This window comes from Vigna unguiculata, chromosome 3 (genome assembly GCF_037176805.1).
Source record: "Vigna unguiculata cultivar grain cowpea cultivar isolate G323 ecotype 2 chromosome 3, ASM3717680v1, whole genome shotgun sequence".
Lineage (NCBI taxonomy): Eukaryota > Viridiplantae > Streptophyta > Magnoliopsida > Fabales > Fabaceae > Vigna > Vigna unguiculata.
Genome location: NC_140794.1, coordinates 22,467,525 through 22,539,613, shown reverse-complemented (window position 1 = coordinate 22,539,613; position 72,089 = coordinate 22,467,525). Strand labels below are relative to the sequence as shown.

At 32.4% G+C, this 72,089-nt stretch overlaps 2 protein-coding genes and 5 non-coding genes across 7 annotated transcripts; 4 read left to right on the top strand and 3 right to left on the bottom strand.

The window, feature by feature from the left end:
- Positions 1-28,297: 28,297 nt before the first annotated feature.
- Positions 28,298-28,371, bottom strand: TRNAI-AAU (transfer RNA isoleucine (anticodon AAU)). Its single transcript has one exon. It is a non-coding gene; the product is annotated as a tRNA-Ile (tRNA).
- Positions 28,372-29,051: 680 nt separating this feature from the next.
- Positions 29,052-29,125, bottom strand: TRNAI-AAU (transfer RNA isoleucine (anticodon AAU)). The gene has a single exon. It is a non-coding gene; the product is annotated as a tRNA-Ile (tRNA).
- A 3,049-nt stretch (positions 29,126-32,174) lies between these two features.
- TRNAA-UGC (transfer RNA alanine (anticodon UGC)) lies at positions 32,175-32,247 on the bottom strand. The gene has a single exon. It is a non-coding gene; the product is annotated as a tRNA-Ala (tRNA).
- A 6,147-nt stretch (positions 32,248-38,394) lies between these two features.
- Positions 38,395-38,467, top strand: TRNAA-UGC (transfer RNA alanine (anticodon UGC)). The gene has a single exon. It is a non-coding gene; the product is annotated as a tRNA-Ala (tRNA).
- Positions 38,468-39,712: 1,245 nt separating this feature from the next.
- Positions 39,713-41,027, top strand: LOC114179632 (cysteine proteinase EP-B 1-like). Its single transcript, XM_028066046.2, has 2 exons — positions 39,713-40,169; positions 40,248-41,027. The coding sequence occupies exons 1-2, from the start codon at positions 39,734-39,736 to the stop codon at positions 40,814-40,816; spliced, it is 1,005 nt and encodes a 334-aa protein (XP_027921847.2). The 5' UTR covers positions 39,713-39,733; the 3' UTR covers positions 40,817-41,027.
- Positions 41,028-46,336: 5,309 nt separating this feature from the next.
- On the top strand, positions 46,337-46,409 carry TRNAA-CGC (transfer RNA alanine (anticodon CGC)). The gene has a single exon. It is a non-coding gene; the product is annotated as a tRNA-Ala (tRNA).
- Positions 46,410-55,426: 9,017 nt separating this feature from the next.
- LOC114179909 (protein trichome birefringence-like 38) lies at positions 55,427-58,482 on the top strand. Its single transcript, XM_028066410.2, has 5 exons — positions 55,427-55,860; positions 55,976-56,147; positions 57,418-57,593; positions 57,684-57,842; positions 57,920-58,482. The coding sequence occupies exons 1-5, from the start codon at positions 55,565-55,567 to the stop codon at positions 58,209-58,211; spliced, it is 1,095 nt and encodes a 364-aa protein (XP_027922211.1). The 5' UTR covers positions 55,427-55,564; the 3' UTR covers positions 58,212-58,482.
- The last annotated feature ends 13,607 nt before the right edge of the window (positions 58,483-72,089 follow it).

Sequence of the window (72,089 nt, the reverse complement as noted above, 5' to 3'; positions counted from 1 at the left end):
TCGACTTAGCCCACCGAATTGGGTCTCACCATCTTAACTTACGATCCTTAGTTCCCTTTTTCCTTACCATCACTTAATTATGAACTATTGGCTAAGTCAACACACCCTAGAGTTTCATATTCATACTGTCCATCCCTTTTTAGTCCAAAGGCACCATTACACCTGAACTTACTACCATCTTTCTTTGCTAGTTCTCATTTAACTCTAACTTTAAATGTCTCCCTCAAGAACAACCCACTCAATAAACACCTATATCAACTTTTGCATTATTCTATATCTCATTAACAAGCTCCTGGTGATAGATTCTTGTCATTCACTTGCATAAGTCATTTACCAAGCTTGCTATCCTATATTTACTTTATGCCTACATACAATAAAACATTCCTACATTTCCAAAATCACAGATCCTACATATTTCAGAATCCCCACAAAGAAAACGAAATCTCTGCACTAGCACCTGGCGGTAAACCACGTGCCGCTAGGCGGTGCATATCAGTTCTGGATTTTCCAGAATTCTTCCTCCCTGTAACAGCCCCCAAATCTCACAATTAAACCTTTGTTTTGTCCAATTTCTCCTAGTTCACACCCTAACTCACTCGTATATAGCCCTAAGTGTAAACCACACTCAATTCTTACCATTCTTCTTTAAAATTTCCGCACCGATTGGTCTAATAGCAGATATCTCCATATTTTCCAGCCCTATCACTATTCCATCGATTATAATCAACGTTTATACTGGAATTCAATAAAATAATGCATCAATCATCTCGTAACCACTAAACCTTGATTCTTTCCCGATTAGAATCCTTCTAGAATGAACTTAATCACAAAATCAAGCCAAACAGACTCGCGTCGCCTGTCGGAAATTCATCCCCACCAGGCAATTCATCAGAGAAACCCAGAAATGGTTATAAGTTTGCATCGCCTAGCGGTACAGGGCTTCACCGCCAGGCGGTCCCTCGTGGGAACCCAGGAACACTCAATTTTGGCATGAGCCGCCTGGCGGCTATGTGTAGCTCGCCAGGCGGTTTCTGGAAAATTCCCAGAAATCAGAAAAAACGCAGAATTAAACAGAAAGCATACATCCAATTATCATACTACTCATGTAATTGAATAAGAAAATCGAAGTTCAGCTCCCCTAACTTGGATCCTTTTGCTTTAAGCCTTGACACTTGAGAATTTCCAATGATCAACTTTGGCCCTCCTCTTTGGCTTCCTCTCAATTCAGCCCCTAAGAACCTCACTCCAACCTCACCACAACTCAGAATTCGCACTTAGCTTTCTGGTTTAACCTCAGTTTTTGCAAAACTCTAACTATTAGCCAAAACTTTCTTTTTAAAGGGTGTCTAAAAACTAGGTTAATTACTTAAACGAAAATTCAGTCTTTAAATGAGTTGTTAATGCCATTTACCATCTCCTTATGGCCATTTTCCGACCACCACCCACTAGGGTTTTCCCCCCAACCTTTCATATTCAAGCCAAAGCCAAAATACCAAAAAAATTAAGGTTTTAGTTTGGGGTCTCCAAGGTTTGAATCCATGACCACTCAATCACAATTCAAGAGCACAACCAATTCAACAAATCATATTTCATGCTTAACAAATCCAATTCAGACATCATATCATTCCATAACATGATTAACATATATTTAAATAATAACAACAATAACACAAAAATTAGCATACATAGGACTTGAACCCAAGTCCTCTCACACATATAAAGTACTCTCAACCAATTAAGCTAGCACTTTTCCACGTCATACCAACCATAATTTAATGTCATAAATGTTCTTCCCTCCCGCATTTATTAATTAATTATTTATTTAATTAATTAAATTCCACGGGTCTTACATTTCTCCCACCTTTAAAATTTTTCGTCCTCGAAAAAGAGAACTTACCAGTGAAAAGATTAGGATAAGACCTCCTCATGACATCTTCCATCTTCCATGTCATTTCCTGAGTTGCCTCATCCCATAGCACCTTCACCGTTCTGATCTCCTTCCCTCTGAGTTGCTTTACTAGAGAATCCAAGATTCTAACTGGTTCGACTCCAATTGTCAAGTCCTCCCGCACCTGCACATCATCCTCCTCCAGAACATGTGTAGGATCTGCTATGTATTTTCTCAGCTGCGACACATGGAAAACATTATGCAAGTTTGCCAAGTGTGATGGCAAAGCAATCTCATATGCTACAGGACCAATCCTCCTCGTGATCTGATATGGCCCGATGAATCGAGGAGTCATTTCCTCGATTTAAGTGCTCTCCCAATGCTTGCTGTAGGAGTCACTCGAAGAAACACATGGTCACCTGCCTCAAACTCAAGCGGCCTCCTCCTCTTGTCTGCATAAGATTTCTGCCTGCTCTGAGTTGCGCGCATCCGATCCTAAATCACTCTCACCTTCTTAGTGGTCTTCTGCAGGAACTATGGCCCAAGAACCACTGACTTTCCATCCTGCTGCCAACATAATGGTGTCCTGCATCTCCTACCATAGAGAGCCTCGTAGGGCGTCATTCCAATACTAGAATGATAACTGTTATTATAAGTAAATTCTACCAGCGGCAGCACATCATTCCATGTACCCAAGTGATCCAAAACACATGTCCTTAGCAGATCCTCCAACGACTGTATAGTCCACTCATATTGTCCATCTATCTGAGGATGGTAGGCGGAGCTCATTCTCAGTTGAGTGCCCAAGGCATTCTGTAGTGACTGCCAGAACCTCGATGTGAACCTTAGGTCTCTATCTGACACAATGCTCATCGGCACCCCATGTAATCTGACAATCTCTCTGACATACAAATTCGTCAATCTATCCATTGACATCTTTTGATCTATCGACAAGAAATGAGCACACTTCGTTAATTTGTCTACTATTACCCAGATCGAGTCATGCCTTCTCACCGATCTCGGCAGGTGGGTGACGAAGTCCATGGAAACGCTATCCCATTTCCACTGTGGAATATCTAGAGGCTCCAACATACCACCCAGCCTCTGATGCTCAATCTTCGCTTTTTGACATACCAAGCAAGAAGCGATGTAATCAGCCACATCTATCTTCATGCCCGTCCACCAGAAAGTAGCTTTTGTAACATCCCGCCCGGATATTACAAATTTAATAAAACGAAATAGAGATAATACATCAGCATCATTTATCAAAAACTCATTTATTAATAAAAAAAATACCTCGTTTCCCAAAACACGGGAAATGTAAAACTTCATTAAATTACCAATAAGTCCATAAATACAAAAATGTGATTTTAGTCAAATAGGCCATAAGCCTTTACATCATAATTCAAAATAGAATAACAAAACGTGAACATAAAAGTTCCTCTAAACATCCCCTCTCCGCAGCTAAGCTTCACCAGCTCCACCTACTCACGTGTACCGCGTACACGATCATCGCCAAACACAAACAAATAGGGTAAGTTAACAGTTAAAACACACAAAAATATACCTAACATACATATACATGTAAACCTAATACAAATAATGCAACAATAGTACGAACTCTTTCTTTATACTGCATGGCCACAACCACATAGAATATCCTTACTTTTCCCACCGAACCTTACTCCATTTCCATCACATGGCCACCACCATGTATACCGATGCACCTAGTGGAAGACTCGTTACCTTCCCTCCACATGGCCACCACCATGTATATTAAGTACATCAGGGAACCTCGTTCCATTTCTTTCACATGGCCACAACCGTATTAGCAGTGTTCTACATCTTCTAGTAAGTATCTCAGAGCGCCTTCCTGCCACACCTATCGGCCACAACCGATAGAGCACGTGCAGAAACCATGCTACAGATCACACATCGTAACGCTAGGTGGAGTTCCCAAATACGAACATAGTCTACAACGTCCCAGGACTACCAAACTCGTCAGTGACTCACTAAGGAGGGCAATCCATCTGGACCCATCCGTATTGGCCACAACCAGCACACTCACACCGGCACACTCGCCAACCCGAGCCACAACTCAAGGTTCCTCGTGTTCATCCGCTATCCCGAGCCACTACTCAAGGAAAGTCATTCTAGGCAACAACCCATAGAATGCCATGTGCTTAACCCCTATCCTGAGCCACAACTCGAGGATACGTTCCGGGCCACAACCCATGGAACACTAGCAAGCCCACCAAGAAGATATTTTAAAAGCCATGTAGAACACCTCTCACAAGTTTCATCTCATCTTATAAACATAGCAGGTACATCTTCCTTAAACGTACCTCTTCACCCTTACTTGCTTTAATTGAGAGCCTTTGTTTAACCACTACAGCCCACCTCCCTTAAGCTAGGCCCCTAACCTGTGCAAGCCTGCATAACCACTGCAGCCTACGTATTCTCACTTAAGCGAGCTCATGCTCGCTTGGGCGAGACTCTCGTTCGCCCAGAATAAAAATGCCTCGTCTAGGCGACGAGTCCCACAAAAACACAAACCTTCCCTCGCAATCTCGCTTAGGCAAGAGTGTCTCGCCTGGGCGAGATGTACTCCCGCTCAGAACAACAATCAAGCTCGCCTACGCGAGTTGTTCAATCAAAACACCCAATTGCATACGAATTCTCGCTTAGGCGAGTCTCACTCGCCTAAGCGAGATGAGCCCTCGCCCAAACCCCAAAACTCTCCGCCCGAGCGATGGCCATGAGCAGATAGAGGATACGCGTCCCTGCATATCTCGCCTAGGTGAGCCTGAATCGCCTGAGCGAAAATTGCAGGTTTTGACACTAATTCACGCACGCACACACTGCACCAGGGACCCCAAAACACATCTCAACCACACCAATTCTTTAAGCACAATTTAGATAGGCCTATACGCATTATTTAGACGCGAAAATAACCCCCAACCACCCAACTTTGCATAATCACAGAATACACCACATACCATCCCATTATAGGCAACTTTTAGGTCCAATTCCAATGCAACAGTCCCCAAAATCCACAACCCCGAATTTCCTCAAGTATAGCACGAATTTTAGTGCAACAATTCATCAAAATCAAACAAAAATAGTGCAGTAAAGCTAAGGTTCGGGTTCAGCTCCCCTAACCTGAAAAATCCCTTGCTTAACTTCTGAAATTGGGAAATTTCTTTTGATCACCAAGGCTTGCCTTATCACCACTTCAATTACCCTCTCTCCTTCACTCCCAACTATCCTTTCACTCCCAAATTTCGTCCTCCCTCTAAAGCTTTCAGAAAATAGCCTTCCAAAACCCTATTCTCCTCTCAAATTTTGCCTTTTATAGGTCTTACTAATTGGTTAATGAAAAAAAACGGGAATATGATTAAATTTGGGTTTTATTGCTTTTCAAGGGCCATGACTTGATTGTTTCTCAGCCCTTTAGCTGCCCACTTTCTGCTAGGTTTCTCCACCTATTCATATTCAGCCCACAACTAAAGTTTAAGCCAAAAAGAGTTAAATTTAACTCACCAAGGTTTGAACCCACGACCTTCCCCATGCCAAATCAAAGCTAAACCACTAGGCCAACTTATGTTTCTTGCTAACACACACAATTCAAGCATTATGTCATACAAAAATGTGGCCCGACATACCATTAAAACAATAATAACAAAAATACACACAATTGGCGTGCATAGGACTTGAACCCAAATCCTCTCACACAAACCAAGTACTCTCAACCACTTGAGCTAGTACTTTTCCACGTCATACATTACAGAATTTAATGTCATAAATGCACAACCTACCCGCATTTATTAATTAATTATTTATTTAATTAATTAAATTTCGCGGGTCTTACAGCTTTCAAATCTTTATACATCTTAGTCATACCTAGGTGTATGCTAAGACGACTCTTATGCCCCTCATCTAGGAGCATCTTCCTCAAGACTCTACTGTTGGGAACACACACCCTCTCCCTGAACCATAGGATACCGTCCCTGCCCATCCTGAAGTCCTTTCTCTTCTCAGTGCCCACTCACTAACGATCTGTTGCAGTTCATGATCATTACCTTATTCCACTCGAACCTCATCTAGGAACTCATTACTGATCCTCAGCATGTTGCACCGTATCTGTCATGCCCCCATATCCAGCCCCAGATTCATGTCCCGTAGCTGCTCTATCAGTTCCAACTCCTTAATCATCATGGCTGACACATGAACTCTCTTCTTGCTCAAGGCATCCGCTACGACATTAGCTTTACCAGGGTGGTATAATAGCTCAAAGTCGTCGTCCTTTTGATATTCCATCCAACGCCTCTGTCTCATATTCAGCTCCTTCTGATCAAACAAATATTTTAGGCTTTTATGATTGCTGAATACCTGAAACAGTGCCCCATACAAATAATGCCTCCATGTCTTGAGGGCAAACACAACTGCCGCTAACTCCAAGTTGTGCGTCGGGTAATTTTTCTCATGCACCTTCAACTGTCTCGATGCATAGGCCACAGATCGCTAGTACTGGTACAGTAGTCAATCTTCTCTTCATATCTTTAAAGCAGGCCTCACACTCATCTGTCCACGAGAATGGCTGGTCCTTTTTGGTGAGTTGTGTTAGAGGACTCACCATCTTGGAGAAATCCTCCACGAATCGTCGATAATACCTTGCCAAACCCAGGAAACTCTACACCTCTATAACTGTCTATGGCCTCTCCCACCTCACAATTGTCTCGATCTTGGCCGGATCCACTACTATTCCTTGGGCTGAGATCACATGACCTAGGAATTATACCTCCTCCAGCCAGAACTCGCATTTCGATAGCTTCCCATACAACTGATGTTCTTTGAGAATCCCCAATACCACTCTTAGATGCTTTGCTTGTTCTTCTCTGCTCTCATAATAGATCAGAATATCGTCAATAAACACTACCACAAACTGATCCATATATGGCTGGAAAATCCTATTCATATAATCCATGAATATGGTCGGCACATTAGTCACCCCAAATGGCATCACCACATACTCATAGTGATCATAACGCGACCTAAAAGCGGTCTTCTGCACATCCTCCGGCCTGACTAGGATTTGATGGTATCCCGATCTCAAGTCTATTTTTGAGAACACCGTAGCTCCCATCAGCTAATCCAACAGGTCGTCAATCCTCGGCAGCGGGTACTTATTCTTTATCGTTAACTTGTTCAATTGTCGGTAGTCAACACACAACCTGGAGCTACCATCCTTCTTTTTCACTAACAAAATCGGTGCTCCCCATGGTGATGCACTCGGTCGGATGAACTTCTTCTCAAGTAGATCTTCAATCTGCTTCTTTAATTTAGCTAACTCAGCTGGCGCCATCATGTACGGTGCTATAGAAACTGGCCCAGCGCTAGGGATGAGATCAATGGAGTAATCCACATCCCTGCTAGGAGGCAACTCTGGAATCTCATCCGGAAAAAATCTACAAAGTCATCCACTACTGGAATCCTGCTAATTTTCTCGGTCATACTCATCTTCTCCTCATGAGCCACTATCATAAAACATGTAGCTCCAGCCTCAATTTCCTTCACAGCCTGATTAGACGAGATAAGCTCCAACCCGACTGTATCTGGGAACACTACCCTACGCCGTCCGCAATCGATGACAACATGGTTGCTCGACAGCCAGTCCATGCCCAAAATCACGTCCAAACCCTCCATCGGTAGGCAAATAAGATTCAGCTTGAACCTGCGGCCTGCCACCTCGATAGGGCACCCTGCACACACAGAAGTGGTAGATACCTCGCCAGATGCTGGCGTCGCAACTATCAGTTTGCACCCCAGCTCTCGTATCGCAAGCCCGAGCCTCCTCACGCATTCATTAGACAAGAATGAATGGGTGGCTCTTGAGTCAAACAACACCACAACCTCATGGCTACACAACAAACACAAAAACTGCACTTCCTTCGTCCTTCATGTTGAGGTCTGGTGTAGGTTTTCTCTTGTCGTTTCTCATTGATGCTATTATTGTTAGGATGTGCCCTCATGACCCGACTTGGGCCCCTCTCCAGTTGTTCCACCATCTTTGCATGTTTCACCGATACAGGGAACTCTCCGATCCTCAGAGGTACGAGGAATCGACGCAACTCATGGTTCAGACCGCCTTCAAATTTTTTGCAGTGCCATTCTTCAGTGACAGCCTGCAAGTAGAACCTCGCCAAGTACTCGAACCGATCAGTATATGCATGTATCGTCATAGTCCCCTACTGCAAGGTAAGGAATTCTGCTTCCTTCTCATATCTGGCATTGTTAGGAAAGTATTTCTCCAAGAATCGTGTCCTGAGGTTAGCCCAAGTCACATGCTCTTCGCGGGTCTGCATCACTGTTGCATCCCCATCCACTAGTATTTCAAAGTCAACCACAAGAAGGAATGTGACGAAGGTTAAGTTCTGTGCATCAGTGCACCCAATCGCTCGGCATATCTTCTTACACTCCCTCAGCTATGCATCCGCTTCGTCCAGAGTGGCCTTACCAGTGAACTTAGCTGGCATGTGCCTCATGAAGTCTTCCATAGTCACGGCACGAGTAGGTGTGACTCTGGCTCTGGATTGTGCTTCATTAGGCTGCACCACGTCCACCATCCGATGAATCGCATGTGCAATCTCATCCGCCCTAGTATTATCCCTTCTTCTCTTGTTTGCCAAAGCTAGTGCACGCCACATTTTAGCTGGATTATACCACACAACTTAGGTCATGACTATGCAACAAAAGGTTTAACACAAAAAAATTAACACACTGACTCGTAAGCGGAACACGATAAGCTCACTCCCCATAGACCCCAAAAATCTTTTGCAAACCATTGCTCTGATACCAAATGTAACATCCCGTATGGATATTACGAATTTAAATAATAAAATAAAAACATAACAATAATACTTCATTTATTATAAATCGTTTCCCAAAAACCGCGAGAATTTAAAACTTTATTACACTAATAAAACCAAATCCAATCGAAATATTTATTAAACACAATACATTATCAACTCAGTCTCATTATAAAGCCAAGTTCTGTAGTTCAAATGATTACAAGAAAATCCTTAAAACTCATAAAAATGATAAAATGTTGCCATTAAGTTTCCCAACTAGCACACGCTTCGGCTCTACGCTCCACAAGTCCCACCTGCAACATCATCTGCTCTCGTGTACTGCGTAAACGATCATCGCCAAACACGCGCAAATAGGGTGAGCTAAAGGAATATAAACATATGCAACAATTTATATAACAAAACACACACATTAAAGGAACTCCATCCTTTGGTCTCATCACACATGGCCACCACCATGTAATCCATGTTCTACGTCTTTGGTTGATAATCTCAAGCTATCGTTGTTGTCCAACCTACAAGCCACCACTTGTAGAACACATGCGGGAACACTCGCTATTTCGAGCCACAACTCAAAGAATGCTCATATTACCCTCCATCATGAGCCACAAGTCCAGGAATACTCCAGCATCTGACCCTTCAGATATCGCCCAAAGTCTCGTAGACCACGCACATCCAAAGCAAACAAAACACAATGTCCGCTTCATCAAAAATCGATTGGCGCTCAACACGAGTCACCAAACGCCAAGGCTTCCAGACCACCTGGCGGGGGACACATGCTGCCAGGCGCCAAGCGTCTCTAATGCTATTATTTATACAAGTATCGCATGGCGGGACAACCCTTATTGCCAAGTGCTACATGCTTCAATTCTCTACTGGTTTTGTAGCTATCGCTTGGCGGTCAAACACCACCGTCAGGCGTTACACTAGTACTTGCGCAGTACTGGTTTTTGCCTTTCTTTTCTCCTTTCAAATGTTCTTGATAGGTTACTGTGAAAGAACCTTATGGTCAGAGATAAAACCTCAATCCTTTTATAAACCGACATCCATCAAGTTGATTTTTATTTTATCTTTATTTTATTTTATTATCACTTCCCATAATAACCAATAGGTCGTTATATTTGATTGAATCACAATTGGACTCATCATAATATTTCAAATGAGTCACATAATAGAATTAATTCGTCAATTAATTCTAACAATACTCACTCTGAAAAAAATCACTTAAACTCATTCTCTCTAAACAGACTCTTACTCTTTTACTAACTCATTAGAGAGTCTTTTGCAAGTGAATCTTCGCCTTTGTTCCAACCTTCAAGAGGATTGAACTAGGATCCATCAGGTCATTTATATCTTGTCACTTGTCTAAAGACTAACTTCGAGTCATTAGATATTTGTAATTTTGAAATATACCCTGTAGTCTACCATTTTATCTATTAAAACATTTTCTTATACTAAATAAATTGTATTTTTAATTTATTACACCTATTAATTTTATATTCAAAAAGAATTCGTCTAACATTTTTTAAAAATAATTTTAACTCATCAGATCTCTATTTTATGTTACTTTCAATTTAAACTCATCAAATATTTATTTTATATTACTTTCAACTACAAGAACAAATTTGTAATCTTTAATATTTATATATATTTTTATTTATTACATCCATTTATTATTCACAAACCTTATCTTTAAATTCATTCACTCACATCTCTAAACTTTTTAAAATAAACAAAAGTTTTACCTTCAAATTCTCTTAAATATATCCATTAATTTTTCTCCAAATTTATCTTTCAAATGAACGTAACTTGAAAAAAAAAAGTGAGAGGAAAGAAACAAAAGAAAACAAGAAAATGAAAAAATACATTAACATTCAAATATTAAATTGTCAGACCGACAAAAATCAAAAAATAATTAAAAACAAAGAAATAATATTAAATGAACAAGTATAACTGTGTTATTATATAATATTATATAATATAATGTTACGTTATTATATTATATTATATTATATTATATTATATTATATTATATTATATTATATTATATTATATTATATTATATTATATTATATTATATTATATTATATTATATTATATTATATTATATAATATTATATTATATTATATTATATTATATTCTTTTCTTTTCTTTTCTTTTCTTTTATTTTAGTTTATGTTATATTATATTATATTATAAAATAATTAACTACTAATTAAATATAGTAAAGAAAAAGTGTATTTAATTTTTTTAACAGATTGAACAAACAATTAGCATATCCAAATATGTTTAATTCTATGGTTAGTGTGGAGCTTTCACAGTTGAATGTTTAGGGAAAGAGGGTGATTTTTTATGAAATAAAGCGAATAACAGAAAAAATAATAGATAATAGAAAAGAGAAGAAACAATAGAGAATAGAGAATGAGAGAATAAGAAACAACTCATCCGTGTATTATTATTGATAGGAAGAGTCTTATTTATAGATACAATATGTAATAAGGAAACAAATCAACTTAGTTAATACAAATATTTACATTAAGAGTAACGAATCATATGAGTATCATTCATATGAGTAAATGTATCAAATCAATGGACAATCATTAATTCATAACACTTCCCCTTGAGTGTCCATTGATAAAAGAATGTGTCTCATAAATGTGCCTCGTTAAAACCTTACCAAGAAAAACCCTTTGAGATAAAAAAACCTAGTAAAGGAAAAAGAGTACAACATTATGTATTCTTTAATACAATATTGTTCATCACATATTATATTTCTCCCCCTCATGTAAACTTACATCATTAAGGTGACGGAGTCCGAACTTGTGAATCATTTGCTCAAAAGTTCTTCTTGGCAAAAACTTCATAAATAAACCTGCCATATTTTCACATAAATGAATTTTTGGATATCTATATAATCCTTTCAATTGAACAATACGCTATTGTCTTCATATATGATTGTCGATTCCATCTTTGTCGGGGATAGTCACAAGTTTCTTGCACATGTTGAATTATAGACCTTAACCAAATATATTCACAACTTTTCGCGTAATTTTGTATGATTAGACGATGTTACTACTATGGTTTGTTTCATATACCTTCATGAAACCATTGTGCTACCACATGTGAACAAACATCTTGTTTGTGATCAACCATTGTGACATTGTAAGAATATGTAAAATAACATGCATATACATAACCCATTGGTCTGAATCTAAATCATTTAGATGGAATAAGCTCATATTCATAGTACCCTTAAAGTAATGAAGTATATGTTTTACTCCAAACCATTTTCTTCTTGTAGTTGAAGAATTGTATCTTGCTTAACAAATTTACAACAAATGCAATATTAGATCGAGTATAATTAGCAAGATACATTAGTGTTTCTATGACACTAAGATATGGTGCTTCTGGACCAAGAAGATCTTCATTATTTTCTTGAGGTCTAAGATGATTCTTTATCAACATCTAACGACCTCACAACTATTGGAATGCATAATGAACATGACTTGTCCATTTAGAACATTTTAAGCACCTTAATTATATAAGCCTCTTGACGTATAAAAACACCTTTATTTAAATACTGAATTTCTAATTTCAAATAAGACTTTGCCCTTTAAAGATCAGTCATCTCAAATTATTTCTTTAAGTAATCAATTGCCTTTGTGAGCTCATTAGGAGTTCCAACGGTGTTTATGTCATCTACATAAACAATAATTATGACAAATTCATTTTTGGATCTTTTCATATAAGTACAAGAACAAATAGAATCATTTCTATATCCTTCTTTTAATAAGTACTCAATAAGACGGTTATGCCACGCACGTTCTGATTGCTTTAATCAATAAAAAAACATGTTCAATTTTATTGAATAACCCTCTTTAAAATTTCTCTTGTTGGGAAAATAAAATCATTTAGGGATTTTCATATAAATATGATTCTCAAAAGAACCGTATGAATAGGTTGTAACATCATCCTTTAGATGTAAATGCAAACCTTGTTATGAAACTAGGATAATTGAATATTGCAATGTTGTTGCATCCAATACTAGTGAATACATTTTTTCACAAATCAATACAAGGTTTTATGAGCAACCTTGAGCAACCAATTGTGCTTTGTATCTAACAATTTCATCATTCTTAATTTGAGTTTTGCGAAAAAATCCATATGTACCCAATGGGTTTCACAACTTCAGGTGTGCGAACTATAGGTCCAAAAACCTTTCGTTTAGCAAGCAAATATAATTACGCTTCTTTGCATATTTTCATTTTGGCCAATCTTTTCTTTGTCGACAATCTTCAATGATCATTGCTTATTGATCTTCATTGTCATTCATAGCATTCATTGCTATGTTATAAGTAAAAGTTTAGTCAATGTTAACTTCATTTTGGTTCCATATTATATGATTTATGACATAATTTATTGAGATCTCATCATTTTCAACAATTTCAGGTACCTGAGGTTCTTCTGGAACCAAACCATTAATTATGTCAAATGAATCTTTTGGGATTTCAACCTTTTCGATTAGGTCATTTTGCATTTTAGCTCCCTTTCTCATTCAAGAGTTTTTATCTTTGGAACCACACTAAAAAATTATTACATGAAAATATTAGGTCACTAACCAAAAACCAACTGCATAATAGAGTATTTGCGATAACTTATTGGCTTGATGCAAATCAATAATGCAACATGCGAAATTGCATATTTCCAAGTAGCCATTGGAAGATTAGCTCTCATAAGTAATGGTCTTGCAATTAATTTTAGACGTTTTAGTAATGATTTTGCAAGTCTATTTTGAGTATCAACATGTGCCACTGGATGCTTAACTTCAATTCCAATTGATATACGATACTCATGAAAAGCATGAGATGTAATTTCACCAGTATTATCAAAACAAATTTTCTAAATCGGATAATCTGGGAAGTGAGCTCTTAATTGTATTAATAACTTTGCAATTACTTGATTGCGAGTTGATAATAAAAAAATATCTGACCATCTAGTTGATGCATTATTTAAACCCATGAAATATATAAATGTTCCACATAATAGGTGTATTGGACCACAAATATCACCTTATATTCGTTCTGAAGATGAGATTGACTCATTTCTAATTTTTCTAATGATGGTCTAATTATCAACTTCTGTGAACGTATAGTACATGAAAAATCATTGGTCTGAAGAAGTTTCTTGACTCTTAAGTGGGTGTCAACATGAATTTTTCAACCCTTTTTTTCGCATCATAATAGATCCAGGATGACCCAAACGATCATACCAAAAAAGGAATTCATTTTGAATCGTAAACTTCTGGTTTACCATGACATGCCTTTTAATTGTACTAATATATGCATAATACAAATCATCCAACTGATCATGTCAAACAAGGCATTCATTTTTATTTGTAAACTTCTAGTTTACCATGACATGCATTTCAATTATACTAATATACGTGTAGTATAAACCATAAGAGAATGTTGATAATTTCTCCAATATACATTTTTTTTTCAACTCAATCGTAGAGATATAAAGTTATTTCATATCTTTTTTATTGTTTGTCTCATTATAATAGCCATTTAGACAAATATCCTTGAAACTTAATAAGTTTCTATTCAACTTCTTAGTAGAAGTATAATAGCTCTTCTAGAGTCTTCAAATATATTTGTAGTACTATAAATAATACTAACATTGATGTCTCGCATTATCAAACAAGAGAAAAATTTATTACTCTTGAGAATTGTATAAGTTGTTGCACTATCAATAAGACACATATCCTTTGGTACTAATGCAAACATTCGTTTTTCATATAAACGTTATCAATATGAGATTTATTTTTTTAACACTCTCATAATCAATGAGGTGATCAATGCTTCCATTTGCTTTAGCAAAGAAAATAATAATATCAAGATGAGTAGCATCCATATGGCCATAAAGCAAAGTGTGTTTCTATGTTTTTCTCATTATTTGTAAGATGTTTTGGTGTACAATAAGTACAACTCAAATGGCCTTTACCACCTTAATGATAATATATACTTTCATCTTTTTGTCAATATTTTCACATTTTCTTTTTCCCTTTTTCACATTATTGTGCCACTTCTGGTGACAAAATGTGTCTTTGAAATTTTCTTTATAACCATGTTTGTAATCAATATCACGATCACGATCATGAAAATATAAATCAAATGTTGTTGCATTCACTTCTGGGAATGGAGCAGAACCAATTTGGACAGGTTTCTTGATTTTCTATCAAAAGCTCATTACTTTGTTCAGCCATACAAAGGCATGAAATAAATTCATAATATTTATTGCTGCATTCACTTCTGGGAATGGAGCAGATTAGGCGGATCTCATGATTTTTCATCAAAAGCTTTATTGCTTTGTCCAGCCAGCGATACATAGCCATGAAATAAATTCATAATATTTGTGAAATCTCTTTTCACAATATTTTTGTCATAAACAAATGAGTTGCTTAGATGTTTTATTTCTTTATTTAATGGTATCCCAATATCCATTGCATCTAAATATATTTCAACATTTAAAATCCAATATAAGGAATTCTTCCTTGTAATATCAAGGGTCACAAATCCAAATTTTGCAATGTTTCGCGTGTTTAGAACTAGCACATAAAATAATAATATTAATAATAATAATCATCATCATCAAAATAATAATAATCACCGTCATAATAAAAATAAAAAAAATAAGACAGGGATGAAAATTGATAAAGTTAAACAATTCTTATCACAAGAGGAAGAATATAAGGTAAAATTATAAATTGAGAAAGGATTAGAAAGAGCCCACGCAGAGCACTGTCGTTAGCGAGAAAAAGCTTCCACTAGTCCTCAATTGGTTGGAGCATGGTACTGATAACGTGTTATGAAATAAAGCGAATAACAAAGAAAATAATAGATAATAGAGAAGAGAATAGACAATAGAGAATAGAGGATGAGAGAATAGGGAACAATTCATTTGTGTATTATTATTGATAGGAAGAGTCTTATTTATAGATACAATATGTAATCCATAAAGGAAACAAATCAACTTAGTTAATACAAGTATTTACATTAAGAGTAATGAATTATATGAGTAAATATATCAAATCAATGGACAATCATTCATTCATAACAATTTCTTCAAAATATTATCATGCATTATAAAACATCCAAAAGTAACATATAATCAAAAACTGAATCAATGATCAATAATTAAAGAATAACTAAACAATGATCAAGTCGTAATAGAATGAGATCAAAGACTTATTTAGTTACCGATACTCAAATATGGAATCAACCGTGATCTTTGTAGATAAGTTCAATTTAACTAGTTTTAATTCAGATATTTTCATAGAAAATGGATGAGAAAAAGGTTAGACACAAAATTTATGTATATGGTAATTTAATTAGTCTTTTTTAATATATTAATTTTTCTTTTTTAAGTTTTTGAAATAGTTTATAAGAAAGAGAGTCCTAACCGGTGTCCAAATACTAGTTAAGAAAATTAACATGAAATTTTACAAAAATTCATAATTAAGCATGATATTAAATAAATTATGACCTCAATAATTATTAATGTTTAGTTATTGGATAAAAATGTCCGTAAATACTATAAACTTGTAATTGATAATTTATTTGATACATAAAAAAAAAATAAAAGATAATTAAACGATGAAATAATTAATAATTTTAATAATGTTATATTGTTTCTCTTCCTTTTTAACCATTACAAATCAAAATATAATTAAATGTGTATATCGACATAAATAAAGTGGATCAAACATCATCTATATGAATTTATATTATTTTAATTAATAAAATTAATTATTTTAAATTTCAACATAAATATAATAAATGAAGAATTATTACTTATATGTTAAATAGTGTCTTTATAACCTTTCTTAGCATTTCCTGTAAGAAAATAAATAATTATTTTATTAATGATCTGGTTAAAATTTTGTACTTAAAAGAATCAAGTTTTTTTTTTCTGATATCCTGGCTACAATAATTCTATTCTGGTAATGTTTTGTATTGTTTTAAAAATCATGAGAAACTAAGGCCTCTTTTATTTATATTAAACAATTTTATATACCTTATCGGGAAAATTGATATAATACCTTAAAAAATATCGATATATTTATGAATAAATTTTTATAACCTAACCAAAATTTAAAAAGAATACTTACATTAATATCTTATATAATAACTAGGAAATTAAATGAATTGTTCACCAATCATGAATAACGGTAATGTAGAAATTTTAAGATCTTAAAGGGTGGTGATTAAATAGTTGGTCGGTTATCAATTATTTAACTGGTCTATGCTAATTTAATGATAATATTAACGGTTAAATAGTGAAGACCAAAATTCTCCTATTTTATTGACATTGAACTGTTATTTAAGCTTATACGTTTTTATATTTATTATATTAATATATGAAATATGGACAATATTTAAATGCATTAGTAACTTTGATTTATTAAGAAACCTTGTAAATATTATAATATATATATATATATATATATATATATATATATATATATATATATATGATGAATCTAAAATTTATTAAAGTTTTTCATTTTGTTTTTGGAGATAAATAGAAAGTTGAGTTATTTTTTATAAATTATAAATCCTTTCGTCTATGATATTTTTATTTTTCAAGTTAAGACGTCTCTTTAAAGTTCTGAGATGACAATAGAAGAAATATCATTGAACAAATTCTTACCGAAATTTCCTTTTTCATGTCCAATGTTAAAAAAAGGAAAGGTCTATATGCCAGTTGACATTTTTTTTTTCATCTTACTTCTCTCTTTTATGTTATTCATTAAAATTGAAGAAAAATACATTCACTAAACGGACAGCATCTTTGGAAATGTTATAAATTTGTCGCTAATCACATTTTTCACTGACAAGTTAATGGTAAAAAATCAGTTGAAAAAACAATCGTCAAGTATTATTTACAAATAATTTATATTTTTCGATAATTATTGTTGGATACATTTTTCAATAGTAATTATAGATGGATATATTATCGTTTCGATAAAACACATGGAAACGTCATTACCATGATGCTTTAAACTCATCCTAATCCATGGAATTGAGGTTTTTCATACCTAAGGTGCTTAAATAAGTCAAATATTAGTTTTTGATAAAATAGATTCATTTGTGTTGATTTATAGTTGAAATTGAAACTAATTATGTTTATATGATTATAATGGATTCAAATTGATTTAATTTATTTATAATATTAACTTTAATTCTAATTACTTATTTTTTTAATTTGTTGTTTGTGTAATAATTTATTATAATTCTATTTGATAAATGAATAAATATTGAGGCAAGTTACGAGATATTGAAGATTTCAAATGTGTTAAAGATATTACTAAATTATAATTACAAGTGAATGCAAAACACAATTTATAAAAGTTGCTTTTGTGAGGTTGAGTGAGACATAAACACACTTACAAGAGTATCTTCTAAGTCACTCTAGTAAGTGCTTTGTCTAATCCATTTTTTATAAAAGAAATTTAAATTGAATTTTTTAAAATTTGTGTCCTTAAGGCCAACATGACTCAGTCCGTAAAGGTCGTCGGACAAGACTCGTCTGAGTCGTCAAGCCGACCCATCCTAGTCCATTTGAGTCTTTGGGCCCGTTGGGCCCATTCGGGTAATCGGGTCCACCTAACCCGTTCGGTTCTTCGGGCTTGCCTAGCCTGTTCGATTCTTCGGGTCTGCCTTGGTCATCGGGACCGTTCGGGTCTTCAGGCCGTCTGGCCCGTTCGGGTCTTGGGGCCCGCCTGGCTCGTTCGGGTCTTCAGGCCCACTGGCCCCTTCGAATCTTCGGGCTTGCCTAGCTCGTTCGGGTCATCGGGCCCGCTTGGCCCGTTCAGGTCTTTGGGTCCGCTTGACCCATTCTGGTCATCGGGCTCACCTGAATTTTCCGGGTCGTTGGGCCCGATCAGTGGCGGATCTTGACCAAAAGTTGTGGAGGGGCCAGAATAATATAATTTTTTGATTATTTGATTGGACCACTAGTATAACACTTTAAAAAATGACTCTTCTATAAAACAATTGGATCGTTAGATTGGATTATTAGTACAATGCTTTAAATACTTTAAAAGATATGAAGAAATATAATTTAACTTGTTTTCATCTTCACGTGTAGCTTCTTCCCTTTTACTACTTCTACAACATAAATTCATTATTCTATTCTTCATCGATATGTTTTTTTTAAATATATTAAAAAATAATTTATCATAATCTAATAAATATTGAGAGACATAAGTATTAGAATAAAAAATATTATAATCAAGTCACAATTAAAAATTGGTTATAAAAAAACACATATACATTAATTTTTTTCTTCTATAATCATAAAAAGTAAGTATACAAAAGGCTCATGAGATAAAAAATAATTTTAATAACTATTAAAGTAATATTTCATCATCAAGTAAGACAAGAGAGAGTTACATTTTTTTCTTCGAGAAATGAAGGAAACAGATGAGAAATGAGAGCAAACATAATGAGTATGTGTCTAACTTTATTTTTCTTCAAAAAAAAAAAACATATGATAGTGAGAGATGAGTACAATTTTGTCAAAATTTAAAAAGGCAATAAAAGAAGAAAATAAAAAATATTTTAATAAATGTTTGGTTTAATTACTCTTTTGGTTATTGTTTCCAAAAATGTAAGTTGATCTTCCAATTGTTTTAGTTTCAATTTAGTGGCAATTTGATATTTTTAGACCAAAAAAATACTAGAAGACTAATTAAACCTAATTTTTTTTATTTTGAATTTTATGTTTTATTATTTATTAAAATTAAATGTTGTATTTTATAAAAAAAATAAAGAAACACAATTTAATTATCATTAATTTCTAAAATATACTATTTAAAATTTTAAAATTTTAAAAAATTTTAAAAATTAAAAAAATGGATATATAATTTTTAAAAAAAATCAAAAATATTGGGGGGGCCTAGGCCCCTCCCTACTCCTATGATGTTCCGCCCCTAGGTCCGATCGACTCGTCCGGTTAATCGGGCCTGCCTAGCCCGTTCATATATTTAGGCCCTCCCAACCTCTTATGGTCGTTAGGCTCGCCCGACCCTTCTGGATCGTCGGGCCTGCCCGGTCCATACAGGTCATCGAGCAAGGCCCGTCCGAGTCTAAATTTAGCCTAGTCTATCTCAACCTTTAGCTTAACCCAACTAAAAATTTAAACTAAAAATTAGGATTGGATATTTTGGATTATCCATATTTGAAAATCTTAATTTATAGAATGAATATCCAATCCATAAAATATATAAAATGTAGATTATATTGAAATCCAGATCCATTAAATGGATTTTATATGGATTGAATTTTTAATAAAATAAATTTTAAATGGATTGGATCAAAGCAAAAATGAATTGGATCAAGAAAATTAGATTTTTTGTCCACCCCTAATAAAAATAGATGCGCTCAAACAAAGGTTTCTTTTATGTCTTTTATGTCGCTAAGTGAAGATGCCACCTCACTGTAGTGAGTGTTTCGTCTAAAACTATTGCTTGATCAACAAATAGACACACAGCAGACGTATCTACATTTCTAATAAAATTAATGATCATTAATTTTACAAAGACTAAAACTATTTTTATTTAATATTTAATAGTTAATAGTTAAGATGTTTCATTAATGATCCTTAATTTTATAAAGATTAAAAGTATATTTAAGTTTTTATTTAATATTTAATACATAGGTGTTTTTATAATTTTAAAAAAGTGATGTGATAATAAAAAGTTTAATTAAGTCCTTTTTTAATTTGGGTACGTTGAGTCGAATTCTTAATAATATTTTTGTGATCTATTGAATATAAAAAGATAAAACTTATAGTTGTCAATTAAATTTTTGTCTCTTAATTTTTCTATTAATAGCTGATAATAATTTATTCTCTACTCTTACATGGTTGACGTTACATTTATAATTTTGTAATTTTATAGTTTAATAACTTTTATAAGTTTATAACATTTATAGTTTTACAGTTTTACAATTTTATAATAATGAAAAAAGAATAGGAAATACAAGTATAATACGAGAACATAAAATATTAACATTGTGATTTATTTAAATAATTTAAATTAATTTTTTATTAAAAAATAGTGACAAAAAAATCTTTGACTGCATTTGTACATACTGCATAGCACTTTCTTGGGGAGGTTCTTCAAGATTAAATAAGTAATTAAGGATATAATTAATCATTTGTGACAGTTTAAATTAATGTTATAATAATATAGATAATGAGCTAATAAATTGATGGTATGTTTATCATTAATGAATTTAATTAGTATTACTTTCTCTTTTTCAAGTGTAGTTAAGGTTGTCTTAAAAAATTAAGAAATAGAATATTTTCTTATCTCAATAAAATATTTATATAATTTTCTATTTATAATTTTTATTATTATGAAATATAAAATTTAATTAGAAGAAAATAAAAATAAAAATATTAATATTACATTGAATTTTGAAAATAAAAGTTAAAAATTTTAAAATATTCAAAAATTAAAAACAATTTTTTTTTGTTAACATGTTGAATTGATGTATCACTATAAGACATCAGTAATCAATCTTAGTGACAAAATTAGTCACTATAGTATAATAAAAAAAATTCTCCTTTTTTGGAAGCACTACTACCATGATGTTTTCATACACATGTATTTGTTCACGAGTGAGTGATTCTTAAAGGGTTGTATGTTCGTTAGCCATTTCTTATTCATTATAATTTAGATCACCAACAATAAATATATTTTCAAAAAGAATTGAATATGCAAGTTAAGATTGGGTTAAGCAAGCATAATATTTCAAAGTCCTATCATTTGACATCAACGATTCTTATATTTGTAGAAGACAAAGGTTTTGTAAATTCATCATCCCCAATTTGAGGACCTATAAAAAGAATGAGTAGTTAATGATATAAAGTTTTAATTATACGATTATCTTAGATCACTACAAAAAAAATCGATATTACCGACGGTCAAAATCTGTCGGTAATGGTCAAAAATTCGAGAGATTATCGACGGTCAAAAATTCGTCAGTAAAATGCTTGTCGGTAAAATTTTATCGACGAAAATCATGTTTCGTCGGTAATTATCGACGAAAAAGTTCGCCGATAAATTTGTCGGTAATTATCGACGAAAAAATCCGTCGGTAAATCTGCCGGTAATTACCGACGAAAAATCCGTCAGTAATTACCAAAAAATCTGGTGGTAAATTTGTTGCACTGTTCATCTTCTTCCTCCTCCCTCTTTCAATTTTTTTTTCGTGGTTGTCGTCGTCGTTGTCGCCGCTGCCACCATCGCCGCCACTGCCGTCGCCGCCGTTGTCGCCACTACCGTCGCCGCTGTTGCACATTGTTAAAATAGTATAGTTTAGTTTGTTAAGTTAATTCATAGCCTTGATTTGTTTCTATTTGTTTGAATTGAATGTGTAACATTCTAGCATTTTAAATGAGTTAGGTTCTAAAGTTTAACACATTGTAATTGTTTTTATTGCAGTTTCATTGTTTATCTTTTATGCTTCTAAAATTCTCTTAAAAACATGTATTTTGTATTCAATCCACTCATTGCATTGGCCCTGTCCTTGGAGTTACCTGAGTTGATCTTTATACTATATTAGTAAGGGTGATTAATTTAGTTTGTTTGGGATAGTTTAGGCAACAAAGGTGTCACAAATCCACTAATTATGAAACCTAAGACACTCAATCTTTGTAAGGGTGATTCTTCCTTATGTACCTCCCTATTTTTCCTCTTACACCCGCAAAAAAGTGAAACTTCCCAAACTACCCTTGATTAAAAATATAAAAAAGGTATACACCTCTATAGTTTTAATATTTTCTGGATTAAATATTATGCAAGGTATTTTTGGATTTGGAAAATGTCTTCCGCAACATCTTCCAAAACACTTGGTCTTATTTGTTTTTTTTAATATTCTAGAAAACCTTATGCAAATTATTAAAAAAATTTCGAAACGAGTGTTTCGGAAGATTTTTTGTATTTTGAATTGACTAATCTGGAAAGAAATTTTGGATCCAAAAATACGATTTAGACCGTCATTTGGAATAAAAAAAGATTCTTGATTGGGTGTTCCAAAATGTATTTACATACTCGAAAATAAGTTCCGAAAGAATTATTTTGGAAACCCTTTTTTTATATTTCGGAATATATATTTTTGAATCTAAAATGTATTTTTAGATCTGGATATACATTTCTAAATAGTCATTTCGAAATATAAAAAGAAAATTAAATGATTATTCGGGAAGACATTTTCAGATCTAGAAGTACGTTCCAAAATACTAGTTTTGGATTGTATGAAATATAAATATTCCATTAAATAGTGAATCTTAACATTACCAAAATATTGAATTTTCACGTCAGTTTAATGTGTTATTTAGTGGCAGTTTCAACCGTCACTATTAAGGTTAATAGTGGTAATGAATATATATATATATATATATATATATATATATATATATATATGTATATATATATATATATATATACATATATATATATATATATATATATATATATATATATATATATAAAATAAATTAAACACTGAAAACAACTTTTTTTACAAAAAGCATGACAACTTGGCCGCAAATATGTCCATCTTTCAAATAATTGTCGATGTAACTTAGGACGGATGCCCATGCCAACCAAATTTGGTTGTTTTTTAACTTTATCTTTTCTCTTTTCTTTTATGTTTAGCAAAGTACCAATTACATTATTACAAACATTTTTTTCAACATGCATCCATGTATATAATGTCTTACATCAATTTTGCACTAATGTGGAAGATTATAGAACGTTGATAGTTTTTTTCCAAATGTTCTTCTTAGTGTTCTTCGTTTAATGCTTTTCAAACACAGTGTTAATGTTTTTCACCACGTCACATACTTTTTCACCATTGTGGGGTCTTGACGTAACTTCATCCTCCTACCTTTCATTAAATGTTTTCTTCATTTTACGTAAGGATGATTACAAGGAAGTAACTTTCAATTCTTAGTATAAACAGATTTTTGCCATGCTTTAATTGAGTATAACTCGTGTTTTCTATGACCTTTTACACTATAACCACTCAAGTTCCCATATATTAGGAAATCATTTATTCTTTAGTGGAAAAATAGTCATTCCAATCTGGGTATTGTAGGAAGGTTCCACAAAACCTTAGCTAGGAGACCATATGTTTCTTCATCAATATTATTTTCATCAACTTCCTTTTTAAATCATGATAACCTACACGTTGAACACAACTTTAATGTAGCAAACTCAACTATGTATAATACACAATCATAGTGGCTACTTCTATGTTAGTGTCTTATTGTTTGATTTTCCAAGAATCCTAGAATGATAACTATTAAAGACCTTGTTTTAGATTCTATAAAGATTGTAGGTTGGGTAGACCAAAGATATTTTCTTCAAGACCTTGATTTTATAAGTATGTTTTTAGTCCACGAACCTTAACCAAAAATTGAAATTTGTCCCTATCTAAAAGTTCAATACATTGTGGTCCCTAAACTTTGAAAGTGAATGAATATAGTCCTTTTAACCTAATTACACTAACATTTTTTTTGTGTGTGTTGAACGCGTTTCATGTTAGTTTTGGAGTTGTTTACAACGTTTGACACATTTTCGGTTCAATATCTGCTGGGAAATTCATTCGACACCTCCAAAAAAGTTAATGTAATTGGGTTAAAAGGACTATATTCATCCATTTTTAAAGTTTAGGGATCAAAATGTATTGAAGTTTCGTATAGGAACGAATTCCAATTTATGATCAAACTTTAGGGACTAAAAATATACTTAATCCAAATTTTGTAGTGAGACTTGTTGCAAAATATGAATGAATGAAAAATATAAGTTGACGACTTAATAGTCATCATAAGGGGATGTAGCTCAAATGGTGGAGTGCTCGCTTTGCATGCGAGAGGTACAGGGTTTGATCCCCTGCATCTCCATTTCTTTTGACCATGAATTTCTGGGTCATTTTGACCATGAATTTGTAAAATAGGCCGTTGAATTTTTTTTTTCAAAATTGGGTAAGTTGTCATGGGGGAGGACGTAATTAAAGGTGAACTCGTCCTCCCCCTAGTCGGGTTTTTTTTTGAAAAAACAATATCATCAGAGCGGACTACGATTTCTACACATCTGAGAGTGAAGTTGTCGTCTCATATAACGACTTCACTTTTAGTTTTTTTTTTTTTAACGTTGATGCAATTTTATTTTATTTTTTCAAATTTTTCACTTTTCAAGTTTTTTAACCTTATAGTTTTTATATATTTTTTTTACAAAATTTTGTTAACAAATTATATTTATTATTTTGGTAATTATTTTTTATTGGTACAATAAATTAATTTAATAGAATATATTAGATAATAAAAATGACATAATAAAAATTACGTAATAATATTAAACTATATTAATGTTTATTTTTATTCAAATTTAATTTTTTTACCACTGCTAAAAGAAAAAAAGGTAAATGATATTTCTTAATAATTTTAAAAATGTATATTAACATAAAACTAATAAATGATTTTGTAATGCCTTAGCTTTTAAAATTTCTCCACACGGACGATGAAAATTTGGAAACGGACGTTGATGAACACCGCTGTGTTTTGAAAATGTTTTTTGAGGATTTTAGATCGGTTGTTGCAGAACCGATCTAATATGTCTCTGACATATTATATCGGTGTATATTACATCGGTTATAAAATCGATCTAACATGTGCTCCAGAACCAATCTAATATACATATTTTGTACTAGTGATGGATTTATTTGGACGCATTTAATAAATTTGTTTTAAATTTTCCCACACCTTGTAAACGACATCATAATAAATGTAGTTTGTTTTTCTCTATTATTTCAATTATTTTAAATTAGTAATATTCGACAAAGATGTTACATGTGACACAAATTGTAGTTATAGATTAATTACTTTTTAGTTGTGTATTTATGATCATTTTCATTAGATCAACCGCATACATGATCAATGTGTTAGTAAATTTTTCTATATTTGAGTGTAATTGTTAATGATAATTAGTGTGTCACATTTTTTTTTGTTCATAATTAGTAGTTGCTAACGAACAAAAGTGAATCAGAATTATTGACATGGATAGACTTGTTGTCAAGACATACAGCATGCTACATAATTGTAGCTCAATTAATTAAGGAAATGGGGATGATAGGTTCATAGAAGGAATGAAAAATAAGAACTTAACATAGTAATTTGCAATAAAAAAAACAACACCACAACCTTTGTGAACCTATGGGATAAGTGACATGCATGTTGATGTCACAAAGACCTTCAAGGACACTAGTGCTCCTCAAAATCTTCATGTAACTACATAATTATGTTTTTATTATTTTCGAATTTGAATCCACTCCTAACTATATAACATAGCATACGAACATCACAAGAACAAGAAACAACATATACAAGTGCATGAATGCATTGAAATGAAAAATAAACCGAAGAACACAGTGGATGAATAACAAAAAACTTTCGAAATTGTGAAAACACCTTAAACTCTGATTCAAACATGAACAACTAACACTTTTGATTTCCAGGAGTTACTTTGCACTTCTCAAATATAAGTCAGGCCACTTTGTGTTCACTACACTAGTGAGGTTACTTTGCACTCACATTAGCACGACAAAAAATGTAAGGAATACATGATTAACTCGAAGAAAAACGTGAATTGAGAGAATGAGATGGAAGAATATATTCGCACAAACGTTTTGAACAAAAAAATCTTTGAAAATTTGTTAGAAGTTTATAGAATTTGAATTCAATTTATAGACTCGAGCATCACAAACTCAACAACACACCATAGAGAAAAAAAAAAGCAAAACCTGAAGAATCAGGTGACCAAGCTTACTTTGTAGAAAAGGAGACCTTCCTCATCAGAGTTTCCTACTCCTACATGCTGACCAAGAAATGTTAACGGAAATAAATCTAGAAAGTCGTTTGTGTCCCCCTTACATTGTGCAGAACAAATCTTGCCCAAATTGCTATTCTAAGTCACGTAAACCCCTTGCAGTAGGTTACTTCACGTTCCAAAACCTATTTCCAAGCACATTCTTTTTTTCTTGGCCCATCCAAATGCAAGTTTCCATGTGCTGGCTTCATCTTCTCCACTACTGATAACAGGTTGATAGAGTGATGCAGAAATGTCTTATGGAGTTCTTCATATGTTGCGTCAAAATAGTTTATGTGCTTGTGTTGCTTTGAATGCCTTTCCTAAAGTTCAGTTTCGAGCTTCAATCCCTGTAGTACTTGTCTTTAAACACGAAACCAAACAATTAATCTACTCTTCAAGGTGTAAGCTTGCAATACAATCCTATTCCAAGTCTCATTTCTAAAATGATAATTCCTACTGTCTAATAATAAAGCATGCAAATTAATAAAAGCAATCAAGGCTAGCTATTAAGCTTATACTTTTATTTAACTGAAGTAGCAAATTCAACGAGAATTAATTTTTTACAATCAATAGACAATAACTACAGAAACAAAACAGTAACACAATCACAAAGATAATTAATATATTCTACTTCTAACAACAAAATTAAACACTAGAATTAGAACTCAAATCTAAAACTAACAACTATTTTTATCATGAAGAATTAGAAAACATCTTAATCTATCAATTAAAGTCTTAACTAAGAAAATCATAGAGCAAAACTACAAAAATCTCGGTTTCAACTAAAACTAGCCTAAAATTATGTAATTTACATGACATCAAAGAAAAATATCACTTTCTTATTCTAAACTAAATTTATCCTAAAAAGACCAAAATTTACACTACCTAGACCCTAAAGAAGTGCTTTTAAATATGAAAATGTTTATCTAGTGGAGAGATATCAACGTCATCAATTAATTTGCTATTATCTATTTTTGAGTGCAAAGGTCAAGGGTGATGTAAACAAAATGCATTTAGATAAGGCAGAGAGAATATTCTAGAGATATGCAATATTATTTGTGATATAAACAAAATCTATTAATATGGACAAAACTTATTAACCTATCACTCATAGGTGTAAAAAGACTATAAATATATAATATTACTATGTCACTTTTTACTCATGTGCTCACTCCAAATCTAGGAGATAGCTCAACCAAATTTAGTACAAAGAATACTTTTTATTTAAATTGATATTGAATGTATAATAAGAAGACTATAAGACTATACTCAATGGGATGTTTGTCAAACCAAAACCAAAATAAAATGGAGATGCAAGGGATTGAACCTTGTGCCTCTCGCATGCAAAGCGAGCACAAAGCTTAATTATAAAAATATGTAAGATTATAAAATATATTGTATTTACATTGCAAAATGAAGAAAACAATTTTGGCCCATGCAAGTCTTAAACCTACAACCTTCGTGTTATTAACACGACACTCTAACCAACTAAGCTTATAGGCCAATTTGATAACAGTTAAACAATTTATAGTAGGACACTCGAAAAGTTGTCTAACATAGGTGTAAAAAGGCTATAATGAAAAAACAAACTATTTTGGCCCATGCAAGTCTTGAACCTGCAACCTTCGCGTTATTAGCACGACGCTCTAACCAACTGAGCTAATAGGCCACTTTGACTAATTATTGTAATTAAACCATTTATCATATTATAAACTATACTTAGTGGTATGTTTGTCAAACCAAAACCAAAACAGAGATGCAGGGATTGAACCTTATGCAGCTCGCATGCAAAGTGAGCGCAAAGCTTAATTGTAAAAATATGTAATATTATAAAGTATATTGTATTTACATTGCAAAATAAAAAAAAAAAACAATTTTAGGTCATGCGGGTCTTGAAATTGCAACCTTTGCATTATTAACCCACTAAGCTAATAAGCCACTTTGATAAATTGTTGTAGTTAAACATATTATAGAATTACAATAACTTGTGAATCTGGTTCTCATTTTGAATCTTAAATAGTTCAACTTCACTCAAAAAGTTGTCTAATATAGGTGTAAAAAGGTTATAAATACATAATATTACTAGAAGTAGATATAGTCTCATATCACTTTTTACTCATGTACTCTGTCTAAAGAAGACTATACTTAGCGGGATGTTTTACTCATGTACATAGTCTAAAGAAGACTATACTTAGCGGGGAATGTTTGTCAAACCAAAACCAAAACAAAACGGAGATGCAGGGGATTGAACCTTGTGCCTCTCGCATGCAAAGCGAGTGTTAAGCTTGATTGTAAAAATATATAATATTATAAAATATATTGTATTTACATTGAAAAATTAAAAAAAATTGGCCCATGCAGGTCTCAAACTTGCAACCTTCGCGTTATTAGCACGACACTCTAACCAACTGAGCTAATAGGCCACTTTGATTAATTGTTGCAGTTAAACCATTTATAGTAGTACAATAACTTGTATTACTAGAAGTAGATGCAATCTCATATCACTTTTTACTTATGTACTCACTCTAAATCTCAGAGACAGCCCAATGAAATTCAGTACGAAGAATATTTTTTATTTAAATTGATATTGAATGTATAATAAGAAGACTATACTTAGTGTGATGTTTGTCAAACCAAAACCAAAATAAAATTGAGATGTAGGGGATTAAACTTTGTGCCTCTCGCATGCAAAGCGAGCGCTCCACCATTTGAGCTACATCCCCTCTTGAAAGAATCATTAAGACCTTTTATAATGTTTTATAATTTTTTATGTACATTGCGACTAGTATTTGTAAATGACCATTAACTTTGTTATATGATACATATATATATATATATATATATATATATATATAATTAAATTTAGAATATTTAATAGTTTTTTAATTAATTTACGATCCACCATGAAAATAACATTTATCTTTAAAATTTATTATTACAAAAGTATAATATCGTAATTATGAGAAATGTCTTATTCATATAAATTACATTCACATTTACATGATATTTTTCTATACTTCACCAACTTTAAATCATTATAAGGGTGAATTTGAAAGTAGTTACGAAAAGTTTTAGTATTATTTTTTGTGCTAAATGAAATCAAAATGAATGAATGAACTCCTTTGAAGGGAAAGATTCAAAAGTTGAACTTAAAAAATGATGAGCTATATTCATATAGAAAGTCTTAGAAAATATTTATTTTGGATGTTACATTGGTGTGTGACACAAATTGTAGTTATTGATTGATTACTATTTAGTTGTGTATTTATGATCATTTTCATTAGATCAACCGCAGACATGATCAATTAATGTGTTAGTAAATTTTTCTATTTTTGAGTATAATTGTTAATGATAATTAGTGTGTCATGTTTGTTTTTGTTCGTATTTAGTAGTTGGTAACGAACAAAAGTGAATCAGAATTATTGACACAGATAGACATGTTGTCAAGAATAGAGCACACTACATAATTGTAACTCAATTAATTAAATAAGAAAATGGTGATGGGTGCGTAGAAAGAATGAAAAATAAGAACTTAACATGGTAATTTGCAATAAAAAACAATACCACAACCTTTGTGTAATTAGCATACTTAGACTATGGGATAAGTGACATGCATGCTGATGTCACAAAGACCTTCAAGGGCACTAGTGCCCCTCAGAATCTTCATGTAACTACATGTTTTTATTATTTTCGAATTTGAATCCACTCCTAACTATATAACATATAGCATACGAACATCACAAGAACAAGAAACAACGTATACAAGTGCATGAATGCATTGAAATGAAAATAAACCGAAGAACACGGTGGATGAATAACAAAAAACTTTCGAAACTGTCAAAACACCTTAAAATCTTATTCAAACATGAATAACTAACACTTTTGATTTCCAAGAGTTACTTTACACTTCTCAGATATAAGTCAAGCCACTTTGTGTTCACTGCACTATATATTGAGGTTACTTTGCACTCACATTAGCTTAGCACGACTAAAAATGTAAGGAATTCATGATTAATTCCAAGAAAAACGTGAATTGAGAGAATGAGATGGAAGAACATATTCGTACAAACATTTTGAACAAAAAAATCTGTGAAAATTTGTTAGAAGCTTATAGAATTTCAATTCTATCACTAAAACTACATAAAACTGAATTAGTAACTCTCAAGCTTAGTTTGCAGACATCAGAGTCACAATCTCAACAACACACCAAAGGAAATAAGAAAAACCTCAAGAGTTAGATGACCTAGCTGACTTTGTAGACAAGGAGACCTTCCTCATCGGAGTTTCCTACTCCTACGTCTTGACATAGAAATTTTAACGAAAACAAATCTAGAAAATCATTTGTGTTCCCCTTTACATTGTGCAGAACAATTATTCTAAGTCTCATTTGTAAAACGATACTTCCTACTGTCTAAAAATAAAGCTTGCAAATTAATAAAAAGCAACCAAAGCTAGCTATTAAAGCTTATACTTTTATTTAACTAAAGCAACAAATTCAACGAGATCTAATTTTTTACAATCTATTAAGATAATAACTACTCAAACAGAACAGTAACACAATCACAGAGGAAATTAATCTATGCCACTTTTAACAACAAAATTAAATCACAAGCATTAGAACTCAAATATAAAATTAATAACTATTTCTATCATAAAGAATTAGAGAACATCTTAATCTATCAATTAAAGTCTTAACTAAGAAAACTTAAACTAAGAAAACACTACAACAATTTATAGTTTAGACCATACTAAAATAGACAACGGCTAAATAAATGTAGCCTAAACATATAATAATAAACATTTTTATAAATGATGTATAAATATCATGAAAGTCCATGATTATATAATTGCTGCTTTAAACTATGTGGGCAAAACTAGTAAAAATATGGTCTAAAAACATAGGTAAGGTATAAAATCAACATGTAAAATTGTTGTCTATTGTAAGAATTTTAAGCAACGGTTTTAAAAATATTGTCATACTAAAAACCGTTGTTTATTACCTATAGTTACACTCACCTATACCACGCCTAAAAAATTGTGGTCTAATCTTTAGACCACGATTTTTATAATTTATATAATAATTTTAGGTCGTTGTCTAAAGTCGTTTTTATTGTAGTGAAATCATAGAGCAAAACTACATGACACATCACTTTTACTTTCTATCAATACTTGATGTTTGTCAAACCAAAATAAAAGTGGAGATGCAGGGGATCAAACCCTGTGCCTCTCGCATGCAAAGCTCTACCATTTGAACTACATCCTCTTTATTTCTATCCTAAAGAATTAGAAAACATCTTAATCTATCAATTAAAGTCTTAACTAAGAAAACTTAAACTAAGAAAATCATAGAGCAAAACTACATTAATCTCGGTTTCAACTAAAACTAGCTTAAAAATATCTAATTAACATAACACATCACTTTTTACTTTCTATCAAGATTATTACTTGATGTTTGTCAAACCAACATAAAAGTGGAGATGCAGGGGATCGAACCCTGTGCCTCTCGCATGCAAAGCGAGCACTCTACCATTTGAGCTACATCCCCTTTTGAATGAAATACTAAGCCCCTTTATAATGTTTTATCTGTTTTGTGTAAATTTCAACTAGTATTTGTATATGAAAATTAATTATTTTATATGATACATATATATAATTAAATTAAGATTTAATAGTTGTTCAAATTAATGTACAATCCACCATGAAAATAACATTTATCTTTAAAATTTATTAATATAAAAGAATAATATCTTAATTATGAGAAATGTCTTATTCGTAGAAATTACATTAACATTTAAATAATATTCTTCTATACTTCACCAACTTTAAATCATGATAAGTGTGAATTTGAAAGTAATTAAGAAAATTCTTAGTATTATTTTTTGTGCTAAATGAAATCAAAATGAATGAATGAATTCCTTTGAAGGAAAAGATTCAAAAGCTGAACTTAAAAAAAGATGAGCTATATTCCTATAGAAAACCTTATAAATATTTATTTTGGATGTTACATTGGTGTGTGACTTAATTTGTTACAAATTAGTGTTTTTTAGTTGTGTATTTATGATCATTTTCATTATATCAACTATAGACATCATCAATTAATGCATTAGTAGTATTTCTGTTTTTGAGTACAAAGGTAAATAGTTAATTGTATGGTCCTCATCATACCTAATTGCAGTAACTGCATGGTTAAGTTGAGTTCCACACTCACCATTGAAAACTCCTCCCTTTGTAAAACTCCTTTTCTAATCTACTTCACTCATTCTTACTTGAAATGTCTAGTCAACAAATTTTGCCTTAGTAGTTTTGACTCGTGTGGTAAACTTGGTCAACAAATTTTGCCTTAGTATTTTTGACTCGTGTGGTAAACTTGTTTGTCTTGGCTATCTACTATTTACTTTTATACTTGTTTCTTTTGTACTTTATGTTTGTTTAGGTAACATTATTAGACAACACACACACACACTTTCTAACTTATGTCTTTCAATTATATATTTTTTTACCATCCGAACTTGCTTTGTCACGCTAGAATCTGATGGGGTTTTAATGTTATTATTGTATTTATTAATTCTTTTATGATCATATAAATAATAAAAACTCATGGTTAAACCTGGACTTCACTACTAAACTCTTTCTAACTTTATGTCTTTCAATTATAGATTTTGTTATCATCCGAACTTGCTTTGTCACGCTAGAATCTGATGGGGTTTAAGTCATTTGGTTCTAGCAATATGTATTCTTGTTAATTCACTATTTACTAAAACTATTTGGTTTTAATGTTATTATTGTATTTATTAATTCTTTTATGGTCATATAAATAAAAAACACGAAAGATAAATAAGGTTATTGAATATGTTTATTATAGGACATGGATAAAATCCTAAAATTTCTTATCTCCAATAATTGGTTAGATTGAGAAAATAAATGATCGCTTATTGCTTATTGATTTATTGAATACTTATTATGCTCAATTATAGTTGTTTTTTAGTGAAGATAACAATATTAGATGTGGAGGATTTATAAGAGATTGATCTAGATCCGCGATCATAAATTAAAAAGACTCAACCCGGGGACTAGAAGAGACCCGTTGCATGAAAAATAGCTTAAAAGCAACACGACATTATAACACACGAGTATCCCAAAATGTTGACCTAATCTGGAGGATGCTTGGGGAAACTTGGTAAATCAAGTCAAAGTGTCCAACTATGGACCTACATAAAAAAAAAAAAAACTCCAAGTACCTTTTGTGTGTATGACCGTGGACTTACATGGAAAACACTCCAAGTACCTTATGAGTGTCCAACCTCAAATTACTTTGAAAACACTCAAAATACCTTACAGCTTTAAGGACACTCATCCTGCACCACAGATCTTGTTAATTAAAAGGACACTTCTCCTTACACTTGTACTTCATCATAAAGAATAACATATGAGGGCACTCGTATAGATGAAGTTCTAATGTTACTTCTAAGACTAAATTTGTCTAGTATTCTGGGATGTGATCATCGTTCAAGCTAGGGTTCAAAAAATTGAAGTAAGGACTGGGATTTATAATCTACACGGAGAAAGAAGAAATACTTAACGAAGAGAGAAAATACTTACGACTTAGCTTTTCGAGACAACAATGGAAGACAAAAGAAGAAATACTTCACGAGAAAAAGATGATGACTACTTGAGAAGGCTTCAATCGGGACGAGAGGATATGGTCGCCATTAGAGAACGTGCTCTCTGTTGATGATGAGAAATGAACATACAGATGAAGAGAAATGAAGAACTGGGAAGATGAAGAAGCTCAAGTAACAAAAAGATAAATGAATAAGTGGAAAGAAGAAAAAGCTAAGGTAACGGGAAGAAAGAATTAAAGCATAAATTTCCCGTCAGTTTTAAAGTGACCCTAAGTACAAATTAAATTTAATCTTTTAAAAACATAACGTGAGTTTTAAACCACCAAAAAAATTTTGCCACTATAAAATACTTTTCTTCTAGTGGCTCTTGTGTGACCAAATTTCACAAAGGTTGAAAGGAGATGGTATTGCAGAATAGGTTGATGCTAAGGTGAATGGCAAAGTTGGTTAGTTTACACTATATCATTACTTTTATGTCTTATTTTGATGCATTTTACTCGTGCCAATGTACTCATGTGCTTGGTATATTATTATGTCAGTTCATGGGATTCTGAAACTGTTAAACACTTAAAGCAGGTGTTGTCTACTTGCTTTTCCTATTTCATTATGTATATACTCATCTCAGGTTTCCTTTCCATTTTGTCTATTATAAATTCCCTTGATGTGTATTAGATGTGTTAATGCAAGTTCATTAAAAAAATACAACCTCTAAGACAATTGAGAGTGACCTTGAAGAGATTTATGGAAAGTATGAGCCCTATCAGTTCCTAGCATTCTGGTAAAATTAATATGTCTCAATCTGCAACTTCCTTTTTGTTCTCTGATGTTATTTTTTATGTGTAAATTTCCTCACTCGAGTTGGTTTGACCAAGTTTGAGATGTGGGATTTCTATGAAACAAGGTTTGGGAAGATGAATGAAAGCAACAAACAAGAGGAAGGGGCCTTCACGGAATTCTCGATATTATTGATGTTGTAGGATCTTGTTACCTAGTTCCATTTTGTGCCAACTTTACTTTGTCTCAATAGTGAAAAAAAAACAGGAATATTAAGATGTGGAGGATAAGATCCTACTAAGTCAAATTGAGCCAAACAAAAAAGTGCAGAAAAGACAAACACATTAAAACAATAAAGCTTTTTCTTTATTTGCTACTTGTCAAGTATGATATATAAAACATGACTTCATTCTCTTTTTAATGTCAGCATGTTTTCTGCCCTTATAACAAATTGTTTATTCCATATTGGAAATTCATCAATTAAGTACTAATGTATGGTTAAACTTATATACTTGCAAGGTGCTTCAGATGACTATTCTATTAAGGTGCTTCAGATGACTATTCTATTTTGGTGGTTGTGTTTTGCATTGTTTTGCATTGGCCAAGTAGAGGTGTGTTTTACTTGTTTCAAGCTTTTTTTTTATTTGAGTATTCTTTCTTATGATCTAGACTATAATTAATAAACTGATGGACCATATTTCCATGTGGTGGACCCAATAATGAGCAATGGTTAAGCCTTGTCTACCTTATGGTTAAGGCTCATATTCTAACATAGCTAGATATAACAGATCAAACAAAACTCATTAGTTCTCGAGCTCAACTTATTAATTCAAACAATTGAGTTCAGTTGTAGAGACATATTTCATTGCAATTATTTGTTTTAATGATATTTTTAATTATCTATTTCTCTACATTTGTCATTGCAATTAATATTTTGTATCTTTATGATGACTTTCGATGTGTTCAAGATTACGTAGGTATTGTAGAAAAAACTAATTTAATTAAAATTGTCAAACACATTACCTACGAATTAGATCATTAGAGCTACGAATCAAATCGATAGATAATTAGGGATCCGTAGGTAAGTTAGCTACAACCACTTTACTTATTGTTTTTGTTTGTAAGTAATCTATAGGTAAATCAGTCTTACCTATGAATTGTATGGGTTACCTTCGAAGTTCTACAATAGGTAATACCAATTTTTCTTGTAGTGCATAGTTTCCTGCATAAGTCTTCATTTTTAGCCCTGAAAAATATTAAATTTTGTGTTGCACATTGTTAAAATAGTATAGTTTAGTTTGTTAAGTTAATTCATAGCCTTGAGTTGTTTCTATTTGTTTGAATTGAATGTGTAACAGTCTAGCATTTTAAATGAGTTAGGTTCTTTAGTTTAACACATTGTAATTGCTTTTATTGCAATTTCATTGTTTATCTTTTATGCTTCTAAAATTCTCTTAAAAACATGTATTTTGTATTCAATCCACTCATTGCATTGGCCTTGTCCTTGGAGTTACCTGAGTTGATCTTTATACTATATTAGTAAGGGTGATTAATTTAGTTTGTTTGGGATAGTTTAGGCAACAAAGGTGTCACAACTCCACTAATTATGAAACCTAAGACACTCAATCTTCTAAGGGTGCTTCTTCCTCCTGTACCTCCCTCTTTTTCCTCTTACACCCGCAAAAAAGTGAAACTTCCCAAACTACCCTTGATTAAAAATATAAAAATTGAATATTATGCAAGGTATTTTTGGATTTGGAAAATGTCTTCCGCAACATCCAATTCGGAACATAAGAAAAATATTTTGGAAGTGTTCCAGAAGATATTTCCAGATCTAAAAATATCTTCCAAAACACTTGGTCTTATTTGTTTTTTTTTAATATTCTAGAATACCTAATGCAAATTATTAAAAAAATTTCGAAACTAGTGTTTCGGAAGATGTTTTGTATTTTGAATTGACTAATTTGGAAAGAAATTTAGGATCCAAAAATACTATTTAGACTGTCATTTGGAATAAAAAAAGATTCTTGATTGGGTGTTCCAAAATGTATTTACATACCCGAAAATAACTTCCGGAAGAATTATTTTGGAAACCCTTTTTTTATATTTCGGAATATGTATTTTTGAATCTAAAATGTATTTTTAGATCTGGATATACATTTTTAAATAGTCATTTCGAAATATATAAAAAATTGAATGACTATTCGGGAATACATTTCCAAATCCAGAAATACATTCCAAAATACTAGTTTTGGATTGTACGAAATATAACATTAAATAGTGAATCTTAACATTACCAAAATATTGAATTTTCATGTCAGTTTAATGTGTTATTTAGTGGCGGTTCCAACCGCCACTATTAGGGTTAATAATGGTAATGAATATATATATATAACTGAGTATAACGGATTTTTGCCCATGCTTTAATTGAGTATAACTCGTGTTTTCTATACATATGTGACATGAAAAATGACCTTTTACACTATAACCACTCAAGTTCCCATATATTAGGAAATCATTTATTCTTTAGTGGAAAAATAGTCATTCCAATCTGGGTATTGTAGGAAGGTTCCACAAAACCTTAGCTAGGAGACCATATGTTTCTTCATCAATATTATTTTCATCAACTTCCTTTTTAAATCATGATAACCTACACGTTGAACACAACTTTAATGTAGCAAACTCAACTATGTATAATACACAATCATAGTGACTACTTCTATGTTAGTGTCTTATTGTTTGATTTTACAATAATCCTAGAATGACAATTATTCAAGACCTTATTTTAGATTCTATAAAGATTGTAGGTTGGGTAGACCAAAGATATTTTCTTCAAGACCTTGATTTTATAAGTATGTTTTTAGTCCACGAACCTTGACCAAAAATTGAAATTCGTCTCTATCTAAAAGTTCAATACATTGTGGTCCTTAAACTTTGAAAGTGAATGAATATAGTCCTTTTAACCTAATTACACTAACATTTTTGTGTGTGTTGAACGCGTTTCATGTTAGTATTGGAGTTGCTTACACCGTTTGACACATTTTCGATTCAATATCTGCTGGGAAATGCATTCGACACCTCCAAAAAAGTTAATATAATTGGATTAAAAGGACTATATTCATCCATTTTTAAAGTTTAGGGATCAAAATGTATTGAAGTTTCGGATAGGTACGAATTTCAATTTATGATCAAACTTTATGGGCTAAAAATATACTTAATCCAAATTTTGTAGTGAGACTTGTTGCAAAATATGAATGAATGAAATATATAAGTTGACGACTTAATAGTCATCATAAGGGGATGTAGCTCAAATGGTAGAGCGCTCGCTTTGCATGCGAGAGGTACAGGGTTCGATCCCCTGCATCTCCATTTCTTTTGAGTTTAAATCACAAGTTGGCTTTTTTGTATTTTTGGGTCGTTTTGACCATGAATTTGTAAAATAAGGTCCGTTGGATTTTTTTTTTCAAAATTGGATTAAGTCGTCATGGGTGAGTACGACATTAAAGGTGAAGTCGTCATCCTCCTAATCGATTAAAATAATGTCGTCAGAGTGGACTACGGTTTCTACACATTTGAGAGTGAAGTCGTCGTCTCATATAACGACTTCACTTTTAGTTTTTTTTTTTAACGTTGATGCAATTTTATTTTATTTTTTCAAATTTTTCACTTTTCAATTTTTTTAACCTTATAGTTTTTATATATATTTTTTTTACAAAATTTTATTATATGTATTTTTTTGGTAATTATTTTTGATGGGTACAATAAATTAATTTAATAAAATATATTAGATAATAAAAATGATATAATAAAAATTACGTAATAATATTAAACTATATTAATGTTTATTTTTATTCAAATTTAATTTTTTTACCATTGTTAAAAGGAAAAAAGGTAAATCATATTTCTTAATAATTTTAAAAATGAATATTAACATAAAACTAATAAGTGATTTTGTAATGCCTTAGCTTTTAAAATTTCTCCACACGGCACTGGTTTTTCCAGAAAAAGAAAAGTCAGACCTTGATTGAAGGAAAATTAGGGTAACGAGAGACAAAATAGAAATTGACTTGATAAGGTACAAGTTGCAAATAACATTTTCAATGTAAATAAATTTTGTAGTAAATGAAGGACAAGGAAGGTAGTCCCCATATCGAAACTAAAAATCTGGAATATTTGTATCAATGAAATAAATTTACAAGTAAAGCATATATACAATTTAATATTGAATTAATATTGTTTTAGGCTCTAGAAAATAAATATGTTCTGTAAAATTAATTTTTAGATGGAAGATGATAATTAACATTTATTTTAGGGATGTAGAAAATATTTGAAGAATGAAAGTATTATACTTTTCAAAAGAGAGAGGAAGTTAACCATGATGAGATTATGATAAGTGAGAGGTATAGCTAAATATTAACGAAGGCAAGAGACAAAGACATGCATGTGATATATGACAGACGCAGCAAACGAAGCAAACACGGCTTGATTGCTGGAGATGATCTGTGATGTTGTAACCCATCGGGCACGCCCCGGCGTCAGGACACACCAATCTCCCACTTCTATTCTATTTATACTTGTTCACTTCTTCACAATCACTTAAACACATTCATCAACTCCTAGGTGCAAGTGCATGCAATGGCATCAATACTAGACACAAAATCTGTAGTTGTTACCTTGTTCATATTTTTGTGGACATGCACGTCTCGTGCTACATCCCGGGCACTCTCTGAACCTTCCATTGCTGCACTGCATGCAGACTGGGCTGCCCTGCATGGCCGTGTTTATGCTAATAGCGCTGAGAAGGACAGACGGCAACAGATATTCAAGGACAACTTGGAGTTCATACACAAACACAACAACCAAGGAAACAAGAGCTACACTTTAGGCCTAAACCTTTTTGCTGATTTAACTAACCACGAATTCCTCGCGTCTCACACAGGAGCTCTTTATAACCCACACACTCTACCACCACCATCCTCCAACATCAACCATAGTCTCTCTGTCACTTCGCCAAGCTTGGATTGGAGAAAGAAAGGAGCCGTTAACAAAATTAAGTTCCAGGGCCAGTGTGGTACGTTGTTGCTTTGCATTTGCATGCATTGATATATATGTTTGGATGACTATATTTGACTTTGATTTGATGTGGCAGGGAGTTGCTGGGCATTTTCAGCCGTGGCCACCGTTGAGGGGATTAACCAAATAAAAACCGGAAACTTGATTTCGTTGTCTGAGCAACAATTGGTGGATTGTGCCAGCTATCACGGATGCCAAGGAGAATCCTTGGAAAACGCCTTTGGGTATATAAAAAGCACGGGTCTTGGAACTGATGAACAATACCCTTACAAGGAAACAACTCAGACTTGTCATTCTGTGAATCCTGCAGTCAGGATTCTAGGTTTCCAGATGGTGCCTCCGCAGAGGGAGGACCAACTTCTTCAGGCAGTGAACAACCAACCTGTCTCAGTACTCCTTGATGCTTCTGGACAAGCATTTCAGTTTTACAGGGGAGGAGTTTTCTCTGGTGATTGTGGAACTCAACTTAACCATGCAGTTACTGCAATCGGGTATGATGAGGACGCAAGTGGCAAGTACTGGTTGATAAGAAATTCCTGGGGCCAAGGATGGGGAGAGGAAGGTTACATGAAGATTCGCAGGGACACCGGCTCCCCCCAAGGTCTCTGCGGCATCAACATGCATGCCACTTATCCCCTACTCTGACTATTCTATGCTCATTCCTTCTATACGCACCTATCATCACCATGCTCTTTTCTCTTTTCTTATTCACTTATTTAAGCTACAATTATGTACCATGCTCTACATGTGTTCACCACAGATCTAGCTATCTGTGTGTCAATAATTCTCGTTCACTTTTGTTTTATTATTCATCACCAGTACCATTTATAGATCCACATTTCACTTTCCTCTTCAAGTTTTAATAACTACTAATTAGAAACAAAAACATTACACACTAATTATCCTTAACAATGCATTTCTAAGGTTTTGCATAGGAATATAGTTCATCTTTCTTATAAAAGTGATGTAAGTCAGATGGTAGAGCGCTCGCTTTGCATGCGAGAGACACAGGTTCGATCCCTTACAAAAATCCCACTCTTGGATACTTTGCTTATCGGTACTATTTAAGGACTACCAAATAGAAAAATCTTGCAAGTGGACCAAGTTATTAAATGAACAACTTTATATGTTTCTTTTAGCTAATGGCCAAGTTATATTCAAGTAATTATATCGTCACGCTTTTTATATGTTTCTTTAGCTAATGGCCAAGTTATATTCAAGTAATTATATCGTCACGCTTTTAGACGTTTAATTTATTCTCAGAGTTTATCGGATAAGTCCATAATGAGACACTAGTAAAATATTTGGAGTTTTCCAAGTAAGTCCATGGTTGAACACTCATACAGTACTTAAAGTGTTTTCCAAATAAGTTCATGGTCGGACACTCCTAAAATACTTCGAATGTTTTTCATGTAAATCTATGGTTGGACACTCATAACATACTTAGAGTGTTTTCCATGTAAGTCCTAAAAATTATTCTACTAATCTATTATCTATTAAGAAAAAAGATATTAGCAAAATTATTACATTACCCGTTTTCTTTTACTGACAAGTGTTCTAAAAGTTAATTCTTTAGTCATTTGACATTTTTAATTTCTTTTTTATTTATATTTATTTTGTTGCCACATGTGCGTGAAATTTATTCTTTTTTTTTATCCATTTATTTTATTTTATTTTATATTTATTTATATTTATTTTTCTGCCACACTTGCATATAATTTATTTTACTTTTTTATCCACTTCTTTTATTTTTAAACTAATTTGTCTATACTATTTTTTTATTCTTAATTTTACACTAATTAATTTGACATTTCATAACTTCCCCAAAAAAATATTTTACTCTTTTATATATTTTATTTGTTTTTAAATTGATAAAAATAGCAATATATTTCAACTCACTCGTTTAATATGGAATAAATTATTATTTTTTCTCTTAAATAGAATTATTATAATTCTCAAATTTAAAATTATTATTTTAGGTCTTAAACAATACTATAACTTTCTCAAATTTAAAATTTTATATCAATCTTCAAAAATACAATTATGAATAAATATGAAATTACTTTTTAAATTAATTCAATCCATGACATGCATTCATAAAAAGATATTTTTAAATTTTTTTTATTTTTGAAATAAATAAATAGTTATTTCTTTAATGTTCGTTCTTACACACATTTTAATTATCACTAAAAAAATTATAATGTATTTTCAATATATTTATTATTCAAGAATACCTTATAATTAAAATATAAATTTCATTATTTTATACTATTTTTTCATTCTTAATTTTATTCATTCATAATTTTTAATTATTTAGTCATTTAATAATTTTTTAAAGAATAACTTATATTAAAGTATTAATAATTTTCTATACTATTTTTTTTCCATTTTTGATTTTATCCTTTATGATTTCTAATTACTTCGAAACTTAATAAAACTAAATTTAGATAAATATATTTTATTATTATTTATTAAATAATATTAAAAAATATAATATATATTTTATTAAGAATACAAATTGTTTATATTGTCAATATATTTATCATGTTAAAGAATGACGTATATTTAAATTATAAATTTTTTAATCTAATTACTTAGTCCTTTATAAAATTAAATTTAAAAAAATTATTTTTATTTCTTAAGATAATAATATTTAAAAGTAATATATGTTTATTGATAATAAAGTACAAAAATAAATTTGATGAAATAATTTTGTCGTGCAAAATATAAAAATAAATTTTATGAAATAATTTTGTCGTAAAAAAATTATTAATAAAAAATATTTTTATATTTTTTATATTAAATAATAATATAAATATTCTTATCGTTAAATATCCTTCTTCATTTTAGAATATAAAAATTAAATTAGTTTTATCTGATAAAAAGTTACATTAATGATATGTACATAAAATTCCATATAAGGTTTTAAATAATTATATAGATAGCAAAATAAATTAAAATGTTGTATTTAATAATTCATTTCAAAGGTTTAAAATATATATTTGTAACAAAAAAAGTTACACTACTTAATATTATAATCTTTGTTTTACTTAATTGTTCACTTCAAAAGTATAAAACATATATTTGTAATAAAAAAAACCATACTTCTTAATATTATAATATTGAAGTAGAAATGTATTAAACAGTGTAAACAACTAAAATAATAGAATGAAATCGTTTAAAGTGCCAAAAATAGTTGACTTAATTGGATTAAAAGGACTATATTCATTCATGTTTAAAGTTTGAAAACAAAAATATATAAAAGTTTCGGACAGGGACGAATCTCAAATTCGCGTCAAAGTTGGGATTAAAAATGTACTTAACCCTAATTTTAGTAAGACTAAGACAAAAGATAAAAGCTAAAAATCTAATTATCTTAAAATATATCACTAATGTATTTATCTTGTCATTAAAAGAGTCTAAAAACATACATTGATTAAATAAGTCTAAAAATACACACCAGATGAGTATAGACAAAAATTAGACGAGTTTAACAATATATATTGGATAGTTCTCTCCATACACTAACTAGATGGGTATAGTAAAAAATTAGCCAAGTCTAGCAATATACATTGGACGAGTCTATCTATATATTAATTAGACAAGTATAACAAAAAACATTAGATGACCCATTTCGTTCATTAATTAAACGAATATAACAAAAAATATTAAACAGATCTTGCAATACACATTAGACCAACCTGTCTATACACTGATTAGATTAGCACAACAAAATATATATTAGACAAGTCTAGCAATATACATTAGACGAGTATTTCCATATACAAATGGATGAATATAGCAAAAAATATTAGACGAGGCATTATATTCATTGATTAAACAAATATATCAAAAAAACATTAAATGAGCCTATCAATTCACTGCTTAAACAAGACCAACAATACACATTAAATGATTTTGTCCATACAATTAATAGGAAAGTATAGAAAAATATATTATACTATGTGGATCTAACCGGTATAAACAGATACCTGGTCCTAGTCGCCAACCTATAGTCCTATTTTCAATAAATCATTGGTTAACTATATAGGAAGACGATATGTACATAACAGTTAAAGCCACCTACTTTAAGCATATCAAATATGAGTAAGGGTCACCTACTCCAAACTTAGAAAATAATAGCTAAACTCCTAGAATCAAGTCATAAGCCTGATATTTGAGAGGCTCATACAAACCTAAAGGAGGCCTAGCAAGCACAATGCAGGCCCAACCCATAAGCCAAGTAGTTTATGATTAATGGGCTATAAATATAGGTGGACCCAATAATTAAAGGTACACAATTCATTAATACCAAAACTAAGATTTGACTTTTGAGAGTTCTTGCTGACTTGATCGTTGGAGTCCTTTTCTGTAGGTAACCTCCAAAATGTTCAATCTGACAATAGGACATGAAGATATACCTAGCAAAACCGAAGAGTATCCATCCAAGAGATTCGAAGATTAGGTAAAACATGATTTGTGTTCCCTAATACTTTATTATTATTTTCGCAGGAACACAACAAAAAATATTAAATGAGACATTTCATACATTGATTACACGAGTCTAGGAATACTTATTAGAGGGGTTTATCCAAACATCGATTAGACAAGTTTTCCAACAACATATAATGATAAGATGACCTTATCAATATACATTAGATAAGTTTATTTATACATAAATTAAAAAAGTCTATTACCACAATACAAGTTTGTTCGTTCACAAATTGGACGAGTCTTAATAACACTATTTAAATAACTTTGTTCATACCCTAAACGAGTTTAAATGATTCATTCCATACATTGATTAGATGAGTCTAAGAATAATCATTAGACAAGTTTATCCATACACTACTTAAACGAGTCTATCAACAAACACTAGACCAGTCTGTCCATACATTGATAAGATGAGTTTAGCAAAATACATTAGATAAGTCTTTTCATACATAGATTAGAAAAGTATATTAATGCACATTAGAAAAGTTTGTTCACTCAATGATTATACGAATGTGTCCATATACTTATGAGACCAGTCTAGCAATACATACTAGAAGATTTTGTCGATGCATTGGTTAGATGAGTCTAGAAATACACATCAGACAAGACTTTCCATGCACTCATTAGACAAGTCTAAGAATACGCATTAGGTGAGTTCGTTCATACACTAATTAAATAAGTTTTATAGCACACATTAGATGAGTTTGTTCATACACTGATTAAATGAGTCTAGCAATATATATTAGACGCATTTATTTATACACATATTATACGAGTTTATTGATACATATTTGACAACTTTATCCATTCTCTAATTTGACATGTCATGTAATATACATTAGATGAATTTGTCCATACACATTAGATGAGTATAGTAATACACATTAGATGAATGGGTTCATATACTAATTAGACGAGTCTAAGATGAATTTGTCGAAGCATTGATTATATGATTCTAATACACATTAGACCAATATGTCCATACACTGGTTTGTATTTGTAAAGAATATATTCTACGTATTTTTACATAGTTTATCCTTTTTGTTTTAATAGTTGTTAACCTGTCATATTCTTTGTGTTTTTACAAAATCTACTCTTTACATTTTTACATATATATTGACTTCTAAACTTATGAATAATTTTCCCGTTTATTCTATTCAAAATTTAATTATACACTTAAAATATTATTATTATTATTTCTAAATATCTTTTAATATAATATATATTTAAATATTTTTTAATATAATATTTATTTACTAACATAAAAACACACAATAAAAAACATCAATTCATGCATATGCACGGGTTTAAAACTAGTTAGAAACAAAAACAAAAACATCACTCACTAATTATCCTTAACAATGCTTTTTAACCGCTAAACCTTTGCACTAAAAAAAACATAACTACTAACACATTTGGTCTAATGAAAATATCATAAATACACAACTAAAAAAACTCTAATTTGTAACACCAATTAGTCACACACATCAACGTAACATCAATGAAAATATTTTCTAAGGTTTTGCATAGGAATATAGCTCATCTTCTTTATTTTTAAGTTCAATTTTTGAATGTCTCCCTTCAAAGAAATTCATTCAAGCATTTTTATTTCGTTTACCACAAAAAAATTAGTACGACCTTTTGTAATTGTTTTCAAATTCATATGTATAAGGGGATGTAGCTTAAATGGTAGAGCGCTTGCTTCGCATGCGAGAGGCACAGGGTTCGATTCCCTGCATCTCCATTTTTATTTTGGTGATTAGTTTTAAACTAACTACAAATATTACATAACTTTTTTTAATTCAAATGTAGCGTCATTTTGGGATAACTGCCTCTATGTATCTACCATTAAAAAATAGTTTTCTCGTAGTGTGAATGCTTCATTCTGATTTTTTACATTCTTATTATTACAAAATTTTTAATGGTTTTCAAACTAAAGTTAATGAGAATTTGGTTAGTAAAAATGCAACACAACACGATGAAACAGATAGATGGAGGAGTGATGAAGAACCATGATTTGGAGACGAAGGTGCACAATTTATGTGTTTTGGTATGGAAGAAAAGAAATGAAAATTGGTTATGGAAAAAAATTAGATGACAACTTATTTTGACCACTTTTCTTACCAAATTATGTGTCATCACACGTTTCATTTTAATTTGTCACGTGTGGGGAAAAATTCCCAATTTCTTACACAGGAACCTTGTCCTTTTTAGAACCTTTGTTAAAAATTCCCAACCTTTGAATCTTCAATTCCATTGCTTTGCATTCTCGAAGCCTTGCCACGAGGAAGTAACTTTCAATGCTTAGTATTTTGCAAAAAGAAACTTATTTCACGTCATGGAAGATTCTAACACACAACCACACATTTACCAAACCAATGCACAACCAACCAATTCATGTTTCGTGATAATTCCTACACATCTAGGATTATATTCTCACGCACCATGGTCAAGCATATTATTAAAATAATAAAACAATTAAATTAACACACTAATGACATACACAACACTCAAACCCAAGTCCTCTCACAATAGTCAAGTACTCTCAACTACTTGAAATAGTACTATTTCTTGTCATAAACTTTCCGCATTAAATGCCATAAAGATTCTATTACCCGCATTTAGATTAAATAATTATTTTTTTAATTTTTTTGGGTCTTACAAAAAGCATGATAAGTTTGTTATTATGATTGCCTCATTTTCCAAATCATATAACACTTGAGGGTCAATAACTTTCTTGCCTATAACATTACAGAACAAACTCAAATATGATATAAAATCTCTAACCGAAGCTGGTAAGATGATGTGAATAGCCACCGACAAAATTTATTATATAAGCACATGCCAATGGTGGGACTTTAAACTAACTAACTTCAAATCTTCCATAAACACAAGACTCTTAATATTTAAATAGTAACCCTATGGCACCTTCACACTACTTAAACAACGAAAAAGAAACTTTTTTTAACAAAAGGCATGACAAGTTTGTTATTGTGATTGCCTTATTATCTAAATCATATAACACTTGAGGGTCAATGTTTTGCTTATGGCATTGCATAACAAAGTCAATATGTCATAAGATCTCTAACCGAAGCTAGTAAGATGGCGCGAAGAGTCACTGACCAAAGTTATTATATAAGCACATGAAAATCGTGGGACTTTAAACCAATTGACTTCAAATCTTGCATAGACACAAGACTCTTAATATTTGAATAGTAACCTTGTGGAACTTTTACACTACTTAAACACTGAAAACAACTTCTTCTTCTTTTTACAAAAAGCATGACAACTTGGCCGCAAATATGTGCATCTTTCAAATAATTGTCGATGTAACTTAGGACGGATGCCCATGCCAACCAAATTTGGTTGTTTTTTAACTTTATCTTTTCTCTTTCCTTTTATGTTTAGCAAAGTACAAATTACACTATTACAAACATTTTTTTCAACATGCATCACATGTATATAATGTCTTACATCAATTTTGCACCAATGTGAAAGATTATAGAATGTTGATAGTTTTTTCCAAATGTTCTTCTTAGTGTTCTTTGTTTGATGCTTTTCAAACACAGTGTTAATGTTTTTCACCTAGTCATATACTTTTTCACCATTGTGGGGTCTTGACGCAACTTCATCCTCCTACCTTTCATTAAATGCTTTCTTCATTTTGCATAAGGATGGTTACAAGGAAGTAACTTTCAATGCTTAGTATAAACGGATTTTTACCCATGCTTCAATTGAGTATAACTCGTGTTTTCTATACATGTGTGACATGAAAAATGACCTTTTACACTATAACCACTCAAGTTACCATATATTGGGAAATCATTTATTCTTTATTGGAAAAATAGTAATTCCATTCTGGGTATTGTAGGAAGGTTCCACAAAACCTTAGCTAGGAGCCATATGTTTCTTCATCAACATTATTTTCATCAACTTTCTTTTTAAATCATGATAACCTACACGTTGAACACAACTTTAATGTAGCAAACTCAACTATGTATAATACACAATCATAGTGGCCACTTCTATGTTAGTGTCTTATTGTATGATTTTACAAGAATCCTAGAATGACAAGGATTCAAGACCTTGTTTTAGATTCTATAATGATTGTAGCTTGGGTAGACCAAAGATATTTTCTTCAAGACCTTGATTTTATAAGTATGGTTTTAGTCCTCGAACCTTGACCAAAAATTGAAATTCGTCCTTATCTAAAATTTTAATACATTTTGGTCCCTAAACTTTAAAAGTGAATGAATACAGTCCTTTTAACCTAATTACGTTAACATTTTTTTTTTGTCGAACATGTTTCATGTTAGTATTGGAGTTCTTTAAGCCTATGAGTAATAGGTTAATTGGTTCTCTCAATACTTGTAATTCTTGAAACTCTATTGATTTAGTGGAATCATTCTAAGCTCGATTTGTTCAGAAGAATACTGGATGTAGATTCATCTTGAATCGAACTAGTATAAAAATTATTGTCTTCTTTTGTGTCTTTCATCCTTTCTAATATTCCTAATTGTTTAAATTAATCATTAATGCAACATTGTTAAATTGATTGAAGTGTTCTTAAATATTAACAAATAGTTTAAGAATCTTTTAAAACTTTGAAAATCTTAAAATACCAATTCATCCCCCTCTTGGTTGACATATATTAGACTTATTTGGATTAACAGAATAATATTTCACAATATTGCAACAATTATAGAAATTGAACTTCAGCAATAGAGAAGAAGTTCAATAACAATTACAACATATAATTACAATATTACAACACTTAAAAAATATAACTTCTCTAAAAAATAGAAAACATAACTTCCAATTAACCAACTTCCTATAAGTCAGCATTTAACTCCTCCTAACTGCTTCTTAAAACTAAAATAATACTTTAAAAAGTGAAACAAATAAAAAACAGAGAACACACGTGGAGTCATAAAGCAAACTTCTAACACTTTCTCTTCTCTTACCTTTGTTTTCTTTTTTTATATTGTAAATCTTTCCTCTTACATTTGCTTGTCTTTTCTAAACGTTTTCTTTTTCATTAATTTCTTTTTGTCCCATTACCATTAGTCAATGAGTTAGGAAATATAATATTCAAAATAAAGTGTCTTATAGATGTTACTAAAATGAAAGAGTTTATATATCATTTTGTTGTTCATACAAAGAGTGCATCAATTATTAGTAAAGTTGAATTGCAATTCAACAAACATTCAGTAAGCCATAAAATCGTAAGATCTTAAGATTTTACAAGTTAGATGCATAATCGTGATATAGTAAGATTGATAGATCGTCGATCAAAATTCTAAAATCGTGTAAATCATTATTTTTTCTACGAACCACTTTTTAACCATCTTAGGTGAATGTGTTCTATTTAAAAAAAACCTAAACCTAATTGAAATGTAATACAATAAAAGATATATAATTAAAGTTCAACCTTTTTTTGTGTGTTTGACCTAATTAAATTTAGTACAATTGAAAATTTACCTCATTAGTATTATAAGTTGCAACATTACTCAATGTTCACTTTCTTTAATAAATATATTATAATATAAAATCAATAATAGGGAAGTTACCTTCTTATCCATGTTTAATTTGTTGACAAGTTTCTTAATGGTTAGTTTTTTAGTAATTTGATATTTTTATTTACTTTTTCTTTTTTTGTAGTCACATGCGACTTCTTTACTGTTATAAACCACTCTTAAACTTTATTGATGTGAATAGATGACAACGCTATCGTGAAGCGATTAAATTAACACTACTTAACTCTAACAACTTCAGTGTTGACAAGTTAGTAGTGAACCAACTAGATAGGGTTAAGCTAACCCTGAGTCATATCCCAACAAATACATAATTGATTTTCAATATTTGAGTCATATAAAAATCTAACCTAATACAATTAAAACTATATGATGATATGAAAAAATATAGAAAAAAATTTGTGAATAAATGAAACAGCAAATTAATAAAAGATTTTGAAACAATTATAGTAAAACAAGTCAATTCCATTGCTTTCATTATAAATTCTTCATCAGTTATCTGCAGATTATTGTTCAGTTAACTGTTATTTTTTACTTCAAATTAATTAAATTAAATTCTTAATTAATTTGTTTGTGTTTTCACTATTAACCAAAGTAATTTCTCAATCAAAAGCAAGAACTTTGTAGATTAATCATAGTAAATTTAAATAAAGTACATTTTCAATTAAATATTACTTTGCCTAATCATATCCATTATTTTAACTCTGAACTTAAGCAAAAGGCTAATTAACCAACGTACATTCTTGATTAATTCTAGTGAAATTTTTCACCTCTAATCAAAGTACATTCTCAATCATTGCCAAAAACTTATTCAATCATATTCAAGTTTCTAAATTTAATCAAAGCAGATTCTCAATTAAAATTAAAAACCTTAAGCTCATGTGATCAACATGCATATAGATCAAAACATCTCACTAATTAGCTATGATGTAAAAACCATTACTTTTTACGTGATTCATAGATAAAATACATAAATGAACGAAAATCAAAACAATAATCAAAAACAAAAACAAAAACTAGTTAGAAACAAAAACAAAAACATCACTCACTAATTATCCTTAACAATGCTTTTAACTGCTAAACCTTTGCACTAAAAAAAAAAAACTACTAACACATTTGGTCTAATGAAAATATCATAAATACACAACTAAAAAACTCTAATTTGTTACACCAATTAGTCACACACATCAACGTAACATCAATGAAAATATTTTCTAAGGTTTTGCATAGGAATATAGCTCATCTTCTTTATTTTTAAGTTCAATTTTTGAATGACTCCCTTCAAAGAAATTCATTCAAGCATTTTTATTTCGTTTACCACAAAAAAATTACTACGATCTTTTGTAATTGCTTTCAAATTCATATGTACAAGGGGATGTAGCTCAAATGGTAGAGCGCTTGCTTCGCATGCGAGAGGCACAGGGTTCGATCCCCTGCATCCTATGAGTAATACGTTAATCGGTTCTCTCACTATTAACGGATTATGTTTGTATCACATATAATATCATATATCTCATAAACTATAGCAACATATGATGGGATCTAGTTTATTAGTGGACATAAGGTGAAAATGGACAAAGACAAGAGTGTAGAAATACATTTTGTGTGGCCCATTTGGAACGTGGGGAGTGTATAAGTAATGTATGGGGTACATTCAGCTCCTGAATTATTTCTTTTCAGAATTTACTGATTTTAGACTTAACTTGTAACTCGAAACATTTTCAATCCCACACTTTTGATGACTCAATTTAACTTCAACTGCATCAACAAACTTTAAAATATCCAAGAATAATTTATGCAACTAAAAATAACTTTTTAAGCCATTTTTATCTCACAAATTCCATAAGCTTAATTATTAAAAATCTCAATTAAATAAATCTTTTAAGGACAAAAAAATTCAATTAAATTCCCAAAATTAAACATTAAATGAGGCAAAAAATATGAACTCATCAGATACGATCCCTGGACCTTGGATTTGGGAAAGGTTATGGCAAGCTTGTTGTAACATAGCCTCTTGGCTAGTGTTGAGTCGCATGTAAGTATCGTACTTACCTTGTCATCGAATTTTTATAAGTTGATTGTCTGAGACACCCTTTGACTTAAGGCCTATAATTTTGTTCTAATTTCTTCTATGAACATGTGTTGGGTTGCTCATATCCTGAGCTTATCCGTGTTTCCAAATAGATCATTGATGAGAGAAATCAGGAATGGTCTTGGGCGTAGTGCACATATAATGGCATGTATGATTGTTGATGGATGGAGGTTGGGAACCTTGTTGGCCGTATTTGCAAACCGATCCATAAACTATTGGAAGGACTCATCGTCCCTGTGAACGACATATTTAAGACAGATAGTTACAAACATGGCACACAAAGTGCTGAATGAATTAATGGATTGAGGTTATAGTGTGTAGTACCATTACAAGGCATTTTCCTACGTAACATAGGCTTTAACATGCTCTTTAGTGTCTATGGTTCCATCTTACTTGTCAATGTTAACGACAACTCATTTCGAAATGTGGACCCTCTCTATATGTGGGCTAAATGGATGCATCTCCTACATCCTTGCGACCACTTGTTCGAGATTTTCGTCATTTTTATTGAGGATTGTCTTCATGTGAGTGTTGATTGTTTATTGATCGATATTTAGTACAATAGAACTAGATTCCTAGGTTTGATTATGCATCAACATCATACGCTTATGCATTGTGAGGAAGAATTTTTACCTTGTTCAATGGTGGATGCCAAAAGTTTTTTACCAAATTTGGCCAAGTTGTCTTCGATGTGGGCTGATCTGATTGCTGATGTATAACAAAGTTTAAATCATCATGAAAAGAGAAATTCACCTGCGAAGATTCTTGCACTCAAGTCAGTAAGAGATTTTAGAGTGAGTACATGAGCAAAAGTGATTATAAAATGTTCATACTACCTGTGATAACTTGTATTTATAGTATTTTTTTGGCTTAAAAACCATTAAGTGAATGAATTCACTTATGATAAAATGGGTTTTTTTTATATTATATAATACCAAATATCTACTAAAATAATTTTTTTTCCTTATTTCAGGAATATTAATATTTTTTATGGATCTAATACTAGAATCATGGGCTTATTGAACCATTTTTTGACATGCAATAATAATATAATATAGTCAGGGTAGGTAGATGTGGTAAATACATTTAAATGTTGAGCACAATCGTTCATTTCAATTTGATCAGCTGTAATTTTATACTTTTCGAGGGTGTCACTGAAAAACTCTGCTCAGCAACACTTTTTTTGGTGTTTTCCTATGTGATCATGCTCTCTACTAGAATACTAATTTTTCATATATTTTCGAATTTTTTTAATAGAGAACTGGCATTAAAGAAAACAAAAAAAGAAGGAAAATGATATCAAAATATTAAGGAATATTTATTTTTTGTATAGATTTTTATTTTTATAATTCTTCTAGTAGATTAGTTTCAGATTCCGTTATGGGACTGGGATCTTCAGGTTTGTATTTATTCTAGAATGCAAAAGACCAAGTGAGTCCGTGTATTATTACATAAAAACATTATTTTATAAGAAAAAGAAAAACTAAATTTCATAACGAAAAAACAGTTGTATATACTAATATTTAAACAAAAGTAACCGATGAATATTAGTATACTACACAATACCACCTTTTAAAAATTGAAAATAGATTATCAACCTTTATTTAAAAATATTTGACAAGGTTTCACTTAGACTTATTACATTATTCAATGGCAATACTATCTTGAAGGACTTATCAATAAGTACTCGATTATATTGCATTTTAAAAAGTAAATATATTGTCTTAAGTCGAAAAACCCCATTCTAAGTAAGCTATTATTAAGATTGATGAGAGATTCAACCGTGCGTAAAAGTGAGCTTTAAGCCTAACTCAATCCCACAAAATCGGTTTGTAAGATGAGGTTTGCACCTCATTTATATATTGTGAATTGACCTTATCTCTAGTAGATGTGAGAATTCCAACATACCCTCTCACGTCGAGGTATATTCATCTCGTGCGTGAGACAAAAAATTAGTGGTCCGATATCGGGTGGAACAGAATGTCCAAGAAAGCTCGCTAAGATAGACTCTAACTTGACTCTGATACCATGTTAGAAGTAAGTTTTAAGCCTAATTTAACCCCACAAAACTTGTAAGGTAAGGTTTGTATCTTACTTATACATTGTTAATTGATCTTATCTCTAGTCAATGTGAGACTTCCGACAAACGGCGAGTATAATGTCATAAATTCAAACCTCATTGGCATTTAATGTCATAAAAAAACACTTGAGTTTGTGGCCAAGGTTGTCTGGTAATTTCATTTTGTTTAGTTTTTGTGTATACTGATTCGGACCCGTGACAGGGAACATGTGAGGAACGAAGTAAACGCAGTTGTCAAATTTGAACAGCAATCCACGATTAATAAATTATGTTATAATCGAGTACACTCCAAACAATAAATTCTAGGAAAGTATATCACACAATTTATAATGGTATGAATGTACGCAAAACTTTTTATATAATAATACTATAATTTATGAACACGACTGTTTTCGTGCCCATTTGTAAACAGTTCTCATATATTACTAAACTTCAATTATTCAAAAAGCTAACCAGCTTTTTATTTGTATAGTGCTAAACATCTCATAACTCATTGAATTATTTAGACCCAACGTTAATATATTTAATCATGATATATATATTGCACTCTATCTTTGTTGAATTTGTTGCGTTACTTTATAAAGTAGTTGAATTATTTAGATTTCAAGTTGATATTATATCTTATCAAAATTTATTTATTTTTTATGATGAAATTAAGGTCTATTTATTCATCATATCTCTTGACGGTTAATTGACTTCTTCATTTCATGGTCAGAACGTATTTTGATTTGTATAGAGAGAAAATGAAATGGTAACAATGGAATGCAGTTATCTACCGATAAACTTTCACCAAAAACAAGGTTTATCCTTATGCATATGAAATATTTGAGCGAATGTGCACCCGTGACATGGGGGCAGAGGCAGTGCGGAAGGAAAAAGAACAATAATGTAGTAACATTGATTTTCCCCATAAAACAAGCTCTTCAGTCTCAAGCACAGGTCACATAGAGCACCATAACGAATCCATCCAAGATCTCCCCAACTCATGTTACCAAAATAATTATTTTTATAATAATAATAATGATAAGAATAAAAGTTCACAAGCACCACCTCCTCCTCCATGTGAACCCACCACAAGGGACAACCTTTTCTTTCCTGAGTTTCTCTCTCCCATATAAGCTGACACACAAGTGAACAAGTAAGTACAAGGCTGTTCTTATCTTTCTCTGAGCTTTGGGACCTCAAAACAGCGTATGGGTTCTAAAGTCAATATCTTGGTTTCGCTGGTTTTGCTTCTGGTTGTGTTCTTGCACCAAGCAAGAGCAGCAAAGTCTGGTAACTATAATGTGAGTCGGTTGAAGGGAAGAAAGGAAATAACTAATAGATGTAATTTGTTCATTGGAAGTTGGGTGATTGACCCTTCACATCCTCTCTATGACTCTTCAAGCTGCCCCTTTATAGATGCTGAGTTTGATTGCCAAAAGTATGGCAGACCCGACAAACAGTATCTCAAATACTCTTGGAAGCCTGATTCTTGTGCCTTACCCAGGTACTCTTCTTCTGTTTTTCTCATTACAAAGGATATGAAAAGTTTGTTTTGGAATATGTTTGAAGTCGTACGTTAACGTTTTCGTTCGTTGGTGTAATTGCGACTTTTGTATTAGGTTCGATGGAGTGGATTTCTTGAACAGGTGGAGGGGTAAGAGGATAATGTTTGTGGGTGACTCACTGAGTCTCAACATGTGGGAATCGTTGTCCTGCATGCTTCACGCGTCGGTGCCCAATGCCACCACCACTTTTGTCAGGAGAGAAGCTTTGTCCACTGTGACCTTCCAGGTTTAATATCTTTTCTTCTTCTTTCTTCTCTTTGTCTCTTTTCGCAAATAATACTAAAACCAACATTTTCATCTCTTTCTCTCTTTCTCCATCTTATTCTCCTCCCTGTTTACAACACCCGTTTCACAAAATTCATTTCTCTGTTTTTTGAAAGATTAAGCCATAAAACACGTCCAAAACTGAGTTTTCTTCTGTTCTCCATTTAAGTTTTTTCAGAAAAAGACTTGACAGGCTGTGTGAGACGCTTTTGTCAACTTGTGTTGGAGTACAACTTGGAGGCTCTATTGCAATTATTTGTTTTCATTATTCTACACTTTAACTTTAATCAACATCATTCGCATAACATTAACATCTCACTTATTATGTCATAATAAATATGACTCATTCATGGCATAACATGTCCAACACCCCAATGCATGATGTTTGCAAACATTCCATATAGATTGGTAGCAACGTAGAAGAAATAAAACAAAAATTTAGTTGCAATTTCACACTTTTTATTTCCTACTTTAACCCACATAACAACCTTGACCCTAGTAGTTCCGAGATTCCTTAGAAAGGGAAAAGCTATAAAATTTGATAAGCAAAGTTTTCCTATGTTTACAGTTAAATGTCCCAATATTATTATTAGGATCTGTATTTTTTTAGATAAAGGTTCAGTGAATTCATGAACTATGCCGGCTAAATTTAGTTAAGTTCCCCGATTATGTCTCTCTATAATATACAAATTCAATTACTTTTGAAGGAGTTGATATTGTTTATATTAGTTATACCATTTTCTGTGCCAATTAAAAAACAGGTAGCCACTGCAAAGCACAAATATATCTATTTCTTTTCAAGAAAACTTGTTATTCTGTTCTTAAACGAACTTTGCTGTTAACTAAGCCTAAAATGTATTTTTATTGTATATAAGAAAAAAAAATTACATAATAGGCAGAAGAAATGAATATAAAAAACCTTCAAAATATGGACCAGGAAAGTATTATAACAGTTTTGTCTTATATTTCATCATCAATTACTGTACTGATGTAAGGATTTAATATCTTTTTGAGCACTTAATAAAATAATTTTATTCTTTGAAGTACTTAGATGAGTATTTTAGTATCATTATTTTAGCATATAATAAAGTTATGTAGACAAGTTACTATTTTCCACGTGAATCTTTATGCATCTAAATCTAAATGTGTGTGTACAATGATTGAATTTGAAATTTGATGAAAAGCACTAAAATGGGAGTGTGGTAACTAGAGTGGTTGGTGGGTTTGTGCAGGAGTACGAAGTAACCATAGAACTATACCGCACACCATATTTGGTGGACATAGTTCGAGAAGAAGTTGGACGCGTGCTCACACTAGACTCCATACAAGCGGGTAATGCTTGGACTGGCATGGACATGTTAATCTTCAACTCCTGGCATTGGTGGACCCACACAGGAAATTCTCAAGGGTATTATTATTCTGCTCCCAATCATTTTAAAATTAATTCATTTTAACACTACATCAAAGTTTAATGAATTTTGTTAAAATAAATTTTCAGATGGGATTACATTAGAGACGGTCCGAATCTACTAAAGGACATGGATCGTTTGGAGGCCTTTTATAAAGGAATGAGCACATGGGCTGAATGGGTTGATGAAAACATAGACCCTACAAGAACCAAAGTGTTCTTTCAAGGCATTTCTCCTACCCATTATCAGTAAGTAATTAACTCTTATTTTGACTTTGAAAGACCCTTTGTGAATCATAATGAACTGAAATGTTGTTTTGAATCAGAGGTGAAGAGTGGAATGAACCAAGGAAGAGCTGCAGTGGAGAACTTGAACCACTGGGTGGGTCAACATATCCTGCTGGTCTACCTCCTGCAGCAAACATAGTGAACCGAGTTTTGAAGAAGATGAAGAGTAAAGCTTTTCTACTTGACATAACACTTCTCTCACAACTAAGAAAAGATGCACATCCCTCTGCATATAGCGGGGACCATGCAGGCAATGATTGCAGTCACTGGTGCCTACCAGGGTTACCTGATACTTGGAACGAACTCCTAAATGCAGCTCTAATCACCTGAACTTACACTATAAACACTTATAATAATACTATTCTACTCAAGGGTTTTAATTCAATTGTGACGTAGGACTCGTCAAAAATAGTTGTGACAGAGTTGCAATATGCAAACCAAGTTAGTCAGGAAGATCAATTTGTTACACGTTCACAAAATAGACATTACAAGGGGTTACTCAATGTTTGTTGTATTGCAATTCAACTTTACTAATAATTAATTCATGTACTCTTTGTATTCAACAGCAAAATGATATATAGACTCCTTCGTTTCAGCAACATATCTATGAGGCATTTTATTTTTAATATTATATTTGCTAACTCATTGACTAATGGTAATGGGTACAGAGAGAAAATGATGAAAGAGAAAACGTTTAGAAAAGACAACATACAAGAGAAAACGTTTAGAAGAAAGATTTACAACATACGAAAAGAAAATGTTAGGACTTTGTTTTAGGAATTTGATGAAGGCGTGATCACCTCCTTAGAAGCTCTCTCAAGAAGGATCACTAGAAGCATGTCTAGAAGGGAGTCTTCTATTCCATCACCTTTATCTTTGTTTTGCATTACTTTAGTTTGAATTCCCTAAGTTGGTTTCTAGTTGACTTATTTTGGTTGACTTGTTGACTTTGATCCAAAGTTGACCTTTGACCAAGATTAGATTAACTTAAACCAACATGCTAATCCTTTTTTGTCTTGTTTTGTAGGTAATTAAGAGAAAGTAGAGCATGACTAGGTGGCACTTGGTGATTGGAGCACTTGGATGAAGTGGAAGAGAGAGGAAAACAAAAAGCATAAAGCAAAAGCAAAAGTAGACATGTACCTTGTCTCCTTTTGCCTTTGTGGTTTATGCTTTAGAAGGTCACTTAGTTTCCTTCCTCTTTTGGCCTAGAATCAGCATGGGAATGCCTCCACCAATCATCTCCCTTCACTTGGCCAAGACTCACTCTCACATTAGGTTTAGGGTTTGCTAGTTAATCCTTTTTCATGTTTTTGTATTTGCTAAAGGACCCCTATGAACTCCTATTTAAAGGGTGTTCCTTGTCTTGTAAAAGGGTTGATCATTTTGTTATAAACTTTGTGCATTCAACCACCAATTTTCGTGAGCTCTCCTTCCTAGAAGTGAACTCACATTTGCCTTATCTTGCTTGCAAGTGGCGGCACCATCACTCATCTTTAGGGCTTAGTTGGCTTAGATCCCCCCTATGAGTGGCGTGCTTCTTCCATTCTTCATCTTCTATGCTTTCCATTTTTATAGTTTCTTCTTTCATTTTGCTCTTTAGTGTTGTTATTGTCGTGTGTGTTTAAGCTTGAATCCAACTCTCTTCTTCCTTTCATGAGCTTGAGAAATGAACCTTCACATCTAGATAGCATGTTATCTTAATGTCCAGTGGGAATTTTCAAAACGTTTTCTTAAACAACTTCACCATATTCATAACTCTAAAAGGAAATAAGATAATCCTTCATTAGAATTCAAGTGTGTTCTCTGTTTTTTATTTAGTTGTTTCAATTTTCAAAGTATTATTTTAATTTTAAGAAGCAGTTAGGAGGATTTATATGCTGACTCATAGAAAGTTGATTAACGTAAAACAAGTCAAACATTATGAGAAAATGCATTTGAGGCTTGCATCCGTCTCATACTTTAGAAGGAGTTTTATTCTTTAATGTCTCTGTAGGATGTGTATTTTGTAAGAACGCAATTGTATTTGCAGCTTTTACCTAAATCTTCTTTGGCAAATTCTTTTCATGTAACATACATTTAGCCATCTTCACAAAAAAAAAAATTGTTTCTTCTTGTAAGGCCCAATTATTTCTGCCCATTTTAATTTAGAGGTTGTCCAATCTTTTGGGCCTAAATGGGGTTGGCCCAATTCAATATCTGACCTAAGGTACCCCAAAACCCTAACTAGTAACCATTCTTCGTAAAACAGATCCCTCACATCTCTTAGAGCAGCTGCCGTCATCCTCTGCTAGGGTTTAGAGTCGTCATAACTTAGCAAGCTCAGCCTCATTCTTTCGTTCTGCGTAAGTCCCTCCTAACTCAGGCTCTATGTTCTTTTGTTCTTCCGTATGTTCTCAGTTAGAGCTTCCTAATGAGCTCGTTTTCGGAACCTGTTCCACTGTTTTTTAGCTCGCGAAGCTGTCTCGTGAGCTATTGTTTCTCACTGTTCGAGTGTCAAAGCCTTAGCTAAATCCAGGTATGGGAAGTTAGGGTTTGAGTTTAAGTTGTTTGTTTTCTGTCGTTCTTGAGCTTGCAAAATATTTGTATGGATTAATCATTGTTCTTGATGCGTGGAATGCTTTGTGTGATTTGTTGGGTTGAATGATGCATCTGCTGCAGGTGAGACCAGGGCGAGAACTGGTAATCTCGCCTAGGCGATTCTGGCGGAGGCTCGCCCAAACCATTTTCGCGAAAGGTCGCCCAGGCGACCTGCTCATTATTTTGAGCGAGCGAACCACTCGCCCAGGCGAGAGGGGTCTCGCCTAAGCGAGATCCCGCGGTGGTTCCTGTTTCCTGTTTCGAGCCCTCGCCTAGGCGGAAGGGGGCTTGCCTAAGCGAGACTGTCTCGCCTAAGCGAGGCCCTTCAGCCTGAGCGAAGGGCTGGGCGAGACAGTATGTGGTTTGGTTGCTTGGTTGCCCTTGGATGAGTGGTAATTGCTTGGGTATGCTTGTTATGTTGAGATATATATATATATATATATATATATATATATATATATATATATATATATATATATGATGGATTGCCATGTATGTGTGACATAATTCTTAAATAGAATGATGGATATTGTGGAAGTTCGGCATGTGAAATTAATGAGTGAGTTGGAACTTATGGGACATGGTATTGATATGAGATGAGGCCCTATCCTCATGGGGTGGTGATGATCAATGGTATGGATTCAACATGTGATACGAATGAGGTGTTATTTTTCAGAGGTTGACATGGAATTGTGAGCATGATTGGTATTCTCTTATTGTTGATTTATGATTGTTGGGTCTGTGTCAGTGTGTAATTCCTTGGAGTCTCTAGGTGAGACTGTAACATCCCTGGCTACCCCTCCTCGGGCCCCAGAGGCTGTCAGGTTACTACAGCCCAATGCACCCCAACCCATCACCCTTCTCCGTCCATTCATATTGGGTAGGTTGTTGCCAGTGGGAATCGAACCCCCAACCTGACCTTTAACACCTCTGGTTCACCAGCAGATGTTACCAGTTATGCTGCAGATGGGGTAGCCAGGGATGTTACAGAGACTTCCGGAGTTGCGCTTCAGTGGTCGGCACGTAATTCCATGGCCCCTGATAGTGGGTGTCCATGGTGGTGCCCCATCTGTATAACTAGGTAAGGATTCAAGGTAAGGATTGCATCCTGACACTCTAAGGAGTCAATTAGTCTCACTTAGAGCAGACTGACTCCTGTGGTGAGAGTAGCAGGAGGCCTGAAATTCATTAAGGGCTAACCTTATGGTGAGGGAAAATTAATTCAATGTAACACTTGTAACACACAGCTCGGGGGTGAGCAGAGGTATCCACCACAAGTGTGAGCATCCGCTGAATCTGACCAGGTTATATTTATCCGGATGAGTCAAGTCGTGTCTTAGTGTATTGCCTGAGAAGTCATAGCATGCTTGGTTGGTATGTGTGTATGAGAGGGTGAATATGTACTTTGATTGTATGGATGAAATCTTTTATACTCTAGCTTACCCTACTTTTATTGTTGTGTGTTCTGCTGTGTGGTACTCTCTCTTGCGATGATCATCAACTTGTTGGTGTGAGCAGATGCGAGGAACACCCGCGAGCAACACGGAGGTGATGGTTCCGCTGCATAATCTGCTTGGGCTGGTTTTAGTTTCTTTAGTGGGCTTTTCTTTAGGGCTAAGGCCCATGTACTTGTTTGTTCTTGGATCAACATACATTTCCTTGTAAACTTGTTAACCGGTTTTCTTTTGGACATCGTGGTTTGCCTAGGTTTTGTAAGGAGTTGGGTTTGAACTCCAGGACTGCGCTTTTACGTTATCTTTTGTGACGCTTCCTTTAATTTCGTATATTAAATTAAATGGGGTGTTACACTTCTCTCATTGACTCCATTTTGTTCTGAAGTATATGGAACTATAAGTTGATGTTCAATTCTGGTCTCCTCACAAATTGGTACGAGGTATACTCATTGCCATTATCAAACCTTAAAGTATGGATTTTACAGCCGCTTTCCTTTTCCACCCTTGCTTTAAACTTCTAGAAAATGCTTCCAACTTCTGACTTGAATTTTAGAAAATAAATCCTAAACATTCGAGTTAAATCATCTACATAAATAATGTAGTAACGATTACCTTTAAGGGAAAGGGTTCCATGAGGCCCTCCTACATTAGTGTGAATTAGATGAAACTTCTTTTTGGCTTTCCAAGTGGTTGTTGGGAATGGAAGTCTACTTTGCTTTCCATATTGGCAAGCATGAAAATATGTAGACATCACTTTTAAAATCAGGCAAATCTCTAACCATTTCATATTTTTGCATTTTCAGAAGCCATTGATAGTGATAATGCTCAAGTCTCTTATGCCACAACTCTACAACATTTTCTTTTACTAAGGAAACTACCTGCCCCTCCATAGTTGGATTAAGGGAAAAAGTTTTGCCTCTCATTTTCACCTTGAATAAATCTTTACCTGCAACATCCTTGATTAAGCAATTGTCTTCAAAAAACACCTTAAAGCTTGTTTTTAATAGTTGACCGACACTCAACAAGTTTTGGTCTAGGTTGGGTACATACAATACATCAGAAATCGCTTTATTTCCTTCATGTGTTACAATAGCAATGGTTCATATTCCTTTTACTAGAATATAACCACCATGACCAATCTTAACTTTGGATTTTTGAAGGCTTAAGTTCCCTATAGAGTTCCTTGTCATGAAATCATGTGATTGGTGCATCCACTATCAATAAGTCAGGATTCACTTTAGATATTACTTGAAAAACAAGTTGCAACCAAAAGTTGATCTTCCTCTTCTTCATATGTAATTTTAGCATCTTCTTCTTGCTGCTGGATTTTGTTCTTGCAAATCACAACTTCATGTCCAAGTTCGTTGCACTTATTACACTTAGCATCTAGCCTTCTCCAACACTTGAATGGAGGATGACCCATCTTGTTGTAATGCTTACAAGGAGGAAATCTTCCCTTCGAACTTCCAACTTTGTTTTCATTTCTGAAGGAACTCTTTACATTTGTTTGTTGCTTTGTTCATGTTCTTTTTATACCTCCCACCATTTTCATGTTTGGATGGTAATGCTTCCTCAACAAATCTTTCTTCTCTTATATATAGCCCTTTTTTGTTCTTTGCTTGCAAAGAAATCAACAATTGTGCCAAGGTGATCTTGGACATTGCCTCAAATCTTTCAAGTATAGTAACCAAATTTTTTTCAACAATGCGAAATTCATTAAACTCAATACCAAGCAATCTTATTCTATTTGCAATGCTTAAAATCCTTTCAGCACATGCATGCCTTTGATTCAATCATCTCCATCATACTCCTTTTTAAGATATTCCCAAATGGCTTTGATTGAATTTAAAGTCATGATTTAAGTGAAAATTGTTGGTGACACTATAAAGGGTCGCCTTTGTCTTAGCTTCTTCAATTTTTTTGTCTTTGTGAATTTTTATTTGAGTCATTGTTGGATTGTCGGGTAGTGGAGAAACTTCATAGTCTTCTTCTACCACTTCTCATAAATCTAAAGTCGTAAATGTCCAAATTTGATCATTTTCACCATTGAAGATTGATGGTGCTATTGATGATAGATTTGAATCTCCGTCCATGCTTTTAGATTTTACTCTCACAACTCCTTCAAGAATAAAACTCTATGATACCATTTGTTAGTAAAAGACTTTCAACATTGAATATGTTGAAAGGGGGAGCTTATTCATTCTATTGAGTTTTGATGATGTCCAAAGACAAGTAACACCTCTTAGCATTGTCCTAGTATTAGAGTAAATATTTCATTCAAATAGTTAATGCACGTTTAGGATCAAATGTAAGCCAAGCCTTAAACCATATAGATCAACCAATCGAGTCCTAAAGTGCCTAAATATAAGGGTTATAGAAGTCTTTAATGGATTAACAACTTATCTAATGGATTATCGAAGTGCATAGTCACTACAATCAAAATTCAGTTTCGATAATCAATTAGGTAAAATTCCTAATCCATTAATCTAACCAGCGTAATTCCCTTCTTAATAAAATATCAAATTCATTTTTTCAAAAATACAAGACCTGATTTGAGAGTTTGAGAAGAAAGAATTCTTGAGTTCTTGAAGGGATAATTTTGTTGGGTGATCAAGAAGATTAAGGATGGAGTTGATCTTGGGATATCTAGCTTGGCATTAGAGATCAATTGTCACATATGCATACAACTACGTGTACTCGTTCCTTTTCTTTTGAATTATTGTTCTTTTCATTGTCATTCATTGTGTAGGTGAATGTCTAGTTGCAATTGTGTGAAGCATTGTACCTAGGGAGACTTCTTGATAATTGAATCAAGTTATTGGGTCATTAGAGTGTAGGATTATATAGGTGATCTTGTAATTCTTGGAATTCTATTGATATAGTGGAATCCTTCTAAGCTCGGGTTGCTCAGAAGAAGACTAGATGTAGATTCATCTTGAATCGAACCATTATAAATATTGTTGCCTTCTCTTGTGTCTTTCATCCTTTCTAATATTCCTAGTTATTTGAATTAATCCATTAATGCAACATTGGTAAATTGATTGAAGTGTTCTTAAAGATTGAGAAATAGTTCAAGAATCTTTTACCAAACCTGGCATAATAATTTAATGCATTGGATCTCCCATAGTAGTTGATGGTCAATCTGACCCTTCTTATTGTATTTTGGTTTTTTGGACCATGCATCCAAGGGTTTAATTATTGCACACCAATTGTACAAGTAGATGGGACATTTCTCACAGGTTGATATCAATGGACATTGTTGACAATGCTCGCTCAAGATGCATCTCGTAACATATTTCCTTTGGCCTTCATAATAGTGCAAGGAGAGACCAAGGAGGCTTTAATCTAGTTCTTTCAGCTATTACGAGGCACATCACACCACAATCAAACCTCTGCTTGATAATAGACAAAGGAAAGGAATATTGGAAGTCCTACAATCTGAAGAAGTAAGATGGGAAGGAGATAAGCTAAATCAATATATTGCATACGTCATATCGCTTCAAACTTCAACAAGAAGTTCAAAAATCATGAGATGAAGAACCAGTTAATTAACATGGATAATAAAATTACTCTTTTATTCACAATAATTACTCTTTCATTAACAATTGTATTTCAAATTAAATTAACTAATATATTTGCATTTTCACATCTTACGAGGTCAACAAGCCATATTGGATCGACAGGATACCATTACAAAAGTGGGCTTAGGCCTACGACAAAGTAGTAGATTCGGTCACATGACAACAAACTTGGCTAAATGTATGAACTTTGTTTTAAAACGAGCTCGTTCATTTCCAATTTGTCCTCTAATTATGGCAACATTTGAAAGGACTGCAGCATGGTTTGTTGAGCGAGGCATTAAGAAAAAATTTGTTATGAGCAGGCCACCAATATCCTAAAGACATAAATGCTATTATTAAAAAAATCAACAACAAGCTGCAATGTGTCAAGTGCGCTAATAATCAAGAAAAAATAATGAATATCAGGTTCAAAAGACGTTTATTCCACATGATCGCCACCGACCAATGTCTTTCACAGTTAAATTAAATGACTAGTGGTGTGACTATGGTCATTTCCAGGCTTTTCGACTGCCTTGTCATCACGTAATAGTTGTCTGCTCTTTTTCCCATGTAGACATGACCACATACATTCATCCAGTTTATAGTCTTTACACTATCAACAAAGCATATGAACTCCAATTTCATTGGGTTAAGAATAAAGATTATTGGTCCACATACATTGGACCTAATTTCGTTCCAGAACCAAACATGCCTCGTAGGGCATTGGGAAGACCTCCAACTACTTGTATCCACAATGAAATGGATCAATCCAATCCCAATAGATGAAATAAATGTTCATATTAGAAATGAAGGACATCACAAGGGCAATTTTCCCTATCATTAGTAGTTTTTGCTATATCTAGTTTTTCAATGTGTTATATTATGAAATTCCTATCTTCTTTGTAAATTTTCATTATCTTACTATTTCTAGTTTAACGAAAAATACCCCAAATTATTAATTCTAACAAACTTTATCTACAATTTACAAATTTCTACCAATTATTTATGTTAATTTATTGTACAAATCAACTAATATAAAAATAAAAAACAATATTTATTTAATGTCCATGCTATTAAAAAAAATCAATTAATTATAAAAAACATCATTAAAGTCCTCATACGTAATGGTTTCAGTTCAATATACATTACGAAGAAATCGTTAGGATGTTTGACAAATTTTCCTTTTAAAAAAGTTATACAGAAACCGACCACACTCCCAACAACTTCACGGTGGAATTAGTCCTCCATCCGAACGACTTCACCCTTTTCTGTAAATAAAAAGTCAACCAACCTTATTTTGAAAATTATGCTTCAAATTAACCCTTTTTTGAAAAAAGGCCCATATTATTATTTAATTTAATTTTATAACTTATTACACATTAAAAAATATTACATAAATTATTTTAACAAAAAATATATGCATTTATCAGAATTAATTTTACAAAAAACGACCATAATTACAATATTTTATTATGATAATTTTTCTATTAGCATAACTACAATATATTTAACTTATCTAATTTATTAAAATTTGTAACATCACATTTTAATAGCTTAAAACTAATAAAATAAGACGCTTCATTATAACATTCAAAACAGGTAATCCAGTGAAAAATATATCATCTATGCACTTAAACTAAACCAACAAGCAAACCTTATACAAAACAAACCACTTACAAAAACTCCTTGAGATCTTCCATTACTCTAATTGATAGCTCCCCATCCACCAGAGGTGCCTCTACACCTGCAAATGTTAGAAAATGATTAATCAAATAATACTATTAATAATAAAAATATAAAATAATATAATAATTATTATTAGAGCAATAACAATACTAAGACATATATATAAATCAACGAATATTAATCAGACCCAACAATACTAATAACAATAATAGATAAAATAAATAAATGAAGAGAGAAGTAGAAATATCCTGGATTGAGGCACTTATAGCGCTATCTTTAGAGAGAAAATGCCCCTACTATATAAGGCAAACCAAAATCATATGCGCTTCTCTCCCAAGATACAACAACACGTTAGATCGATCGAGTATAGCGAAGGATCTTCAAACCTTATGACACCACTATTTTAAGAGATAGTATAAAAGAAAAAAGAATAACACTTTTGAGGGAACTCTAGTTTTGTTGTATCTTTCCTCATGGACCTAGGTGGTATTTATAGATAGAAAAGGGAGACACGATTGAATTGTAATAAGAAATATAATCATTAACCATAAATAACATTAACCCATATAATTAAGAGTCCATAAAATATTAGTAACTATAGGATAATATTTTAATTATTTATTTTTTAAATTATATTGAAATATTTCTAACAATCCCCACATAATTAAAAATAAATAAAACAAAATATATTATCTTGTAAAACAAGATATTGTAGTTCAACATAAGGAACCTTCCGGGTTTGAGCCTTACACCTAGTGCTTATAAGCTTTCACCCGAGAAAATGTAGAGACTTGATTGTCTTGAACTACATTCCCTATGACCGGGTTTTAGTAAATAACACATACAATATCGATGCTCATTATAGGTTCTAATTAGTGGGTGCACGTTTGTGCATGTATCTTGTTTCATGAGTGTCACTTAGAGACTTGTCCATATCTCACAATGGTGGCCCCACCATCACACTCATTAGGTTAACTCTCAAAGGGTGGTTTGTGACTCACACTCATACAATAATTTTCATTAGGTTTATTAAGAAGTATTTTATAAAATAAGCATAATAATGCACAAACATCAACCTTATTATTGCCACAATTTATAGTACACCTCGCCATAGGAATGAGACAAAATTTAATCACATTAGTTGGTGTACGTTAGTCAACAACAACTTCGTTATTACCCATTGAACTCCATCCATGGGATCGCCATTCACATGGAGATGGGTGTCCATTGTTGCAACTAATTTATGGGCTATATATAGTCTCATTCCCCTCGACGACTCAAATACTTGTTGATGCATCAACCTTTTGATAAGTAGATATGCAATATTTCTTTCTGACCTGACAAAGTAAAGAGAGATAATACCATGAGTAATAAATTTTCTAATAGATTTGTCTCTCATTCTCATATGTCAATTTCATTGACATTTTTACTAGAAACTTTAAATATATCAATTTGATTGTCAGGATGCATTGAAAAAAATAATAATAATTTATGCTTGCATAGTAGAGGATGACAAAACAACAACTTTTTAACATATTTCCATGATAGTGCACCTCCATCCAAGGTTAAAACATAACCATAATCAGTAGTTGATTTTGTCACCAAAATCGATATCCAATTTACATTAAAATATCCTTCAATCATCTAAAAAAATTGGACATATTGTCATAACTAGAAGAAACACAAAGAATATTACACTAGATGGCAAAATATTACTAGAGGTATATTTTCACTCACTTCAGAATATATAACCAATATTTTTTATATTAAGAGGTATGTTTGTAAGATCCGGGAAAATTAAATAAATAAATAAATATTCATTTAATAAATGTGATGGCAAGAAACCTTAAGTTAATTAATTTGGAGAGAGAAGACAAGGAATAATACTAGCTTAAGTGGTTAAGAGTATTTGGTTGCATTGAAAGGACTTGGGTTTGAGTCATGTGTATGCGAATTGTGTGTTAATTTGATTGTTTATTATTTTTAATAAAATACTGGATCGTGATGAGTGATAATATAATCCTAGATGTATAGGAATTATCACAATTCTTTTTGCCAAATCTTTTTTTTTTGCATGAGGGAGAATGGTCAGAAAACCCTATCCGTCATAGGGAGCAACTGAAAGCTTAAGAAATCACAATGAATGAGCATTAAAGTCCTTTTATTTAATTTTCTTTTTTCAATGTCATTAATCCTAGTTAAGGTAGTTAAGATCATTTTAGAGATAGGAGAGTAGATTTTAGAGACTACCAAAGGGTGAGGGGATGTGGAGAGTGTATTCTGAGTGCATAAATGGGGCTAAGAAACACTGGTGCGTGCTCTTGAGTGGACGCCTTCGTGGAACAAAAGCAACTCTAGGAAATTTTGCAAGCTTAAGCAAAGGAAACCAGGATAGGAGAGCTGTCATTTCCTGTTTAAATGATCTTATTTGTTATTGCATTATATATTGATGCATGAAAGTCTTCTCCTGAACCAAATTCTTTTATCGCTTAACCTCCTGATGTTTGTTGTATGTGGTTATAGAGAAAGTATGTGTATGCTTGTGGTTTCCGTTGTATTTTGAGTTCTTATTATTCTTATTATTATTATTGTACTATACCTAGGTGGCTAGGACCAGTATAGCTAACTACCCGGCCCAAACCGCCAACGTATAGTCCTAGAACAAAAAGGAACAATTGGTTAACTACGCAAAACGATGACACATACATAAGGGTTAACGCCGCCTACTTCCAAAATAATGCATACGTAAAAGCTGCTCACTCCAAACTTAGGAAATAACAGGTGGACCTCCGATATCAGACTACGAGCTTGGAATTTAGGCATGGCCCAGGCCCATTCAAATCCTAATCATCGGCTCAACGCAATAAAGAAGGGCTCAACCCAAAAGAAGGGTAAAACATAGTTAATGGCTCTATAAATACATGTGGACCCCAACAATTAAAGGTACGCTTTCATTAATTCACTAATCTGTAATTTGAATTAAGAGATTTTTTGTTGACTTGATCGTCGGAGTCTTTTTCGCAGGTAACCCTCTAAGGCTCCAATCCGTCAACACTAAAAGAAGACGCATCTAAATTAAGGAGTAGCAATCCCAAGAAGTCGGTGATTGAGGTAAAACATGATTTGTGCTCCCTGATATTCTGTTATTATTTTCGCAAGAACAATTATTATTATTATTTTATTTTATTTTATTATGATTATTATTATATTATTTTATTATTATTGTTATTATCATTGTTTTATTTTATTTATGATTTTATTATCATTGTTATTGTTTTATTATTATTTCTTTATTTTATTATTATTATTATTATTATTTTATTATTATTGTTTTATCTTGTTTTATTATTATTTCTTTATTTTATTATTATTGTTTTATCTTATTAGTATTATTCTTCCATTTTATTTTATTATTATTTTAATTATTATTATTATTGTTTCATTTTATTATTATTATTATTGTTGTTGTTGTTATTTTTATTATTATCATTATTACTATTTTATTGCCCGTGCAATATTTTAGGGCAATTATTATGTGTTCTTCTTGGTTTGTATATTGTTTAGTTGTCTAGGATTGTGTTGGGTATAACACTTTGTTTTGATGATTTTATATGAATTTATTAGGGGATAGATGTGTGTTTATACTTGAATGATGCATATGAGATGTGATATAGTAAATTTGAGTATGTGAAGTATATCAATGCGTATTTTGGTTTCTGGATGTTTGAGAATTGAATTGTTGGATGTTAGAAACTGAATTAGAGTACCTAAAACCACTAGTGTCACATTACTGGTGCATAGTTAAGCACCAAGCAGTAGCACGAAATGGGGAAGCCTTGTGTGTCGTCGCGCCCGGCAGTGTTGTGGAACCGCCAAACAATCCCCACTACCATTTGGCCGGGTGGTGCTTAAGTTATGTCAGGCGATAGTGCAAGTGGCAAGGTGCATTTACGATGCGTTTTGCATAGCTTGTTGTGTTGGGTCTAATCTGGGATATGCTTGACCGTATCACGAGCGGGTAGGTTCATGATTGGTGTTGGAACATGTAATTAATATGAGCCGGAAGGTTCATATTAATCATACTTCGTGTGATGAAACGAGTGAAGAGGATCATATGTTCTGTGCTCACACTTGAGACTTACTATGAGTAGGGAGGTTCGTAGCTAGATGGATCATGCGTGTTGGACTACGAACAGGGAGGTCCGTAGAGTTGGACTACGAGCGAGGAGGTTCGTAGAGTTGGACCACGAGTGGACAGGTTCGTGGAAGCATTGGAATCCCTAAGACCAACTTGAGTGTGTATCTTGTATAGGACAATGTGTTTTTGTTAATTTCGTTTTAATGTGTTGAGATGTGGACTTAAACCAAGATATGCTTGATGGTGTCATTAGCGGGTAGGTTCATGATTGGTGATGAACACGTGATAATATGAGCGGGGAGGTTCATATTATGATGCTCTCGTGTGAGCATACGAGCGGTGAGGTTCGTATGTTTCATGCTCACAATTGAGGATTGCTACGAGTGGGGAGGTTTGTAGTTGTTGGATCATGTGTGTTGGACTACGGGCGGGGAGTTCCGTGAAGTTGGACTACAAGCGGGGAGGTTCGTAGAGGCAAGACCATGAGTAAGCAGGTTCGTGGAAGCATATATATCCTGAGTCCATGGTCAAGAAATTGTGGGTTGGAAACCTTAGGGTAGTAAGTTTTCTTGGTTAAGCATTGGCTGAAATAAAGTAATTAGGGATGAACTTCTATGTGTTAAATTATACGTTTATATTGTTACATGAGTTCACCCTTTCTGTGTGTGTTTGGCAATAATTGTTTAATTTGTTACACGGAAGTAGACGTTGTTTCAGGTAGAGTTGGTGATGCTTAGACCCTAAGAGGGGCTAGGTTGGGAAGTTTTATAGATTATATTTGACTATTTTG

Excerpts from the sequence above, each read along its gene's own strand:
- LOC114179909 (XM_028066410.2), top strand. The coding sequence starts at position 55,565 with ATGGGTTCTAAAGTCAATATCTTGGTTTCGCTGGTTTTGCTTCTGGTT. Across the intron at positions 55,861-55,975 it reads GATTCTTGTGCCTTACCCAG|GTTCGATGGAGTGGATTTCT; the intron begins GTACTCTTCTTC and ends CTTTTGTATTAG. Across the intron at positions 56,148-57,417 it reads TGTCCACTGTGACCTTCCAG|GAGTACGAAGTAACCATAGA; the intron begins GTTTAATATCTT and ends GGGTTTGTGCAG.
- LOC114179632 (XM_028066046.2), top strand. The coding sequence starts at position 39,734 with ATGGCATCAATACTAGACACAAAATCTGTAGTTGTTACCTTGTTCATA. Across the intron at positions 40,170-40,247 it reads TAAGTTCCAGGGCCAGTGTG|GGAGTTGCTGGGCATTTTCA; the intron begins GTACGTTGTTGC and ends TTGATGTGGCAG.